The sequence below is a fragment of the Thermobia domestica genome, chromosome 16 (genome assembly GCF_964235325.1).
Source record: "Thermobia domestica chromosome 16, izTheDome1.hap1.1, whole genome shotgun sequence".
Lineage (NCBI taxonomy): Eukaryota > Metazoa > Arthropoda > Insecta > Zygentoma > Lepismatidae > Thermobia > Thermobia domestica.
The window spans coordinates 50274245-50346333 of record NC_137469.1 but is presented as its reverse complement, the minus strand read 5'-3'; the positions used below and the strand labels follow the sequence as shown (position 1 = coordinate 50346333).

Below are 72089 nucleotides of genomic sequence, written 5' to 3'. Positions count from 1 at the left end.
ATGCGATTTTCTCCATGTTCGCCTGCGCCGATTTTGAAAATTCCTTCACTAATCGATTTCTCTCGCCGAATAATACAAGAATCAGTTAAAATCTCGCGGTCCCTTTTTTCTTCCCCATTTTGAGTCGGAACATGAAAATGCGATTTTCTCTATGTTCGCCTGCGCCGATTTTGAAAATTCCTTCACTAATCGATTTCTCTCGCTGAGTACTACAAGAATCAGTTAAAATCTCGCGAGCCCTTTTTTCTTCCCCGTTTTGAGGCGATACATGAAAATGCTATTTTCTCCATGTTTGCCTGCGCCGATTTTGAAAATTCCTTCACTAATCGGTTTCTCTCGTCGAGTACTACAAGAATCAGTTAAAATCTCGCGAGCCCTTTTTTCTTCCCCGTTTTGAGGCGATACATGAAAATGCTATTTTCTCCATGTTCGCCTGCGCCGATTTTGAAAATTCCTTCACTAATCGATTTCTCTCGCTGAGTACTACAAGAATCAGTTAAAATCTCGCGAGCCCTTTTTTCTTCCCCGTTTTGAGGCGATACATGAAAATGCTATTTTCTCCATGTTCGCCTGCGCCGATTTTGAAAATTCCTTCACTAATCGATTTCTCTCGCTGAGTACTACAAGAATCAGTTAAAATCTCGCGAGCCCTTTTTTCTTCCCCGTTTTGAGGCGATACATGAAAATGCTATTTTCTCCATGTTCGCCTGCGCCGATTTTGAAAATTCCTTCACTAATCGATTTCTCTCGCTGAGTACTACAAGAATCAGTTAAAATCTCGCGAGCCCTTTTTTCTTCCCCGTTTTGAGGCGATACATGAAAATGCTATTTTCTCCATGTTTGCCTGCGCCGATTTTGAAAATTCCTTCACTAATCGGTTTCTCTCGTCGAGTACTACAAGAATCAGTTAAAATCTCGCGGGCCCTTTTTTCTTCCCCGTTTTGAACCGGTACATGAAAATACGATTTTCTCCATGTTTGCCTGCGCCGATTTTGAAAATTCTTTCACTAAACGATTTCTCTCGTCGATTATTACAAGAATCAGTTAAAATCTCGCGGGCCCTTTTTCTTCCCCCCAAACGTTTAATATTTTATTTCAAAAAATAATTCTGACATATTAAGTATGTCCTTGTCTTTCCCATACTTCAATCATTGTAATCTTTTCAAAGGAAATATTGCTTTTGAGTTTTGATTCTTAAGGATAGTATAAAGGCACAATGATAATAGGTGGCGTTGCTTTCGCCCTATCAATGTAAATTATTAGTGAAAAATGTTAAGTATCTTCAATTAGTATTGAACTATGTTCTTCGTTCTCAGTCTATTTGAAGGTAATGACTGTACTCAACAATTGTTCCGGGCAGATTTTCGAAGATTTGACTCATTGAATGTTGAGTTCAACTAGTTGTTGCAGAGGAATTCAATGCCTCTTCCGTTATAGTTTGTTCCAGTACTCTGAAATTATGACATTTAGTACAGAGTCAAGTAATCTAGGATTTCCAAGGTGAGAAAGTTTCGACATTATCGCCTTTCCATTGTTGTAGGCTTTTGATTGTTGTGGACAAAGCATTCGATGTAGTGATAAGTAAAAATTTCGCTACTAAAATTGGCAGTAGTTGTTGATTGCAAGGTTCTACACGTGATCCCAACACCACGTGCTGGCTGTAAACAATTTTAGATGACAATCACGAAGAAGACATTGTCAACAATATATATCAAGAAGGATCAACAGAAGACATCAATTTCTACCGATTGATAATCATTTCCACTGTCTAGAATGCGTGATCTCTCTTTTGTCCTTACTACTCTCTAGGATGCCTGGTATCTGACGAGGGAACCTATCCAAGTGCAACTCTGACTTCGAGTCGAGACTATGGTCGTTGGATACCTTGTCCCAAAAGAACATAACACGAAAAGTGATACATCCTCGATCGCAACCGTTGCAGAGATATAAGCGTGAAAAGTTCGAAATTGAGCTCCATACTATACATTACAAAGTCAGCTTCCGGGTCAGTTTTTTCGGAAACGGTCAGGTAAGGAAACTCAGCGAATACATATCAAAGTAGTGTTGGGAGCCCACCACCTTTTGAATGAAAAAATTTTGCCCCCAGAGCACTCGCAGGGTCCCAGGCGGGGTCCAACTCAAAATTGGCAAATGGAACCGGGGGCCAAGTAGCATATTGTATGAAAGCTAGTGTTAAATAAAAGAAGATAGAACAAATCTCAACTCTTTATGATGACCCTGTGCAAACGGGCAACTGGTCAAAATGTCAATACAACCTACATCAGAAAATATATGGTCACTGTGAGAGACTCTGCAACAATTTGTTTAACTTCAATACCTTGCACTTTTAAACGTGTTTTTCTGTTTTGTTATTGTCACAACTTAACGGATTTAGAAGAGTGGCCATATATTTTCTGATGTAGGTTGTATTGACATTTTGACCAGTTGCCCGTTTGCACAGGGTCATCATAAAGAGTTGAGATTTGTTCTATCTTCTTACAAGGTATCCAACGACCATAGTCTCGACTCGAAGTCAGAGTTGCACTTGGATAGGTTCCTTCGTGAGCGCTTTTTTATCCTTTCCACTCTGTAGAATGCCTGGTCTCTGAGCTCACTTTTATCCTTACCATTCTCTAGGATGCTTGGTACCTGAGCTCTCTTTTATCCTTACCACTCTCTAGAATGCCTGGTCTCTGAGCTCTCTTTTATCCTTACTACTCTCTAGGATGCTTGGTATCTGAGCTCTTTTTTATCCTCTCCACTCTCTAGAATGCCTGATCTCTGGGCTCTCTTTTATCGTTACTACTCTAGAATGCCTGGTCTCTTAGCTTTCTTTTATCCTTATAACTTTCTAGAATGCCTGGTCTCTGAGCTCTCTTCTATCCTTATCACTCTCTAGGATGCCTGGTCTCTGAGCTGTTTTATCTTTACTACTCTAGAATGCCTGGTCTCTGAGCTCTGTTTTATCCTTATAACTTTCTAGAATGCCTGGTCTCTGAGCTCTCTTCTATCCTTATCACTCTCTAGAATGCCTGGTCTCTGAGCTCTGTTTTATCCTTACTACTCTAGAATGCCTGGTTTCTGAGCTCTCTTTTATCCTTATAACTTTCTAGAATGCCTGGTCTCTGAGCTCTCTTCTATCTTTGTCACTCTCTAGGATGCTAGGTCTCTGAGCTCTCTTTAATCCTTACCACTCTCTAAAATGCCTGGTATCTGAGAGCTCCTTTGCTAGGATGCCTGGTCTCGGCACAATCACGTTGCCACTCTCTAGCACGCCTCGTCTCTGAGAAGCACCTATACATATTCCTCGGCCCCAAGAGCCTTGGATCCTTTCATCGTAGGACGCTTAATCTCTGGGTTTCTACAAACTCACCAACAAATCGACTAATATCTAAGGGGAACTTCATATTTGAACGCTAATTAATTTGAGTTATTACTGTACATAAGAGGAATTTTAAAATAGAAGGTGATTGGGAAAGTTAAAAAATTCCCGTGTATCTTCTTTTTAGCTTTCTTTTGATACAGAATACAGATCACCACTAAAGTTTCTAGCTCCTATCGTATCTCTCAAACTAAATCAAAACGTGGTCAAGATATTAGTGAAATATGTGGGTATGAACTGTAAGCAAAATTATAACATGTGTTTTCTTTCAACTCATCCCAAACGTAAACTAGCCGTTCTGGATATTTAATGACAAATAACATATGCCATGTTAGCGATGGTTGCTATTAAACTATTGGTTTATTAAATTTGAACAAAATCGACTTAGCATTATTTTTTTTTCAGAAAATGGTTTGAATAATCGCTCCCACGTATAAACTACTTGATTTTTTTGGTAGAAATGGATCATATCACATTGTGGGCTTGTTAAGAAAGTGTGGTATGATCTATTTCTGGTATGATCCATGAAAAATGAACAAAATCCCCTGTGCCGTTATTGAGAATTTTGTTCACATAAGCAGACAAAAAGATGTAAGCTACCCCATGATTACTCTTTTAATGAGAAATAACTTCATCACATTGTAGTGTAATTATTAAAACATATACATACAAAATTACCTAAGTTGTATTTGAGAAAATCGTCATAAAATAACTCACCAAGAACAATTTAATTTCTTCTGCATTTATCTTGTGATTTATTTTTAACTGCAATTTCATTCCCAGTCGAAACTGGGCGGGCCACAGAAGGTAACGCCTTCTCCGGGGCCAGGAGAAAAACAGAATTGTTAGAAGCGCCTGATTATAGATGGGATACAGGAAGCTATTGATTGTGGTGATGCACGATCATCGTTATATATTGTAGATGAAGTGTAGAGTAGGAGAGATTATGGACGATAGATATGCAGATGGCTTTGATAGATGCGACGACGTGGGTTATAGGTTGCCGTGGCCTGGTCAAGTTCATGCAGTGCAAGTAGATGGTCGACTGGTGGATAGGCATGCCGTGGTCGTGCAGGAGTCTGATCGACCAGAGCACCGAGAATTGGATGTGCCTCAGCTATACGGCTCTGTATATAGCGAGTGCGAAGACGATAAAGATGTTGTATAAGCGTGGGTATGGTGGTGTGCCGATAGACCTCCCTAGTATGAGTATTTGCCGGTAAGAAATAAGCGGTGCGCAGAGCATGACGTTCCAGGACTTGCAATTTGCTGTAGAAGTGCTGTGGAGCAGACAACCAAGCAATATGACCATGGGTAAGAGCTGAACGGACAAAGACCTTATACGTATGGAGAAGGAGCCTGGTGTTGAGACCCCAGTTGGTGCCGCAGAGGCTTCGCAACAAATTTATTCGGCGTCGAATTTTAGTTTGTAACTGAGAAAGTTGGGCTCTCCAGGTGAGATGTTTCACACTGTTCGATAAGGTCAATGGTGAACCGAGAAGCGTAAGATGGAGACGCTCAGGATTTCGTGTTAGACAAAATTTGTTGCGGTTGCGGGCAAATAAGGCCATTTGGGTTTTGGCGGGGTTTTGGCGGGGTAGTTTGAGTTTCCACTTCAGACACCAGGTGACCAACTGATCGATTGCTGGTTGGAGAGTAGTGTTAATACGATCCACAGAAGAGCACAAGGCGAGATAGGCTGTGTCGTCAGCAAATTGTAGTGCATGGATGGGTGGCCGGGGTTGTGGCATATCTGCAACATATAAGATATAGAGTAAGGGGGAGAGCACGGAACCTTGTGGCACCCCAGCACGAAGAACAAAATGGTGAGACTGAGCCTGGTTGACTTGTACAAAAGCTGGGCGTTGATGAAGGAAATTGGCTATGAGGCGGACGTACGGTATAGGAAGAAGATGTAGCAGTTTAAAAAGAAGGCCTTGATGCCATACCGTATCAAATGCTCGCTCAATGTCAAATGAGATTAGGACAGAAGGTAGTCGTTTGTTGAAGTGGTTGGTCAAGAGGCTCGAAAGCTTAAGCAGTTGATCCATGGTGCTGAAAGATGGTCGGAAGCCGGCTTGCGTTGTAGGCAGATGATGATGAGTTTCTAAAAAAGGATGAAGGCGGGTGACCAAAATGCGCTCCATGGTCTTACTGAAGACGTTGGTGAGACTAATTGGGCGATAGGAGCCGATATTGGTAGGATCTTTTTGCGGTTTCAGAAAAACCACAATTTTGGCGAGCTTCCAGAGAGGAGGAAAATAGCCAGTTGTTAGAATAGTTGTATACAACTGGTCGAGAACATGATGGAATGCCTCTCCGGCTTACCGAATTTGGTTGTATGTAATAGTGTCGGCACCAGGAGCTGTATTGCGGCGTCGATGAAGCACAGTGACTATCTCAGCACTAGTTATTGGAGCTGTCAAAGGATTAGTGTGATCAATGGTATGGTCTATTGCAGGTGTGAATAACGCTCGCTCAGGATTGCCCAAGTGGTAATACTGCGGTGAGATGGATGGTAAAATAATGGAGCATTATGTGGTGTGAAGACATCCTCAAAGTAAGTAGCAAAGGCGGCCGCTTTTTCGGAATCCGTGGTAGGAACGTTGCCATCGACCAGAATAGGATATTGGGAACCTCGGCGTTGGTAGGTGAACCGTTTAAACAAGTGCCAGAATTTAGTGGCATTGGTTTCATTGCGCAACTCATTGCAAGAATTTCGCCAGTCGAGGCGTTTCCGGGCTATGATGTAGTGTTGGACCATGCGTTGGAACTGTCGATGGAGTAGGAGAAAGTGTCGATCGTGAGTTCGCCTGTATTCAGTCAGAAAAGCATGAGACCGGTGAAGTAGAGTGACTGCATAATGTGGTAGGCTCGGGCGATGCGAGTGTAAGGTACGTTTAGGAACTGCGTGTTCAGTAGCGCCTGCAATGAGGATACTAAGAGATGTGGAGACATGGTCAATGTCAGCTAGAGACGAGACGTCGGTGGGAGTAGAAGCCAATTTCTCCGTGATGTACGTGCGATATTTCTCCCAGTCAGCCTTGGCGAAATTGTAGGTCGCAGGGGAGGCTGGACTTATATTATATAATAAGGTTACTAGTGAAATATTTCTTGGTGAAATATAATCAAAATCGTTTGAGCCATTTTCAAGAAAATCACAAATTGTGACTTCAACAAATACATTTATTTAAATACTAGCAGCGTTCACCCCGCTTCGCTGCGGTCACCCCGGAACGCAATAAACTTTGTTACTTAGATAATTTTTACTTTTTCGCTTTCAAGTGATATGATAAAAACCATAGAAGATTGCAGTAAATCTTAACATTATATCGCCTGTCATTTATGTTAACCCGCCCCGCTTCGCTGCGGTCATCCCGGTGCTGGCATATTGTAAAAGTGTCTGTAAAAATAAGCAAATCAATTAAAAAATTTTAAACAGAAGATTCAAGCTATTTTCCGCTGTATATCGCCTGTCATTTATGTTAACCCGCCGAGTGACACGGTCATGCGGGTTGCATATAAATACGTTTATTTTTACCTATGATGAACTAATAACAAAGGATTTGTACGTTATGGACACCTGAATGGTCAATTATCTCAAGACACTGGTAATTAAAAATTAAAGTGATATGATAAAAACCATCTAGGGTCCAAATCCTAATAACCCCCCAAAAATGAAAGAAATTGGTTCAGCCGTATTAGCGTGATGAGCGGACAAAAAATTGTACGTTCTCTTTTATATATATAGATTAGTAGGAAAATTCATAAATGAAAACTACCTGAAGAATCATAGAGAAACTTTAGTTTAAAAATTGATCTGGATACATTGAACGCGGTGACATCTAGAAGAGTACATGTAAACATATGGCTACTAAATCTCTTTTTACCTTTTGAGCCACGATAGGAGGGAAGAAAGTGTGGGGATTTTGAAAAAAAAAAGAATTCGATATTTCAATGGATTTATACGTTTCATGGCCCCTGTATTCTGAGACAAGTAGAAAAGACGTGTGTACACCGCGTGAAAGAGTTTGGTTTGTATGGAGTGATATTTTCTGAAATAATATTGATACTAGAAGTTGTAGTAAATTTATATCACTTCCAGTTTTAGTAGAGAGATTAGAGTGGACACTAAATATATTCTTGGAACATTTCATTGATAGCAGAAAACCAATCTTCTATATTTATTACTATTTATACTCTACAGTGATCACCATTAAAACCAGAAGTACCGGTAATTAATTTTATATCAATTTCGGCTATAATATACGGTATCTATTACAATGGAGATTAAATATATTCTTAGGACATTTAATTGATTTCAGGAATCTGCTAGGTGCTTGGGGTCCCTGGTTCGATCCCAGCTCGCGCCGGGTGAACTTTGTGGTGGACAAACACCGTGCTCGTGGGTTTTCTGGGGATTCTCCCGTTTCCTCCCACTTTCTTCATTCCACCATTCTATTCATTTCTCATCATCACCGTGTCCTTTAGCCTAACCGGCATAACTGTAGGACGTAAAACTTAAAGATTTCATTTAAATTTTTTCGCTATCGTTTATCATTTTTACCATATAGCGATCAACGTCAAAACCAAACGTAATTGATTTTTGACACGGCGTTAGTAGAGGAATTACAATGGACATACGTGATAGAAACCAATATTTCAATTCTCAACGCCTTAAGGATTTTTAATAACGTTTGTTACCATGGCGTAGTATCGTCTTTAATCGCTTATTTAGGTTCTATAACAGGTATTTAAGCCGGGCGTTTTATTGGTCAAGTCAAGGATGGAGCAAAGAACACCCCAGATGCATTTTGGAACCGGATGGTAAACTTGACGGCGCCAAGTGGGGCGAAGGGGCGTGACATTAATTTTTTTCTTAAGGTAAATTTTTAAAAAAAATCACGCCTTTAGTTTTCAAGATATCAGATTGAAACTTTGCATACGGATTGTGTGTACCTTTGGATATTTCTCATTGCTTTTAGATCCCTACGTAAAACTGGGTCCGGGCCCAAGGGGCGGAAGTGTTCCAAGGAGGTAACTTTTTCAGAAAACGTTCCTGTTTCTCCCAATTTTTCCAAGACCGAGTGCATGATACGGACATGTGACTAGTACTATTGGAAAGGGCTTGCTATACTGAAAAATATTACGTTTGAACTATGACTCTAGGCTAAATAGTAATGGCGCAGTAAATTTTTGTAATATGTATATATATGTATAATTATAGGGCCTAAATTCAGATTTTCAACAACTTTTCTGCTTTTTGTTTTCAAGATACAAGATTGAATTTTTGCACACGTATTATGTACATAACGGATTATCTGTAAATAATTCAGATCCCTACGTGAACCCAGGCTTGGGAAAGATGGGCAAAGTGCTTGGGCGGGATTTTAAAAGAATCCGGGTTTTTCCCGATTTTTCCGGTTGAAGTGTGTGATACTGACCAGTTAGTAGTACCGTTAAAAAGGGCTTTTTATACTAAAGAAAACTGTGTTCGAACCATGACTCTAGGTCAAATAGTAATGTGGCGGTACATTTTCGAAGTATATATACGAAATTATAAGAAATTATGCCAAATATTGTATATTCATAAATAAAATGCGGGGGCCCACATGAGTTTTGGGGGATCCCAGGCCCCCCTGGAATCGGCACCCTTGCCCCCATGCACCATAGAGGAACGATATACCACTGAGCACCGCGACTCCCTTGTCTAGTCTAAAATACATGGTTATCACTCCTTCAATTTCTACGTATCCCATGAAGGAGGGATGTAAGATAAATCCTATTGGAGAATAACATTTCAACGCCCTCACAGCCTTCTTCATGTATGAAGCTACATCAGTAATGAACAGAACGATATCATTGTGATGTGGTCCCTCTGTCCAGAGTAGAACACAGGACTTACTGAGATATTGATGAACCTAAAGCAATTTCGAGCTCATCTGATATTAAAAGAAATAACGAGAATGGGGATAATGTTATGTTTCCAATGTTGACGTTGGCTAGGTCTGTAGTCATTCAGAAGTCTCATTCACTAAAGCTCGAGTCTCGTACTCACCGACTTTATCATGCTATTCTTAGCAAACATTTAAATGTCTTTGCTTAGCGTCGATTATGACGGTATAACGTCTTTCGTGTATTTTTTCTAGGAAATTCTTTAACGTCTTATTTTCCGATTTCCACACAGGAATTAACGCTCCTATGACAGCCTTTAAGAGAAAATTGTTATTTCCTAAAACATCAAGAAATAGCTGTTGACTTAAGGGGACAGACTACTAAATATTTTTCAAAAGTTAACAATTTTTCTTTGGTCAGTTTTTCATAAATGAAAAGAGATAATGAAATGTATCTTACCTCAATAATATATAGTGTTATTCTACGCCCGAAAATATGAATTGGAAGAATTGTCAGTGTTGTCATCCATAGAAATTACAGTGTGACCAGAATTTGAATTACCTAAAAATCTAGGTTATGGCAGCAACTATAAAAATGAACTCAACGGCAATTGATGACTTATTATACTGTCTGTGTTTCACTAACTTTTTTTGTTAACTAGTTTTGTTAACTACTTTTAAATAATATTTGTATTTATTTTGTAATAAAGAGTACGGAATGAATAATTTTTAATAAACAGTAGAATTAAAATACAAATATTATTTAAAAAGTAATTAACAAAGAAACACAGACAGCATGATAAGCCATCAATTGCCGCTGAGTTCATTTTTCTAGTCGCTGCCATAACCTAAATTTTTCTGTAATTCAAATTCTGGTCACACTATAATTTCCATGGATGGCAACACTGCAAATTCTTCTGGTTCATATTTTCTCGAATGTAGAATAACATTATCTATTATTGAGGTAAGTTACATTTCATTATCTCTTTTTACTTACGAAAAATTGGCAAAAGAAAAATTGTTAGCTTTTGAAAAATATTTAGTAATCTGCCCCCTTAAGTGACAATTTATACTGTCGAAACATATAGAGATAATATCTTTATGAAATAAAAACTTTCAGCTTAACGTCCCACGGTTATGCCCTGTAAGGCAACTAAGACGGGTGATTATGGTAAGGGTATGATGGTGCAAGAATTGGTGAAATGAAAATGTGGAAGACCCGGAAAACTCACGGACAAGATGTTGTTGATCTCAAGCTTATATGGCCGGGGATTGAACTAGGAACTCCACGCAAAAGAATTAAGGCTCTACCACTAAGCCACCATGCCCTCAAGTATCTTCATATTTTGCAGTATCAAGATGCTGAGAGAGAAGTTTATTTTCATAAATAACCGTTTTCCACATACTTTCCACAATGAAAAAGCGCTGTTTTATTAGTACAATTATCTGCTGTAAATTCGAGCACGGATTCTTGTAGCTTACTATTTAACGGAATGCTAAATGTTAGCATGATGGAGCTCTTTCAGCGCTCGAACTGAAGAGTGCTTCTAATGTTTTGTTGATTTAAATTAGTTATATTTATTACTATTTTTGGATAAAAAGATCCAATATATTTCAATCATAAATTTTCTTGTGGGCCTTATATTTGGAGAGCTACATATAACGTAGCCCAACCCAAGCTATCGGCTAACTCAGTATGATGTGCTTATATCGTTAAAAAAAAAAAAAAAAAAAAAAAAAAAAAAAAACGAAAACTCGATTTAGGGGCTGTTCAAAAATTGTATGGCTCCTGATCCAAGGTCTACTACATTTCAATCAAAACTTTTCTTCTAACCTTAGTGTAGCGAAACCCAAGCTATTACTTAACTGAATGTGGTATGCCTATTCCGTGGATAATACGAAACTTCGATTTCGGGGCATACAAAAATTTTGTGGCTCCTGATCCAAGATCTAATACATTTCAAACAAAACTTTTCTTCTAGCCTTAGTGTAGCCAAACCCAAACTATTACTTGACTGAATGCGGTATACCTATTCTGTAGATAATACGAAACTTTGATTTCGGAGCGTACAAAAAAATTGTGGCCCCTGATCCAAAAACTAATTTGTGACCACGATCGCAATCTTTTGATGCATTTTTTAATCATTTCCAAATTTCTTGGCCAAGATCATATTTTTTAACCATGTTTTTAGACCGTTCCTAAAATTCTTGTTTATTTTTTCTAATCATAGAAACTATAGGAATATTGTTTATTGTTCGAAAAGTTCAAAATTGATTAAAGTTCCTGTTTATTCAGGTTCCCATTGGAGAAATAACGACCGCGCAAACAATACAATCACTTCAACGAAAGAAACTCAGGATTAAGGACTCCGAAATTTCGAAAAAAACTTTAATTTAATATCAACATTATTGTTGACTAAATACCATTTCCCCCCAAATATTTATTTTTTAGAAATGAACTTTTGTCACATATGTTCTTAAAAATGAAGACTCAATATTTAAAATTTCTGTGATAAAATTATTTTGAAAAACAAATTGGCAAAAGGCAAACACAAAAAGGATTTACATATTAAAAAGTTGTGAAAACTAATTAGAGACAGAACAGACAAAATAAACAAAAAAATCTCTATATGCTCATAACAATATTGTTCTCCTTGTAGAAACTACCAATACAGTCAACTTTTTAAAAAGCAAAACAGCTATTTTTCCAGACTTCTGGGCTTTAGTGATATTTCTTGTTACATAGGGTATGATCATTATGAGTTACATTATTATTATTATTAAGTATTCTGCCTTTTGGCAGGTCCTGGAACTAATGAGTTTTTTTTGTTCTTAATTTATTTTTATTCTTTCTTTATTTTAGGTTTGGGCTTGGAAATGTTTCTTTCGCGTTTCTCGATCTTCAGCTTTCTCTTTTAACTCAAAATATTGACTTGTGTTTTTCAAATCGCCAATCAACTGAGTTCTTTTCCTTCCAATTTCTCGCTTTCCTTCCATCTTCCCTTCTATGGCGATGTGAAGAAGACAATTTAGACAAGACAGTTTTCTATACCTTTAAGAGGTAATGTAGTTTAATCAGAACGCATGTTAAGCTGCGGTGGTTTAGTGGTAGACTGTTCACCTCTACTGTTTGGGGTTCTTGGTTCGATCCCAGCTCGCGCCAAGTTAACTGTATGCTGGACAAATAACGTGTGTGTTAGTTTCCTGGTGGTTCTCCCGTTTCGTTCCACTTTCTTCATTCCACCATTCCACCATCATCATCTGCACACGGCATCACCAGGGTTAGCCTAGCCGGCACAACTGTAGGACGTAAAGCTTAAAGATTTCATTTTAATAAGAACGCATGTTACATTAAAATATGACTATGTTCCAAGCAAAGGAAATGAAGTATTTGATTTATCCTTTTCAAGGAGTTCGATAATTTCCTTTATATATATTTATTTTGCTTTTTTAAATAATTATTTTTTTTCTGACTAGAGTATGCACTTCTTTATTAAAAATAAAGTATTTCGTAACAGTTTCCATAACGTAACGTTATCTTCCTCAGACGTTAATATATATGTTCATATTAATGTAGGTAATAGAGACATTATCTGGTCAGAAAAATACCACACCAGATTGCATACTCTGGTAAGGAAAGTATTAATTATTTGAATAATAATTCCAGAGTCAACATGGAGTAAGTTACTTCGCTTGTCTGTATATCTGGGGGACACCGATCTAAATAACTCCTTGATGGATTACCAAAAATTTTCACCAGGAAATAGTGAGTAAAAAGTAACGAGTCAAGTCAATTGATGGAAGTGATCCATCCAGAATGTCCCTAGATATCGATAATGAAACAGAGTGGGTCACGGTGGGTGGTAGGTCATGGTGGATTTTGGGTCAGAGTGGGCCATGGTGGGTGGTGGGTTAATGGGTCATGGGTCAAGTTTTCCTTGACCCACACCAACTCTGCAATGAAAAAGGAAAAAAGGTTCATTATGTACTCCTATGAGAATAATCATGGATATCATCCTTGCTTGATGAACTACTTGCATTGCTTTTGGGATTAACAGCTTAGTATAATGCTCAAGATACGAAATATTAATCAATCGATGAAATCGAACTAAAAGATTTTCATCTCGACACATCTAAAGATCTAAGTATTCTCAAATAAATCACTCGTCTTTACGTACACTTCATTTAATTTAAGGTAAACATGCTATAGTTTAAGCCTAGGTTATATAAAATTTAGCTTATTAAGTGTGTGCTTTGACTTAAACCAAACCAAACTTTTTCACGTGGTGTACACCATTAATCTATAGCTCAAATAATAAAAATAATCCATGTTGAAATGGAACGATATACTCCAAACAATCGTACTAAAAACTTTGAGCAACACTTTTCAAGTTGACTTTTGACAGTTCTCTACCTACTAATACGGCCTTACCCATCCGTTATTTCGCGTAACCCACATGGAATGTGCAACGAAATTTCAGTATTTAAAAATAAACTTATACCATCCAGAAGATTTATAAGTTTAGGCTATACATGACACATTTTATTTCCACCATTAAGTTTTTAATAAGTTACAGACATATTTTTACCAGACAACATCAGCAAAAGAAGCAACAAAGCTCTATATAAAAACTTGGAATCTTATCCTAGTTTAATCGTGTATCAGTGGTTCCCAACCTTCTTTACCTTATGCCCTCCATGATCTTTCTCGTTCCTCCTGGTTGGTTCGGCTCCTTTGCGATTTCTGGTGCATCATTGCATTCTCAAATATCCAATAATAATAATAATAATAATAATAATAATAATAATAATAATAATAATAATAATAATAATAATAATAATAATAACTAACTAACTAACTAACTCTATGGCCTATGGAACCCGGAGGTTCAGTGCCGCGTTCACGAAAGCTCTCCACTTATTTCTATCCTTAGCTAATTGCATCCAGTTTCTACTTTGTATTCCTATCTCTGCGAGATCCATCTTAATATTATCCTCCCATCTGCGCCTAGGTCTTCCTAATGGTCGTTTTCCTATGGGTCTACCAGTCAAGACTTTGAAAGCGTTTCTACTTTCTTCCATTCTAGCTATATGACCTGCCCACCTAAGCCTCCTAGACTTGACGACCCTAACAATGTTGGGTAAACCGTATAAACTATGTAGTTCCTCGTTATGAAGCTTCCGCCATTCCCCATTCTCGTTCCTCTTGGGTCCGAATATTCTTCTCAGGATCCTGTTCTCAAATACTTTCAGTCTATGTTCTTCCCTCAGAGTAAGCGACCATGTTTCGCAACCATACAGAACAACAGGCATGATTATCGTTTTATATATTTTAAGCTTCAAATTCCTCGACAGAATTCGCGACGACAAGAGATTTTGAACCGAATAGTAACACGAATTCCCTGCTTTTAGCCGACATTTAATTTCTTCGTGAATATGATTTTCGTCTGTTAATATTGATCCTAAATATTTGAAAGTATCCACTTTATCAAAAGTATTATTTAATATTTTAACGCCTCCACAATTTGCCGTATTACGGTCCCGACGCACTTCCATGTATTTAGTTTTCTCTCCATTTACTTCTAAACCCATGTCCCTGCAAGCGTTTAATAAGATCTCTGCATTTATTTCTACTGTTCTCCTATCATCCCCTATTAAATTTACATCATCAGCATATGCCATAATCTGGTGAATGCCGTTCAACTCTATAGGCCCTGGTTGCTATCTTTGATTTTCCTTATGGCGTATTCCAGCACAAAGTTAAATAATAATGGCGACAACGCATCTCCTTGTTTCAGGCCATTTTCGACGTGGAAGCTCGTGGACAAAAATTTTCCTACCCGGACTTTACTTTGGGATTCACTTAAACATATCTTAATTAATCTAATTAGCTTTCTCGGTATCCCAAGTTCTTTAAGATAATAATAATAATAATAATAATAATAATAATAATAATAATAATAATAATAATAATAATAATAATAATAATAATAATAATAATAATAATAATAATAAATTTGTTTTCAGCAAAACGCATGCATAACATTGTACCTAGGTAGTCCAGCTTTTTTCTTAATGAAACGACTCAATATTTATTTTGTTTTTATACAGCATTTAACACCTATTTGTTAAAACATTGGTCATATTTGCAAAAGCCAATGTAGTTTATAGCGATCAGTAGTTTCTTACTCTTCACGGCCATAGATAAGGAACCACTGACTCATATTATATTATTATCACATATTAAAAATCGAATAACTATTTCGCGATGTCGTGAGTCTTCCGTAAAGTGTTCCGTCAGCACAGAAGGTTGAGAACCATTGAGCTAAAGTAATCTTAACGCTGAAGAGGAGGGTTTCATTACCTACTATAGGCCTATTAAAGCTACTATACTGTTGATATACATAACAGGTAAAAATTTGTTTTTTTCTGGTAGAATATATATCGCCCCTTTCGAAACTCATTTCCTTAAATTTTCCAGGGGACAAGTTTAAACCTTTTCTTACTATTTATTCTATCATCTTTGTTTAAAATCTAGTTTGATATCCTTCCTTCAGACATATAAATTACGAGACCAAACTAAATTTTAAACAAAAATGATAGAATAAATAATAAGAAAATTTTTAAACTTGCCTCCTGGAAAAGTCAAGAAAATAAGATATGCCCTTTTGTCTCAAGAGGGACGATATAAAGAAAGTAAAGTCTACGAAACAATTAATTTTTCTGCATTCCCCTAAATAACGCTCCTAAATATTACATTTCTGGACAAATTGGAGGGAATTTAACATATAATCTAGTTTCAGTGAAAGTACATATATGTTATATTTTACTGATCACTTAATTATGGCTTAATTATTTTACGTTCAAGATTGTATCTTCAGACGGAAAACGTTAAAACACCATTTCAATACCATTTGTAAATCACATAGTATGAAAGGTAGACACTTACTTAGGCATTAGCTATGCATTACAATCTTCTCATGTTATGGTTAACAAATTAATCTGCGTCGAAAAAAAAATACACTTACTTCATCTTGTTAATACAAATTTCTCTTACGTGTTTCGACATTGGCATACATAAGATGTATGGCAGTAATTGTTAAACCCTACCTTTTGTCTTCGGATGGAAACTAATTCCCCTTAATACAAGCAGGATTTCATTGGGATGATAGCGACGAGAAAATTAGTTCCAAGTTCTATAATGATAAACTCCAACATTTTCCTGATCGGCGAAAACGATCTCTTAACTAAGACAATCTACAAAGATAAATTTGGCAACGTGCCATGTTACTGTGTGCTAATTCACCCACCAACCAGTCTCCTCGTTCCCTGGTCTGGTTTCCCTCCTCGTCACCCCCTTTCTCTCCACCCACCAGAACTGAATAAAAGAGACCTCCAAAAACCTTTCCACAGATTCATTGCCGTGGAAAATTTACAGCCACATTGGGTCATTAATTTTCATGTCTCCAAACCATAGTCCTGACCTTTGAATTACCAAGTATTCTTTCTGATTTTTTTCTTTTTTAAAAAAGGTTGATTTTGTTATTTCGAGATTGTACTAAAAGGCTGAGTTTCTTCGTCTTTTCCTGTAGGTGAAAGAAACCTAAGAGCACACAAATATTGGAATGAAGGATATTCTCATGGGAATGGTTCGTTTACCATAAGATTTAGTATAGATGATATATTACTTGAAATCACTAGGATTTCTGTTTACTATAGGGGACATTATTATTGGTTTATCTTCAAACTATAAACGAACATCAATTTTAATGCCTGATGATGGATTAGTAGTTCTATTGTCTATAGTCTACAATGAAAATTACGAAAACACTTTGCGATTGTGATTGATTTGTTGTAATAAAGTATGAAAGGATTTATTTTAGCTATAACTTACGTATCATGAAAAACAAATTAATGAGCAAATCGTTAAGAAAATAAGTATTTTCAAAATACTGTGATTAGTTAGTTAGAATAAATTTTAAATGTTATGTATTTAAATTATCCAATTTCCAATACTGACAATCATGCTGATCTTTACCTGCAATTTTTTATTGATTTTCAAATTACTTTCATTGTACAAACTTTGCTTTTAACAAACTTAATTCTGATTTAAACTACTCGCTGAGCAAAATAGTACGTTTATATTAAAAACATTAACTTGTATAACAGTTTCGCCAACAATCCACTTGGTTTCATCAGACACTATCAATACACAGGTAGTAATATATTTCATGACAACAAAACAATCCCTATAGGATTGGCTGTAGGGTGTGGCTGTAGATTGGGTGTAGTAGCCAATCAGTATTCAGAGATTGTTCCGTTGTATCTTATATATAAAATCTGTCACAACCTGTGTATTCATAGTGCCTGAGGAAGCCAGGTACATCAGTTGGCGAAATTGTTACACGTCAATAAATTTCACAATTAATGCTTTGTTTTGTAAGTTTAAGTCACATTTAAATTTTGTATATAAAACTCAGTGTTTGTTTGCTATCCACAATGTTGAATGAGCATACTTGTAGGTAAGTGTCAACATGAATTTGTAGGATATTTTAGCATTTTTGAAACGTGCATCCTAAGGGGAAACTGGAGTTCAACAATTCAAGTATCTCAAAAAACTTTCAAGCTAGACAACCCAAATGGCTTTGCTATTTTTCAGATTGCATACCATTCAGTCAATGCAAAAGAACTGCTAACCTTATTTACCTACTTTACGGGATTGTGTTCTGACGTATTGACACGTCACGCTATACGCAGTAGAGTGGGTTTGCTATGTGTGAACGTCACGACGTAAATCCATTCTCACTTAATGTGTGTATTGTCTGTTTTCTATTTTTACTAGTGTGATCCTTTAGAGATACTTTTGATCTGATCGAGACAGTACAGAGATTCAAATATCCAATGCTTCCGGTGAGGATGCTCGGTTGTAAACTAGTAAAAGTTTTTTTTTTTTTTCTGGCCAGTGATCCTGAGTTAGGTTTTCCTGGGTTTTCCTTATTCACATCAAACAAATGCCGGCATGGTACCTTGCATACAGATCCCAGGCCGCTCCCTTCCTTCCTCAATCTTTTCTCTCTTTCCTTTCCTCGAATAGGGTGATGGCCGAGGGACGTCATCCCCCATACATGATGGGCTAACATGGCCATATAAACCGAAATCCCATAAATCTAATTCCTAATCCTTATTCTAGATATCCAACGCATAATTGAAAGCATGCAAGAAAGCAACTACTTGAATAGCTCAAAATAACTGTTTGTTGGTTCACTATGGAATTCATGAAATGAAATCTTTATGTTTTACGTCCCACGCTTATACTGGCTAGGCTAAAGGAGACGGTGATTATGAGAAATGGATGAAATGGTGGAATGAAGAAAGTGGGAGGAAGCGGGGAACTCTGAGAAAAGCCACGCACACGGTGTTTGTCCACCACAAAGTTCACTTGGCGGGAGATGGGATCGAATCCGGGACTCCACACACCAGAGGTGAACGCTATACCACTGAGCCACCCCGGCCCCCACTATGGAATTCAATACCACTAAGTAGTTTGAACGGTAATTTGGAATATATTGAAATAATCTGAATGAAACATCCACTCAAATTATGTCACTTATATGTACGAGAAAAAAATTAACTACAAACTGATTAATCAAAATAGTTGTTGTCTGTAAACATACATTTTTAATATTGTTCATTGAACGATTGGATTCCGTAGCGAAACAATGTTGAAAACTGTGATACACAAAGCCATCAAACGCCCGTTACACCTCCAATCATTAGCCAAGATCATCCCTCCGAAGAAAGATCTAAATGCCAGAAGAGATTATAGTCGGTGAGAGACACATCAGGAGAATGTTATAGATGAGGAAACATTATATGACATAATCACTTGACAACTATTAATAGTGCCATATTAGAGCCGTCTTCTAAGTTTACTTAGGACCTGAATACGGCAATAACATCTGAAAAATATTTTTAAAAAATTTCAAACTTTAAACAATTAATTATCACGGTGGAAGATATATGAACATTTTTAATACCAGAAATATTTTTCTTAGAAATCTCCGTTTTGTTCGGTTTAATCAATCTGTGTTGAATCTTTCAAAGGCGAGTCTCTGGATCTGCAAATAAACAGCTCAACTGTTCGTTTTATTATTTTCGATATAAACGTGTAGATTTAATACTACAACTAGAATTTTCAGTTACGTCAAAACCAACAAAAATAAGGACAAAGATTGATGTATTTCGAAACTGGGTATAAACTAAATCACTAATATAACTGTGTATGAATCACTTTATTTGCTTTGTGTCCTAATAACGTCATGGCGTTATTGGCTTTACGAGGTGTTATTGGCTGGCGATAGGAATGAAGCAAACGGTACGTATAATGTGTTCCTTATAGGATTTTGAAAATTTACAAAAATAAATAAATAAATAAACTAAAAAGGATAGCTTAAGTAAATGATTATATTTTACATATGTAATCAGTAACATCTCCATTTTGCATATAACACAATATTAGGCATAAAAATATGTTTGTCCTCACTACATCTGCATGGATTTATATGCTACATAAAATTATTGATAATCCTCTCACAGGTGTGTATGCCGATGTCTCAAAGTACGCATACAATTTTCACCTTCACTTCCAAAAGTGTACATACAACTCAAAGTGTGTACAACTTAAGCGGTTTGTTGATGTACAGCAGCGATTTCATAAACTCTCTTAAGAAATCACAGCGTGTAGGATTACTCAACCTTATCTTGCCAACATTTCAAGTCAAGGGGTCACTCGTTGCAGGAAACATTAGTCTACGAACTGTATATTCGTTAGAAGCTTCATTCCTTGTAAAAATCGTGCGACGTTTAAGCAATGTTGTATGTACACTTTTGGAAGTGAAGGTGAAAATTGTATGCGTACTTTGAGACATCGGCATACACACCTGTGAGAGGATTATCAATAATTTTATGTAGCATATAAATCCATGCAGATGTAGTGAGGACAAACATATTTTTATGCCTAATATTGTGTTATATGCAAAATGGAGATGTTACTGATTACATATGTAAAATATAATCATTTACTTAAGCTATCCTTTTTAGTTTATTTATTTATTTATTTTTGTAAATTTTCAAAATCCTATAAGGAACACATTATACGTACCGTTTGCTTCATTCCTATCGCCAGCCAATAACACCTCGTAAAGCCAATAACGCCATGACGTTATTAGGACACAAAGCAAATAAAGTGATTCATACACAGTTATATTAGTGATTTAGTTTATACCCAGTTTCGAAATACATCAATCTTTGTCCTTATTTTTGTTGGTTTTGACGTAACTGAAAATTCTAGTTGTAGTATTAAATCTACACGTTTATATCGAAAATAATAAAACGAACAGTTGAGCTGTTTATTTGCAGATCCAGAGACTCGCCTTTGAAAGATTCAACACAGATTGATTAAACCGAACAAAACGGAGATTTCTAAGAAAAATATTTCTGGTATTAAAAATGTTCATATATCTTCCACCGTGATAATTAATTGTTTAAAGTTTGAAATTTTTTAAAAATATTTTTCAGATGTTATTGCCGTATTCAGGTCCTAAGTAAACTTAGAAGACGGCTCTAATATGGCACTATTAATAGTTGTCAAGTGATTATGTCATATAATGTTTCCTCATCTATAACATTCTCCTGATGTGTCTCTCACCGACTATAATCTCTTCTGGCATTTAGATCTTTCTTCGGAGGGATGATCTTGGCTAATGATTGGAGGTGTAACGGGCGTTTGATGGCTTTGTGTATCACAGTTTTCAACATTGTTTCGCTACGGAATCCAATCGTTCAATGAACAATATTAAAAATGTATGTTTACAGAGCACATTGGTAAGAATGTTTTCACAAAAAGCTGTGTCAGCCGGAGGCATGTGCGACGCGTGAAACACACACACACACACACACACACACATATATATATATATATATATATATATATATATATATATATATATATATATATATATATATATATATATATATATATATATATAGAGAGAGAGAGAGAGAGAGAGAGAGAGAGTTTTGTGAAGTTTTCAATTCAAATCCACAAAATATTCTCTAGCTTTACTATAATTTTGTGAATATTCTCTCCTTACAAGTTTTCTATTTACTGAAATAACTTTATGAATTCCTTTTATTACCTCCTAAACTAAAAGAAATAATAGATACGATACTGCTTTCAAGTGTATTCCATTTCCATTCTTCATATTCAGATTACTTTATATAACAGTATTATTTTGAAACAAATAACAAATGTTATACTAGGAAATACTGACAGTTTCCATTTTGTACCACTGTAAATTTGTAAAACATTACTATGGTAAACTATTTGTATAGTTTAGTTTCATGTGAGCTAAGACTTGATTAGTTCCAAGTTAATATAAAAAAAAGCATTTTAAATCTTTATTTAAAAACCATTGATAATAATAATTTACACGTTACAGCAGATCACTTATTTTATTTTAGCTTCCATTGCAAAAGGTAGTTCAAAGAACTAGTTTATAAATTCTACTAGCTCTGAAATGTTAATTTCAAGTGTTGATTTTTAAGAAAACCATGAGAGATCACCTCGCGTTTACTTGAGGATGTTTCATATCCATTCTTTCTGGTGTGAGGGGTGCCATTCAGCTGTGGCGGTGTCCTAGGCTCCACAGTTTTTTGAGTGACAAAAATAATTTAAACTCATATTTATATATTTTTTGAAAGTTGCGTTAGAAATTTAGGAAAATCATCATATACTTATCATAGTGTCTTGGTTCCAGTTGACCCCCAGTTTTTGGATCAAAAGATCCAATATATTTCAAACAAATATTTTCTTGTAGGCTTTATGTCTGGAGAACTACATATAGTGTAGCCAAACCCAAACTATCACTTAACTCAGTATGATGTGCTTATTCAGAAAAAAAAAGAAAAACGGAAATTCGATTTAAGGGCCATTCGAAAATTTTGTGGCCCCTGATCCAAAAACTAATTATTTGCCAAGTTTGCAATCTTTTGATCCATTTTTTGGATTATTTCAAAAATTCTTGTTACCTTTTAGGCCCGCTTTTGCCATTCAGACCGCTCTTGCACATACACCATTTGGCTCTCAGGTCAGCCCTGACAATAAAAATAATATTTCTCAGCCACAAACTCTACCGTGATTGCAACCAAACCAGACGAGTGAAAATCACTAACCCTACAGTAATCGATAAGACACTGACAATAGATACGAACAGCGATGAGGTTACGATACGAACAGGTTAGCCAACCTCGAAACAAAAACAGTTAAAGTGTATGAAGGTACTCTCTAATACTGTGTTTGAAAGATAATCATATGAATATATTGTCAATATCATGTGTTTATAGAGAGCTCAGAGCTTCCACGTGTTGAAAAAAGAAAATTCATAAAATGCACTACATTTAACAAATATATCTGATCAAACAATCTCGCTAGTCAGTAATAATGAAGCAGAGGAGGATTTACTCATGTTGTCGAATACACGTTTCAGAAAGCATATTGCTACTAATACGGGGTCATTAGTACCAGTGGCGTATACAAAATTTTAATCGGTTCAGGTATTAAGATTCATATCGTTTTAGAATTGGCGCAACGTTTGTGTGCATATCCTGATAAACTATTTAAATATCCAGAAGATATTGTCAAAGGGGATTTCAAACACAATAACCTCCCTTTTGGGTACGTGACGGTTAGTACTCGTTTCATTATGTGTATTGTATTAAATCTGAGTTGAGTTGAGTTGATTCTGAGTTTCTGAATGTACATGTTTCTGACACATACAGTACAATATTCCACACGAAGCATTTTTAAAGTTGTTTCCTCAACTCCGTATTCAAGGTCCCACAAAATAGTATTTTCTTTCTCCTAAAGGCTTCTTTCTCCATTCTCATCCCTGCATTTATTTCATGTTCACACTTCATATCATCACTAACAATACTACCCAGGTATCGGCAATGAGTCACCTTTCTACGAGAGGGATCTACTGATTAAGTGCAATCCGAACCACGTGAGCTTCCGCCAGGAATCGAACCTGGGTCTCCCACGCCAAGGGTGGTACGTTAATGGTTTAGCCACAAGGAAGCTCTGTGCTAGATTTGAGTATAACAATGAGTTATGATTTGAGTTGCTACAAATAATGAACGTATTGTATTGATAGCATTTGTGATATATTCATTCTCCACAACAACAATGAGCATTCCATTGCTTATGCATATTCATGGCTGTTAATTTGCTTGTATGAATGTAAATTCAATGATGCCAGTACCAACGTTGCCCATGAGTGTACATATACATGGATGTTGTTCATATATATTCGAAGTGGAAGGAAACACAATTTCTTGTTGTACGGCCTACGTTTGTGTCCTATAGGCTAAAGGGGACGGAAGATTAATGAATGGGTATGATTAGGAAATAATTTGGTAGTATGAGAAAGTGGAAGGAAGCGAGAGAACGCCGAAAAGCATGATGTTGTGTACCACATACTTATACTGCATGGTATCGAACTTCAGACCTCTCATAACAGAAATGCTCTATACTGGCCCACCATAACCCACACACATTTGTGCTCATATCTGAAATACAACTCTTTTTCTCTCAAGAAACATAAGAGCATTAACCGTACCCCGGGAAAGTTTATTTGCATCTGTCAGTTTCAATCTTGAACATTGATGTTAAAAATGCTTTGAGAAAATAATACGTAATATTATTAAGTAGACGGTTATAAAGAAGTTAATTAACATAAACAAATTAAATCGTGTAATCTCATATTTATACATTTAACTTTGCTTGTTAAAGTCGTATTAAATTTAAGGAAATAACTAAAAGTTCTTTTACAACAGCTTTATATATATGTGTGTGTGTGTCTTGAAGTACTTTATGAAAATTAACTTCTCCATCCGAGAAATTCGTAATTAATTAGAAACTCCCGAAAATTGAATTTCCAATAACTGACTACACAAGTTACTCTGCTGTTATAAACTAGTTTCAACAAAAGACAAGTGCGAGACAATTTCTTGTCGACACAGGAAGACTCTTCTCTTGTAGATTTCTATCTATCTTGTGTTTGAATCCTAATTGAATAAAGTTTTGGAAAAATGCCAAAAGTTTCTACATTGAATGTTTTTATGGTAGTATGATTTTTTTTTCTTGTAACTGCATCGAAGTCGGAGGCAGTCATGACAGATGCTGATGTGAATGCTACAACACATTTGCCTCGCATGTTAGATATACACAGGGGCAGCTCCAGGGAGGGATCAATCAGGACGATCTCCCCCCCCCCCTAGAACAGAAAAACTTATTATTTTATATATATAAATAAAACCAATCCCAAATTTTTGAGCCCTTAAAAGTAGCAGTGTGACAACCCACCGCCCCCTAGAAGTCGGTCCTGGATCCGCCTCTGGATAGACAAGCACATTATATCCCTATGAGTTGGAAATCAGAAGTGAGACTAGACACCTATATGAGTTATATGAGATTGCGGATTGATGTTTTTAAAAAGTTTAATTTATGAGTGTATGTAAGTTTTTGATGTAAGATTAGGCCTTATTCTCCGCTAGCTTAGTCAATGTGTGATTATGATAATGGGTACATGGCGAATTCAGTTGGTTAAACATTTTCTGGACGATACTTTTACTGTCAGCGGTAGCAAGGAATGATTAAAGCTCAAATAGAGTGTGATTGACTCCGTGTCTCTGTAATTCATGCAGGTTGAAGTAGGCAATAGTTACAGAATCTGAATAGAAAATTAATAAGATGTTAGGAAACGTGAGAAGGGCTGTGAAGAATATGAGATGAGAACAAATCTTAGAAGGACCAAAGCTAAGGCGATTGGAATGAAGGGGTCGGTGACAAATAAAAAAAAGTTGGAGGGGGAAAAAATGGAACAGGTGACTCATTGCCGATACCTGGGTAGTATTATTAGTGATGATATGAAGTGTGAACATGAAATAAAAGCAGGGATGAGAATGGAGAAAGAAGCCTTTAGGAGAAAGAAAATACTATTTTGTGGGACCTTAAATACGGAGTTGAGGAGACAACTTTAAAAATGCTTCGTGTGGAATATTGTACTATATGTGTCAGAAACATGTACATTATGCAAAGAAAAAATGAAAAACTACTGTAAGCTTTCGAAATGTGGGTATGAAGGAGAATGAAAATAAGATGAAATATTTGAGGTTTACGTCCCACGCATATGCCGGCTAGGCTAAAAGAAAAGGAGATGATGAGAAAGGAATGAAATTGTGGAATGAAGAAAGTAGGAGGAAACGGAAGAATCCCGAGAAAAACCACGCACACGGTGTTTGTCCGAGATATTATTAAGAAGAGGAAGACAAACTGGTTGGGCCATTGGACAAGAAAGAACTGTATCATGAGGGATATACTAGAGGGTAAGTTGGCAGGAAAGAGAGAGAGGGGGCGAAGAACATTAGAATTATTGAACGATATCAAATCAGAAAAATCTTACATGAATACGAAGAGGCTAGCGGAAGACCATGGAGCATGGAAGCTTCTAAGTGGCAGCAAGTGACCTGCCAATAATGGCAGAATACCTGTGATGATGAGGTCGGCCATAGGGAATATATGCTTCCAAATATGCGAGGTTTTGGCTCGAAATCCTGAGACGCTTGATGTGAAGTTTCACGTCAATTTAGCGCCGAGAATATAGGAAACGGGACATATAATTTAATATTTGAGCCAAGCCATATGAACGCACACAATGAATTGAGTCTGGCCTCCAGCGGTAAAGACCCGTGTGATAATTATATAATTAGAAGAAAATTCTTACCCCTGGTTCGATTCTCGATGTGATTTTACATGTTCTATTGTTTCTCCAATAGTGTCAAATAATTTTGGGTTTTCTGAATTAATCTTGAAAATATATTTTTGTATTTTCGGTATTTTAGCATTCAACCTACATACTGAGTCTAGTACATCTGAAATATGTCTTAATCTATAAAACTGACACTTAAATAATGTTTTTTATAGTAGTCATGTGAATTTCTAATGTAAAGAATCGCAAAATAAGCCTATGATTGGTGCTTGACTCCAAAGAACACAACTCTACCGTAAATGATATGTAAGAAATCATGTCGGTTGCAACATTACTGCATACCTTTCATAAGATTTAGCACATATAAAAATTATGAATAACGCTTCCGGAAGCTGAGACTAAAAACTGGTTTTATGTTAAATCTCATTTGTTGTATCACAATATAAATTGAAAATGTGGTTGGAGTTATACTAATACCACTGTGTACTAGGGATGGCCGGATCCGAAGATCCGGATCTGATTGGGTCCGGATCCTTTGGATCCGGATCTCGGATCTGGATCCGGATCTCGAATCTCGGATCTGGATCCGGATCTCGGATTTCGCATCTGGATCCGGATCTCGAATCTCGGATCTGGATCCGGATCTCGGATCTGGGTCCCGATCTCGGATCTCGGATCTGGGTCCGGATCTCGGATTTCGGATCTGGGTCCGGATCTCGGATCTCGGATCTGGGTTCGAAATTCGGATCTGCGTCCGAAAATCCGGATCTCAGATCTTGATTCTTATCCAAACCCACATCTCACCCAAATTGTGAAAAACTTGAATATCAAAAATTCACCGAAAGTAATTTCAGGAAGTCCTGACAGTGAAGAAGAAAACAAAAAATTAAGACGGATATTGACAAGTCTATTTGTCTCCTTCATTCTACACTAAAGATCAAATGCTTGCCTTACTAAAAAATAATCGGATTTGACCTGGATGAGAATTCGAATGTCGAATCTATGTCCACCCGGTTGTAGGACCGAGATGAAATACACACATATTTATATTTGAAACCGGAATACAAAACTCGAATATTTAAAATTCCTCAATACACCTATTTCATTAACAGTTAAGAAAACAAACAGTTAAAACAAGTATTGACTAGTTTTTACGTATATTTATCTTGCTCAGTTTGCTCTAAATATCAAATGTATACGGTACCTTACAATTAGATTTAATAATTATTTAGTAAATCACAATATGAGCACCGAGAACAATCTATGAATTTTGGTGCCCCTTATCTAGATTTGAAATTTCGGATTCATACATAGAATCAGGCTGAAAGATAAATATTTGAGATCTGGACACCGAAACAAGTGCTAGTACTAAGATCGTAGCTGTTTTACCTAAGTAATGCGAGAGGAAAGCGAACACTAATTCAGCATGTACCGGTACTTTGGGGAACATGAGAAACTAAAATCAGATAAATATTCTTTTTCAGGGACAATTTGCGCTTTAACATGACTTTTCATGAGTGTTGTGTTCAAATACGAAAACTGTAGTGTCGACTTGTTTGAAATAAATGCCTTTTCTTTTTTTAGCAATAAAGTTAGGTACTTTCACATAAAATAAAAATTAGCAAAGCACATTTCACTGATTAGAGTGCTGGTTCTTATGGAAGCTTTCACACTGAACCGAAGATTTCCTCATGTGGGTATCGGATTGCCACAATTCACCTTGCTGAAAGACGTGATTTATCAGGAGGTCGGCCAAGATTCTTTTGGACTTAGCCTGTAGACTGCTTCTGGTCTCAATTATTCCCATATAACAAGACTAACCATATATAAAGTTGGTTCGAAATGATTTAAAATATCACTAATTGACCTTAAGGTGATAATCGCGATTTAAATATTCGTAAATCAGAAGAGATGTAAATGTTAAGCGTTAAAATAAATCCGATAATTCCTAATGCAACCTAATGATAGCAATAAAACTCCTTATGTAACATTTTCAAAGCTAAGATTAACAGTTTTGTTCCTGAAGAGGGTTTATGGCAACATAGAATATTATAAATCCAATTATCATAAGTAGTACCTCTGACAGCCCCGCATTTTACATCACTATCGCACTTCATCCTGACAAGTGGGCAATTCACTTACCCACAATGGCTTTTCAGGCGTTTCAGTGACATCAATATCTCAGTTTGGGTTTGGGATCATGCTTCGGTGAACCTTGACTATCACCATCAGCAGCTATTAGAGAATCAGAACTTATTTCTGTATTAGACAATGTGGGTAACTATAGCTTTTCGTCTATAGGAGACAGAGAGCGTGCCTTAGGTGCCCGTGGTCATGGGTTCAATTCCCGGAGAGGCACTCAACAATTTCGATGTTGACCCAGCATCGTGAGGACAATTGGGGAGTTATCTTAAGTAAGAGGTAGCGGACTGCAGTCTACAAAGCCGGCACTAGGGACTTCGGGTGTCGATGCGTTGACTACACATCCCCACTTTCAACGTAAGCCCGCTGCTAGGAACCAAAGGACTGTCGTGCCAAGAATTTAGTTTATTTTAATTATCATAAATGGCTTCTTTATTATTAAATTTTATCCAATATTTTCTTTTCAACTAGTTTGGGAAACTCAGAGCTAGCTACTTGTTTTCTTTTTGATTTATGTTCATAGATAGCACAACTAATCACTAAGGAAAAACAATCTTTTCAGTAAAATTCGCCTCGCGTCTTTCGTAGCTCTAAGTTTAGTTATTTTTAGTTTTCTTTTTCTTTTTTTTTTCAAGTTGAAGAACGGTTTATCATTTTCCCCTCGTTTACCCTATTCTTTTTTCTAGTTTTACCTATGTTTCTTTGGACGGACATTGCGCCTATACGCACGTGCTTAGTGTGTTCGTTTACAAAAGCGGGCCATTTTCCTGCCACTATAGAAAGTAAGAGTGCACTGTATCAGAGAAATATTAATTGACGTATGTAAGTGAATATATCTTTGACGAAGTCTTAATTAGTCAGTTTTTGCATCGTACATAATTTCCTCATCCTTATTAATCTCTTCACCCCCGCTTCCTGAGTTCCAGTTCTAGTATTCTTTCTTAATGGGGACTGATGTCTCATGTGGGCTTATTAACTATAACATCAGCAATAAAGAAAGTACGGTTTAATTTGCACTAATTTTAAAACATTACGTTAATTAAATAATAATAATACGGAGCGAGCTCAGGCTACTTGTTAGGATTCTTGCTTCGCAATTGGATAATACCGGGTTCGAATTCGGAGACCAGCCATCCTGACTGAGGATTTTCCAGGGTTGTTCCTCAGTTATACTGGCCAAATGCTAGGTTAGTACCTTGATCTAAGGCTCTGGAGACCTTCCTTTCATTCCTTTTCCAATGTTTTCATCTGTTGATTGCTACAGTGTAAAATGGCCTCTGAGGATGTATCTGGTAGCTTATAGTAAATAAACAATAACGACGTAATATATCTTCACGAAACGTGTGGGTTAATTTAACTACAGCCTTACAGTCCCAATAGATAGCTAAAGTTTTAATATCAAATTCCTGACTTTTATATACTATTTTCATATTGTTTCAGCTTTCAATTTTCTCATGTATGTTCCCACGAGAATTGAAACTGAGATCACATGAACAAATGCGAATATGTTAAATATTTTTGAACACTTTAATATACAAAACACAAAACGCTTCAATGATACGATGCATGGATATGTTTTGGTTACGTCCTGCAATGTATGATTAAAGAAGCCAGGAGGGTGAAGAAAAAATAACAGAAATCTCTTTTATATTTACTCCTTCAACAAACTCCCGACCTCAGAAGGGCAAGCCATAAGTTAGGTAATAGTCATACAACGAACACAACCATATCGCTCTCCTGAAATTCTCGTGTGTATGTTTAAAAATCTACTGTTGTTCCACGCTAACCAGTCCATATTTTTTGTTGTATATACCTTCGAAGTGAAAGATATTCATTATTACATTTGTTGGGGGTTGGACTCCTGACTCAGAAACTACTATTAATAAAGAGTTTTTGTCTACTATCCCTGCGATTAGAAGGGCCTTATCTAAAAGATATTTCATTTGTATATGAGAAAAGAAGAAAGTTTATTTTCTAAGAATAAAATAAATATTTTCAATGTGAAGGTAACATTAAGTTTCGAAGAGGAGCTAAACAGAAGAATTTGTTACCATTTACATCAGTTTTCAGACAGTTCACTATACTCTGAAATGGGAAGAAATCAAACTAGGAAACATTTTACTAAAGAGACTTCGATAGAAAGTGCAACATGTAAATATTGCAAGGTTAAAAAAAATAAAGAAAAAAGATAACACAAACGTGTTATGGAAACATTTAAAAGCACAGCAACCTACTATATCAGTGAATCCTAAAAATATTTTAACGAATTTTAGATATTCAATTTTATCATCATAATTTCAGATGTAGGTTTGGATACGAATCAAGATCTGAGATTCGAATTTCGGATCCAGATCCGAGATCCGGATCTGAGATCCAGATCCGAGATCCGGATCTGAGATTCGGATCCGAGATCCGGATCTAGGTCCGGATCCGGCAAGATCCGGATCCGGATCTCACTGGATCTGGGATATCCGGATCCGAAAATTTTTGGCCATCCCTACTGTGTACTTGAGTTGATTTTGGGTTTAACGTGCCGTTCAGCAGCGAGGATATATGAGACGTGGACCTACTGATTAACGTGGAATCCGAACCGCATGAGCTCCCGCTGGGAATCGAACCCGGGCCTCCCTCCCACTGTGTAGTTGGAAGCTTAAGAGACACCAACCTCCGGTTTAGAAACTTGAAAACAGTGCGAATCTCATAGAAATCGAAGTTAAGAACCGTCTGGTGGCCACAATTCTACGGATGCGCACGAGACAAGATTTGAGACTGCCTTGTCTCGAAAATGTGCTGTGAAAGTGGTGTCTCGACTCGAAAAATATATATTTTTCTATTGGAAGAGATGTGTCTCTACTCGGCTACACAATCCTATGCTGATATTCGTACGACGGACTATATTTGGAAATAGTGTAACTTTTAATGCAAATAAAGCTTTAATATACCATACTATCCCTACGATCTCCCATACGAGGGCCAGCTCTACTTACTAACTCCTGTTCTTAGTTTCCGTTTTCCAGTTGCAGCTCTTGAGGGGAAAACATAAAAAAAAAAAACTTTTACCACTATGAACTAAGATAAGAAAATTTATCTGATATACAGAGTGTTTTAAAACACTTAGACAACGTTTGGGAGGCAATTCCTGACACCAAGATAAGACAGAAAGTATAGACAAACCTGGGTGTAGAAATCCATCATTTCCGAGTTATACACTGCCAAAAACATCACGAAATGTACTTTAAAGGTCCATGGCTTCACTACTACAGGATATACCGTGGTCCAATCAAGACTTCAGTTAGGAACTAATATGTGTGCTGTCTAAAAATACATGTTTCAGAAACCTGCGGTATTCACACTACAATTTTTATAGAAGGAATTTGACTGCAAGCATATAATTTGAAGTGCTCACCAACTACCTCTATAAAAATTGTTGCGGAAGTACCACAGGATTCTGAGACATGGATGTTTGATAGAGCACAACTGAAGTCTTGACCTGACTACGGTAGGTCCCATAGTATTGGAACTATAGACTTCTAAAGTTCATTTTTTCATATTTTTGGCAGTCGATAACTCCGGAAGAAAGGTTGGTCTATACTTTATGCCTTATCTTGGTGTCAGCAATCACTTCCCAAACGTTGTCGGTGTTATTTTGAAACATCCTATATATATAGAATGTGTTAATTTTAACTATATTATAGTAAACAAAATTAAGCAACTGTATTAAATAGTATAATAGAAATAAAAGCTAATGAAAATCCACATAATAACAATATTATTGATTGGGGTCCGCACGGCATCATAATATTCATTCTAAACTATTATGCCTTCAATTATTCTCTTTTTGTATTTCTTCACCTTTTCTTCTCCTTCTCCCTTTCTTGATTTTTTACATCTAAGCCTTTCACAATCACTATTCTTTCTTTTTCCTTTTTATAAAAGTGTTTACCGAAAACTTCCGTAGCTTTGTTAGTTCTAAGAACGTCTTTTATGTTAATGTTATTTAGGTAGATTCTGCCAAAATTCTTCTTCCTCTACTGTATACATAGAATATCTCTCTCTTTTCTTTGACTTTCAATGAGGGATTATAACATAAAAGTGAATTTGAAGATGGGGGATTTTCGCTTCATGGTACACATCTTTTATTAGTAGCATTTATTTTCCAAAACGAGCACAGAAGTTTGGCTGCGCCAATTCACCGTATGCTATTGATTTAAGACAATTTCTTTTACAAAAATAATTTTTGTCATTAAGAAATAATTGAGGCAATTTTATTGTTTATTATTTTCTTATACAATTTAAATTACATATCTTCATCCCATTTCTGTACAAAAATAAAGTAACTATCTTAAAATGATAATTCAAAGTTTTTAGAAACACATTACCAGAATTAAAGAGAAGAGCCAGAAGCAGAAAATAAGATTCAAAATGCACTAGTGCAGAAAATAACTTTACAAATTAGTTGAAAGCAGCAAATAAATTTTACAAAGCTCTGAAAATTACAAATATACGGCATCCTTATGTTTACTACAGAAATCAGTACGTTATCCATATCCTACATATATATTAAAGATTAGCAGAAGACCGTGAAGCATGTGAGCCTCTCAGCTGCGGCAAGTGACCTTCCAATAAGGGCAGAATACCTATGATGATGATGATGCATAGTGGTGACAAAACAGAACCTTGGGGAACTCCGGCCTGTAGGATGAAGTGATAGGATTTTGCTTGATTTATTTGTATGAAAGCTGAGCGATTATGAGGTTAACTTGGCTATTAACCTAACATACGATAAAGGTAGAATCCAGAATAATTTGAAAAGAACTGTTTCAAATGCGCGCTCAATATCTAAGAAAATAAGCACAGATAGCAGCGGTTTATTGAAATAGTTAACAAAATAGCTCGACAATTTTAACAGTTCGTCAGTAGTGCTGAATGACGATCTAAAGCTTGCTTGTGTTGAAGATAAGGTAGAGTTATCCAGGAGGTAAGAATGCAGTTGCTTTTCCAAAATTGGTTAGAATGTTTTGCAGAATATATTGGCAAGACTGATTGTCGATAGGATCCAATGTTAGTAGAATCTTTATTGGATTTTTAGAAAACGACGATTTTGGTAGGCTTCCAGAAATTAGAATAAAGCCGGTATCGAGTGTAGTCGTATAAAACATAGCCAGGATAACATGACAAGCTATCGATACCTGGCTAATTTGACTATATCGGCCCCAGGAGCTGTATTTTGACGATTACGGAGAGCTTCAACGGTATCAGTACCGGGAATTAGAGCAGTGATTGGTGGATCGTATGAAGATGATGATCAATCGATGGTGTGAATAATAGTTGTTCATGATTACTAATTCTGCTAATATACCCTAACAGAACAATTACATAGCAGGCATATGCCTATTATATTCCCTCAGGTACATGGAAATGTACCCAGAATGCGCTTTACGTACTTATGAGAGAGAAATCACATGGATGGCAAGTGATAGTCACAGTCTATGTCTGCCCCTAGCCACATGCCTGACATGTACCTGGGGAGCTTACCTAGTATGCTCTAGGTATGTTCTTCCCCATACCTTAAGCGAAACTTACTCCCCCCTAAAATACGTTAAATCGCCTTTATGCGTAATTTGTTTAAATTTAGGTGAGTCTAAAAAACACTTTAAAAACTAAAAAAACAAGCACCCTGGGATGGGCACAAACCAGCAGCCCTTTGATTACTAGGCGCATGCTTTTCCGACTTTTTTTTAAAGTTAACTGACTCATCAAACATGTCTCAGTAACTTAATTGAACTACTTATTACTAATTTTACTTGCTTTACTCGTTTCAACTTGCTTTCCAATCAACTAGAACGACAGGGAAACGAACATAGAAACATCGAGGGCGGTTAAAATTACAAAGGCTCTCCCACCGGGAATCGAACCCGGGACCCCGTACAGCAAAGGAGAACGTGCTAGTCACTAGACCAGAGGGGGAAGGGGGGGCATCTGACTTGGCCACGAAGGCGATGAAGAAAATGTCGCTTGTAGAAGGATAAATCATTGGGGTCTTTTTAATGTGACCAATCAGAGTGCTCTTGTATCGATGATAACCGTTTGGGATCAGATAAAATCCGCTCACCATGAAATGTTATAACAAAATGACGCGCGCCTCTTTACTTTATTTCATGCTTCTTCCATATTCACTTTCAAATGATCGGCGACAGTTGGCATCTAAAAAATACAATTCCTTATCCCTAACTACATAAATAATTAACTGTTCACATATGTATGAAAGATTCATTTTAATTTTTATTTATCAGTTACGTCATTTCTTTCTTCTAAATTCATCTCCCAAATTTGATGCATTTGTTGCCTCTTTTTTTTCTAAGCGATTGTGAACTAGAAGGACAGAAAGTGGAGCAAAAAGCGCGAGAAACCATTGCATGTTACTGCGCATGAGCAAATGCAAATAGCTGGCTGTCATTCGTGTGTCACTGAAGATATCAATTATGTGTCATGAGTATCTGAAAAAGTATGCACCTAAAGGAAGTACCTCGAACATGAAAGATATATGTTCCAAGTGACGACATAAAAACAAATGACTATCACAGTGAGAAACTGAGCCAGGTATATAAATGCTACATTTGTGGTACACAGTCGCAAGTATCAATTAGGTGTAACAAGCACCTAAAATTTTAGGTAGCTAAAGTACCTACTTAGCACATAAATACCATATATACCAAGTGCCGCGTACTTAAAAAGTATCTGGGACACCTAAATGGCTCATGCCTAGCACATCTTCTGCTGTTAGGGTAGCAGTGAGATGGATATGTAAATAGTGAAGTAGACTGAGAATTGAAGACATTCTCAAAATGATTAGCTAAAGCTGTTGCTTTCTCTGTATCGATGGGAGTTACAGTGCCTTCAACATTAAGTGGATAGTGGGAACCGTAATTTTGATGAGTAAGACGTTTGAATAAATCCCAGTATTTAGTAGAGTTTGTTTCATTGCGTAACTGCCTGCAAAAGATTCTCCAATCCAACCGTTTTCGTGCGATGATGTAATGCTTGATCATGCATTAGAATTGGCGATGAAGCATTAGGAAATGGCGCTAGTGCGTACTCGTGTATTCGTCTCGATAGTTGTGAGGGCGTTGAAGAAGTTTGAGAGCATTGGGAGGTAGATTGCAAGTTTCGTTTTAGAATTGCATATTTGGGTGCATCAATGTTGATGTTACTTAAACATGTAGATACACTGTCTATTTCAACCTATTATGTGGTAGTAGTGTTACTAGATTGAAGCTATTCGGTGAAGTAGAGACGATATTTGTTACAGTCAACTTTAGTGAAATTAGATTTCATGCTAGAAAATTATGGTTTCATTGGATGAGTGAGAAGGAATGATTGTAAGAAGAATAGGTAAGTAATCGCTGCCCATAGAGTTGAGTATTTCTACGTTAGTTTTAATTGGTAGATTATTAGTGACTATGACATCAGGTGTGATGTTACCAGGGGCTGATCCAGGGGAGCGATCGCCCCCCAGAAGAGGAAACTTTCTTATTTTAGATATAAATAAAACAAATCCCATAGTTTGGAGCTCTTAAAAGTAGCTCTAAGTAACAGTATTACAACACAGCGTCCTCCCAGAAGTCCGTCCGGGATCCGCCCATTGTCTCAGGTCGAGTGTGATTTGGAAGAGGTCTGCAAGAGCTTGGCGTTGATTGTAGAAAGTCTTGGAAACGCTGTTGCTGTGCCGTTGCTCTACAATGGTAGTTTATGTCGGCCAGAATAAAGTAAGTTTTGAAACTTGATATCGAAGTACGTAAGAAAACGATATGGTAAAGGTTGAGTGGATCGAACATAAATAGTTGCCAAAGTTAGAAAATAAACTGTTGTGATCACGTGTTCAGAATATTGATCAGGATACGAGCAATTAGGTAGTTTGATTTTTGTTTCACACAGTACTTCCAGCATCCCTCTAGTACTTATTTCTTACACACAGTCTATGTGCTCAGTGTTGTAAGAGAGAATGTTCTAAAGATCTATTATTTTTTTAAAAAATACAAGCAAATGTATTTTAAATGTCAGAGGACTTAAATTTCCAAAGCTTATAGTAGTAAAACGGAAGTTGACGAAAGAAAATGCAAACGATTATTTGACATCAATGGAGACGGGGTGTACCCTGTCATCTAGTGGTCATACGAAAATACGTTATATACACTATATTCAACATTATACTATTCTATACGTATATACAGGGGTGCCCATCCCCCCCAAAGCTGATGGCGCACTCCCCCCAAAACTAATAATCTCTTCCCTCATCAAAACTCAAGTCCTCTAAAAACAATTGCCCAGTGTAGCAGTAGTTTTTATAGTAGCCTACTAGTAATTGTTACTTTTGTTGTTTTTATTTCCTGTAGTAGTATTATAGAATGCTTGTAGTAGTAGTAGGGGCAGTAGTAATTATAAAAATGGCATTACTTTTATTAGTAGTCTTGGTAGTATACAATACTAAATATGTTCTATAAGGATGTTGAAGGGTATAAAAACTTCTACACACTGTGTATGGCACAGGTATTCTTTTTTTTTTTTTTTTTTTTTACAATTAGTAGTATTATTTTTTCTTTACAAAATATTGATATAATTCCCTTGTACATGAAAAGTAAGACGCAAGTAACAAGTTATTGAGTTTGATACCAAAAGAAAATGTTATCCTCGAGATTAGCCTACAAAAAGAAGTGATATCCAACAAAAAACATTCCTGTTAAAGAGCCAAGTACGAATGCCTTAAAAGGAATTGAAATCACAAAAATAGGCGCCAAGTTCTGGTGGACAACAGTTACAAACATTCACTGGCTCACTTCAAATTTAGATTTGAAACTTGGCTGTTGTCTGTATGGTTACCACTAGCTCACAATTATGTCTCAACAGACAACATAGGCAAGTTTCAAATCTAAATTTGAAAGTGATTCCTTGAGTGTTTGTAGCTGTTGTTCACCAGAACTTGGCGCTCATTTTTGTGATTTCACTTCTTTTTAAGGCCGCTCATACTTGTTTTCTATACAGGAATGATTTTGTTGGATTAAATTATTACTGGTCGTGGTGGTGACATTAACCTACTTGATGTCCTTTATAGAGTAATATTTTTTTTTCTTTGCTCTCTCGACAAAGCAAATTTGTCTATAATATCGCTGTTGGGAATGCATTCTACCTAGGTAAAATGTCTCTTTCGGAAGAAAGGACAAGCAGGTCAGAGAGCCATACATCTCCCATGCTGCTTCTTAGTCTATTTTTTACAATCTTTACTTTACTCATAATCCTCTCTGCTGAGCAACTCGTTGCTGGTAATAACAGAAATATCTGGTATAATATTGTTACTTATGGAAAACCAGACATATTCAACAAACACCTGTAAGGCCTAATGAATCCTTTCTTCACCCACTGATCCAGACTGATCCAGATATATCCACAAAGCGATAAACCGACCAGCCCATCCTTTCATATAGCAACTTGCGCGGTACTTCATTCATAGAGTTTGTAAGCAGGGGGTAGGGGGATTCATTCTCGAGATTTTAAAAAAAATCGCATCGTGTTCCAATGTTATTCTGACGACAAAAAAATTACTTATTCGACATTAGAATAAAATTCTTCCCCAATTTTTTTCTCGATGGCACAACTTGCGCCATTCATCCCTCCTGTGGGCGGCCCTTCTCTCTTAAAACGAACCAACCTTTCCTTTCATACGGCTACTTGCGCGATACTTCATTCATCGAGTATCAAAGCAGGGGGTACAGGGGTTCACCCCGGAAAATTTTTGAAAATTAGCTTCTCAAAATCGTGTTTTAACGCTATTCCGACAGTAAAATTGCTAGTTCGAAAGTAGAGTAAAATCCCCCCCAAATTTTTTCTCAATGGCGCAGCTTGCGCCATACATCCCCCCCTGTGGGCGGCCCTGCGTATATATATATACAGAATAGACTCTCAATAATAATCTGCCTATTTCTTTCAAAGAGGGGGGCCAGATTTTTGAGAGTGTCTAAAATTTAGGTTAACACACACGGTACTATACTTAATTAAATCTTAATGTATTATCATTAAAATAGAAAAAACTTAGTTCTTGAGTTTTTACGCAGAGTATTACTCACTATAAAACCTATCCTGAATTTTCAGTTCCCGAAATGAAAATGCTCGACCGCGGCACGCTTTATCACGCAATTGCTTTGCAAGCGACAATAACTGGAAGCCAGAATAGTGTATATTTTCCAGCAATTACAATTTAAACAAATAAAATCGTTGATATATTATTGTTTGTAAGGTCACTCGTCAGTCGGCAGTCCTAAAGTGCAGGCGGGTTACTGAGATGCCGTACTCCTACGGGCGGATTAGTGACAGTCTAGTATATTTTGGGGGGCAATAAAATGTTTTGTTTTTATTTTTTGTTTTAATGAAAGCATTATTTTTTGTTTGTAGGGTCTACTGAAAACATGACAATCCTATGAATAAACTAGTACCTAAAGCTTGTATGCCACTACACCCTTTCCGCTCATACCTATTCTGTCTATCAATACAAAACTTAGTACACTCATTTTTTTTATTCCCAATAGGATTTTTCGACGTATATTTGAATTGTTTGCTTTTATACGGGGCCACTCCAGAGGGGTCCAAAGTTGATGGGAGGGATTTCTTGAGGGAATTTTCCCGACATTCTCAAAGTTTTCCCTGTTCAAGCACGTTATAATCCCCAATGCATAGCACCTCTAAAATGCTTGTTTCATGCTGAAGAGAATGAACTATAAAACATGACTTTCCAATGAACAGTGTTGAAGCAATAGCTATTTCACTGAGAGTCTAACTAACATGGTTAATGGGTCCCAGGGACTTACCCTGTTGTCCATGGCATCTAATATTTTGTGCGTAAACATTTCTTTGTTATGTTTATGGAATGGACTAGGTTTGATTCGGATGTCCGTTTGAGAGGTTCATGTCCGTTCTTTGTAAGTTATAATTACTAAAGCAACCGAATTAACACACTCTTGCAACTTAGATTGAATGGCATCATTTAAGGAGGTCGTTGGTCAGTTGGAGCTATCTCCCAGTTTAAAAAAAATAGTTTAATCAATTTTATAGAAATATACTTATTTAAGACAACATAAAACTCTAATACTGGTGGAAAATTTTGCTCTTCCAAAGCAATGTTTGAAATGTAGCTCCTCCCAAGGCTCTATTTCCGGGACCCTTTCCCAACAAAACACAGTTTTTGTGTTATACATCACAACGACCAAATTTTGTTTGCCACTAGATTTACCCATCTCCCTTTGTCTAGGTGCATAATCCTTTGACGTTAAACTAAATGCAATAACATTCAGTCACAGTTGCACAAAATCTCACTGTTGATTACATGTGAAAACGTCAGAGTAACTCGAAAATAGAATATAATACCAAAATGTGTAATGGAGTGATATCATGCGGGAAAATCTCTAGTACAATTAATTATAAGGCATGGAAGAGGGAACTAAGTATGAAACCCCTAAGAAGTCCCACGCTGCCCTAGACTCTAGTCTACTTAGTTAAAAAGCTAACCAGGGTCTGCACTAAATTATAAACTATAAATTACAATGCGGAATTTGTCGAACTAAGTATGCGTGTATCATAGACCAATGTGGTTTAGAGGACTTTGTTTCCAAGTTTGTGGGACACTTGAGCTGGAATTGGAACTACGTAAACGTTTCGTTTTCAAAATAAAATTCTAATTCATATTTAGAACTAAAACACATAGAACAAACCTATTTTTTTTTTAAATGTGCAACTTCATTCCCATCCGAAGATGGGCGGGTCGTAGAAAGTAATGCCTTCCCTGGGGCCATTAGCATTTATTTATTGGTAGTATCATAGGGAGATGAGTATTCGGATTTATTTATTGTCTGATCAGTGATAATGGAAATGATAAGGTGAAGTACAATGAACAAGACTCAAGAAGATGTGTTAGTTTAAGGTGGATCACCACCCGGAAGTCAATACATATTTGAGCTCATTGTCTTAATTACTGCGCAGTCAATCGTTACATATTATAAATATTGTACTATAAGATATAATTATGTTTCAGCTACGACACAAGACACTGATTCATTTGGTTGTGTCTCCTGATATCGAGAAAGATAACAAATAAAAGAAACTATTTGATTTGTTTTACAATGAGCACACAAGATGGCACTTGGTGTTAGATCTTACTAGAAGTGCTCAATTTTATGAAATGTTTATTTGTATGTGTAAAGTATTTTAAAGTAACGATCTTATTACGAAATAGATATATTGTATGATCATTTTTTGTGTTATATTTCACATTATATTTAAATATTAACTTGCGTGTAAGGAAATAGATTTTGAGCAGAAACTTGCGCAGAACACCATAATGCGTTGTTGCCAAATTTGTACGTTTACTGTAGTAATCACAATAAGAAAATTTCTGGATTCCAACGTTGCATTTTAAGAAACGAAACTTAGCTGTGAATTGCGGTAAGAATCGAAAACTAATTTCTCCAGTAAGTATCCAAGCAGAGTCCTATAATTACTTCCTTTATTATTTAGCATCAGTAAACACTCGACACAATATGGCAACGTTGCACTATTTAAGCAACGTTTAGCATAGGACCGAGGACACCTAGTGATCCACCTGGGGCTACTCACAGCGGGTGTAAACACTTGGAGCCTTGATAGTGAAAACAAAGTTGTGCAACAATGAGATTATCCTCTATAGATAGATGGATGACGACTATAAATGCGACGATGAGGGTTATAGATATCTGTGGCCTGATCACGTTCATGGAAAGCAAGAAGATGGTAGACTGGCGAATAAATGTTAGCGTGGCAAGGCTGAAGTCTGCTCTAGAACTTCATAGAGAATTGGATGAGTGTTTCCGATGTTGTGGTTAATATGACGAGAGAGAAGACAGCAGAGATGGGAGAAGTGTTGAAATATCAGTGCGGCGATAGACTTCCTGTGTTGGAGTGCTAGATGGTAGAGAGAATGCAAGGCGTAAAGCATGACGTTGCAGGATTTGTAATCTGTTATAAAACTTGAAAGGAGCTGGCAACTAGGCAATATTACTATTAGCTAGAGCAGGGTGTACAAACACTTTATACGTATAAATTATCAGTCTCGAATTGAGGCCCCAGTTGTTGCCTCGTAAACTACACAACAAACTGATTCAACGGTGAATATTAGTTTCGAGGTTGGAGATAACCAAGTGAGATGCTCGTCAAAGATGGCGCCAAGATACTCCTCACTATTTTGTTAGGTTAGTATAGAACCTAAGGGTGTGAGATGTAAATTATTAGTACTGCTGATCAGCTTTTGAAAGTATCTAGCTATATTATTAACCCTTTCAACAAACATTTGTCTTCTGTACTAGTTTCATTTGACATTGAGTGTGTATTCGATAAAGTCTTGCATCATGTACTTCTTTTCAAGTCACTACACATTCTACCGTTAACATACAGGGTGTTTAATAAGTAATGGTCATAAATTAAACCGTAGATAGTACACGCCAAAACTAACAAAAAAGTCTTAGTAAACATGTGTCCGCAAACGCTTCGTAACGGAGATAGGGGCATCGAAAGTGTGGGAAAATAAAATTTAGAGACGAATATTTCAAAAAGTATGAATCGGGCAGAGGGCGGTCCAATGAATGACTATCGAAGTCAGACCTGCGCTATGCAGAAATGCATGGTTGATAACTCTGCAATGCACGCGCAAGGGATACCCTAGAGAAAAGGAGGGATTCTCGGAAAATTATCCAAGGAAATGGGGCTCGAGATGAACATCGAGAGCGAGTCTATCCACCAGTAATTCATAAGTCGTGGTACCAGGTCGAAAGTTCGAAAAGATACAAAATGGCGGATCAATGTTTACGTGCTGTGTGTGGTTGCATAACCAGCAAGAAATGAGGGAGGCAATCGAAGTGTGGTGATGTACGTTGTAAATGGCTCCAGGAAGAATTCCGACAACTAGTGCATACGTACAAGTGTAGCAGCACTTAGGTAAATCAAACGGTATGCAAGCCACTGATGAAGCATTATGTGCTAAGCAGTTAACGAATATCCGCAAACTGAATTGCAATGGGAAAAGCATTACAACATTCGAGTATATGGGAGGCGAATATGAAACATTCCGCATGTTGAACGCGTAAGTGTATTACAACAAGCAAAAAATGATGGGCATGTCGTGTTTGCCCATATCAACAAACAGAAATCGCCATGTTGGTAACGTGTACAGTATTAATCATAAGGTAAACAGTAAATACCCAGATGTGTAACTACAGAAGAGTTGCATAAGAAATTAACTTACTTAATCATTAAGGTAAAGGAAATGTTGGAAGTGTCGTCCATTCATGCGAATGCATGCTCGTACCTGTCTTCGTAAAGATCCATGTATTCGTTATAACATGTTGGCATCCTGTTGAATATATCCGCAACATTGTTCAACCCTTTCTCGAACGTCTTCTAATGTTGCAACATGGGTAAAATAAACTTGCGATTTCATATGGCCCCAGAGAAAGAAATCTAAAGGATTTAAGTCCGGGGAGCGCGGTGGCCAAACAATAGGACCCCCACGTCCTATCCACTTTCGTCTGAATCGGGCATGTAAATGTTCTCTGACACAGTTAAAGAAATGTGCTGGCGCTCCATCATACATAAACCACAGTTTCTGACGCCTATCGAGAGGTATATCTTCGAGTAGAAGTGGCAAATCATGTTGGAGAAATCTCAAATATGGGATCCCTGTTAATGCATTAGGAAGAAAGAATGGCACTACGAGCTGATCACCTAAGTGCTACCCACACGTTTAAGGAAAACCTACGTTGATGTCTTAACTTCACTATTGCAAGTGGATTCTAAGTGGCCCAGATATGAGATCTGTGAAAATTTACAATGCCATTCTGGGTGAATTGTGCTTAATCAGTAAATAGGACGTCATCACTGAAATGATGATTGCCAGTAATTTGTCTTCGGAGCCACTGACAAAACTTCATTCTCACCGGAAAGTCTGTGGGGGTCAGAGGTTGGACACGTTGTAGATGGTATGGGTACGACTGCTGTTCATGGAAAATGTGCCATACGAAAGCATTGGATACTCCTTCGGCAAGTCCCACACGTATTGTGGTCGTTCCTGGGTTTCGTCCACTGCTTATAGCACGCGTTCCGGGAATCCCTCCGTTTCTTTGGGAAATCCCTTGCGCGCGCATTGCAGAGTTATCAACCATGCATTTCTGCATAGCGCAGGTCTGACTTCGATAGTCATTCATTGGACCGCCCTCTGTCCGATTTATACTTTTTGAGATATTCGTCTCTAAATTTCATTTTCCCACACTTTCAACAGCCCCTATCTCCGTTACGAAGCGTTTGCGGACACATGTTTACTAAGACTTTTTTGTTAGTTTTGGCGTGTACTATCTACGATTTAATTTATGACCATTACTTATTAAACACCCTGTATATCTGGCTTATAGACAATTTTCTTCATCACCGTTCAGCATTCATCCAAATTAATCACTCTCAATCAAATCACTTTGTGCTTCAAACAGGACTGAAGTAAGGCTCTGTTTTAAAACCCGTGCTTTATATCTTATATGTCGCTGATATATCACAACTTCAACATATTCTCTACGATTTGCTGATGACATTGTGTACACTGAGAAAAAAAATGTAGGTGGCATACTTAAAAACGTAGGTTACATTCGTAATTCCTGTAGTTTCTGGACTTAACGTACAACCGTATATAGCATCCTGCAGCAAACGTATAACTGAAAAAGTATGTATTATACGTACTGTCTACACAAGTGCAATGACGTCATTCGTGTGACGTCATCTACAGTAACAAGTATATACGGAGGTAATATCTAGCTTTGTGACGTCAGGATCGTATGTAGCATGTGGGTTAATAATGACGACACTCACTGACTATCGGGACGGAGCGTAATTTCAAGAAGTATGCAATATACGTTCTGTACGTGTGTTTCTTGCGTTCAACCCCGAGACAGCATCTATTTTGTACTTGTGCCCCGTACGTACGACTAGATACAGTGTACGTATTGTACCTATGTATTATACAGATTTTCCTTATGTCGCACACAGCTTGTCCCGATACAGCATACAGAATATCCGTATGCACCATACAGAGTGCACATATGCAGCTTACAGACTGTCTGCATGCGGCATATAGATTACACGTATGTCGCGTACAGGCTGGCCATATGTAATGTATGGACTGGATGTATGTAGCTTGTAGATTGTCCATATGAAATATATGGATTTTACCTGTATCGCATACGTATTGCCTTGTTGTAATATATGAATTGGACATATTCAGGATCTAGATTGTACGTATAGTGCACCATTATTGAAGTGCTGCAACATACTGAGAAATGCATGATACATTCTTACTGTAATGTTGCCACATATTGTTTTTCTCTGTATGGAAACAAAAATAGCTTAAAATATGGTTGATCTCCTTTGTGCCAATAATAATAAAATTAAAAATAATACACTTTTCAAATCTTAGTTTGGAGCAGTGAAACTGTCCAGAGAAATGCATTTATCTGCAGGGTGTAAGTTTGGACTTCCTGCTAATTCTTTGGAAAGCTACTGCAAAGCCAAGTGTTGAAAAGTGGCACAAGAGTTAATTTTAAAATTATTGGCACAAAGGAGGGTAACCATATGTTAAACTATTTTAGTTTTCATACAGAGTAAATCAATATGTGACAATATTACTGTAAGAATTTATCATACCTTTTGCAATAACTTAGTTGCAGCACTTCAATAATAATGCAAAATGCACAGCCATGTACAATCTTATGTTCAAACTCAAAAAAGACTTACGTACAGTCATTTATTAAGCCGTTATCATCCATTGCTTGTACAGTCACGAAAGAAAATATTCTTCACTTGACAAAATTTGTTTTCCTAAAAACTCAACAATAAATTAACCTGTCAGAGTACCGACTTTGGTAGGTTGTCAAGTTATAACTATTCGAAGAATAACAACAAAAAGATCCAAATTAATTAATTTGTTGCCGAGCTATTGGCAAAAGAAAATTTGTCAACTGTCAAATACTTTCTTTTCCGTGTGTACTATATAAAGACGACTTTACCTCATTCTTTTCCTTAATAATATCCTCTTCCAAAATGCAGAAGTTGTTACCACAAGAGGCGTGAATAGGATTTTCCAGAAATAACTTCTCTGAACATTTTAATTAACAGATAAGTTATTTTTTAAATGAAGCTATAATTAAAAACATGGTGTCAGCTGAAAACGTTTTCCCTCACAAGATGATTCCTAAACAGTACTCCCCATTAAAAATGCAACTTCAAGGAGACAGGGTAGCTACGCCAAAGTTCCCAAGCCGATATCTAATAGTAAGTGTCGAATATGCTTAACCCATAACATACCAAGCGGGGTACTTTAGGGACCCCAGAGAGTGATATTTGGTGATACTGCCGCAATTATAAGAATCAATTTATTCTCGATTTTTATATGTATCCTGCAACCCTTTGAGATATCAATTACATGATTAGATCAACGATGCGTTTCTTTAAAAAATACAAAAAATAAAAACACACTTCAAAATGTAAAAACTCCATTGTTAAACCTGTGTTTCAGATTTACGAACACACAAGTATGAAATTGTATGAAGAACTGAATAGTGTTCAAATATACATAATATTTGACGTCAACAATGTTCATTTAACTTAAGTATGCTTCTAGACATCCAAAAAATAATAGTTGGAGTAACCCTCTGCAATACTATGTTGAGAAATTAAAATAATACTTGGGGTCCCCAGAAGACTCCAGCTTGGTAAACAACTTTGACGACTTAGGCTTGCTACGTTAAGGGTTAAACTTACCGCTGTATTCGCTGTGTGACAACGTGGCGATAGCAGAGCAGAACTGACCCAACATTGACAACCAGAACGACTGTAACACAGCGAGACATCGAGAGGATGTTCTCTTCTGGTATGGTAAGCCATGAGTCTTACGATCCAATGCCACAGCTCAACTGTAGCTGGCGGAGTTCACAGGTATGAGAAGCTGTGCAGCCATCGACCAAACATATTTATCCTTCCCTGCTCTATACATTCTGCAAATTTGGACTTTCCTGGATGTATCCTTCTTAGTTCAACATTTTAAGTAACGAGCAGTGTAATAGTCTCATACATTATTTAAAGGAAGAGCGATGATTCTCAGAATTACTCGCAAGTTTCTAGTTTACAATTGTATACATATATATAGATATAGCTATATAGATAGATAGATGTACAATAATTTAAAACGGTTATATCAAAGTTTGCATTCAGAGCACAAAAAGAAGTATAGCTCTCGGAACATTGATTTTAGCCAGATAATACCACTAGTAAACTCAACCACACTCAGTACCGTTAGTTGCTTGGTATTGTCTATGAGGCAAAGATAATCGTATCTCATTGCGTGTAGATTTTTGTATTTGTTTAACACTAAAAATTGTTTGTCGCTAACCGAACCCAGTAACATATATATACCGACAGGACGTACGTTAGTCACAAGGTTACATGAGTGAAACACTAAATTATTCGATTGACACTTGCGGCCTTGTCAACACTAGAGAAAGGTACAAAGTGATTAAATAAATACGAAACATAGTACATACAAAATATAGCGATGTATGAAGTCTCCTTTTCATACGATTTGGAGAAAGGATACATCTGTAGAGAGCAACATAAATGATTTCTCTGGATAATTTGGATTAGTCCAGAATTCGAACAAAAATAATTTTGAAATTCGTTAAGTCCAACATTTTTTCTTTCTTTCTTCGGATTCTCAATAAAGTTGACTACTGAAAAGCTGAGTTACAGATTTTATGTTAAAACATATTCACTATACCATTGCCTTATTCACAGAACAATACATTAGTTATTAATGTATGACTGAAATAATAGTGCTTCGTGCAGATTTACTTTATCCAATCGGAATTGCACAATGATAAAAAAAATGTTGCAAGGTATAATGTTCTTATTTACAGAGAAAAAGAGTTGAAAAGATTTAACGCTAACAAACATTTTCTTTAAACAGACATACATTTATTCTAATTTATGGAAGAAAGAAATAATTTGCGGAGCAGTATATTTATTAAGGTTACATATTTGTACAAAAGAATGTAAATACAATCGGGTCTGTCTTCAGAAAGGACGTGCTTTTAGCCACAAATTACACTGCTTCTTTTCGCTGTCTTTCATGCAGAATCCTGGTTTTGTTTTGATACATGAAATACCTGAAACAAAAATCCAAAAATATTTAAAATGTTACATTTTAAAATATTTAACATTTTTTTAGATTAAATGGACAAAATCTGTTCGGTCAGGTATGGACTTTTGGGTTTCTGGTAGAAAAATGATGAATTTAAAAAAAAGTGTTTGTTGATGCTGAACAACTCGAAATGTATTACTATGCAAAAGTAAGTGGGTACCCACTGGCGTTCGAGGTACCATGGGGTACCTAATATGTCTGCATTTTTAGATATGTGGAAATATATGTCTCTAAAATGTAAAGAACTGATATCTGTTTAGTACAGAAAACCGCAACTCGGTAAGCCTTATGGATACCGAGGTATGGGAAAATAAAGGACAACACCATAGAAGTGTGAGTTTTGCGTACTAGATTGTGCAGTTTCGAAAACGTAATTACTGAGGGCTAACAACAACTTCAAAAGTAGTTTCAATTCAATACACTACACACACGTCCTTATGGGGGTTTTCGGGTACTATGGCATTCGCAGACCTCCCATTTCTAAACATTCTAAAATATATCTTAATAAACTTATAAAGAACGTTACAGGTGTGTGTTTACCGAAACCGCAAGTCGGTATGTTTAACAGTTACCGAAATATGGTGAAATAAATAGGAACACCATAGGTATGTGGGGCTTCCATACTTGACAGTAGCTTAGAAAATTAATGAAAATATGACTAATGGCTATCAAGATATTGTCAAATAAAGGGAGGACCCACACAGTTATGGGGTTTTCGTGTTAGGTGGTGAAATTTCCGAAACCGATCATGAAATCTGAATAAGCACCAGTAGCAATTTCATCCTAAAGTAACTGGGTATTTCCATTGGGTTTTAGAACATCATGGGTCTAAAAAGATTAAGTTTTAAAAGCTTTGGAAAATATAATTTGACATTTGTAAAGAGTATTAGAAAAGAGAATAGAGTTACCCAAAACTTCCAGCCAGTACATCTTACAGCTAGAGAGACACCGTGAAATAAAAGAGTATTAGATCTTGAAATTTCATAAAACAACTTTTGATCTTAATAAAAGTTAAATAAGATGGTACTTACATGGGTTAAGTGAGTACCTCACACTCGTCAGGGCAATTCCGATCGAAAGATTAATTCAGCTCGAAGTTTTCTTCGGGTAAATCCAAGCGTGATAATTCCTAGCGTACAAAAAGAATGAAAATTCTTTGTCAATATCTAATATAGCAACCGAGATATAAGTAATTATGTATTTTACGACGTCGTAAAAATGGAGACCCACATGGATTTGTACTGTTGAGTCTTTGCTGTAAGAAGAAGAAATTTCAGAAAACTACCGTATACACCTTAATAGACAATTAAATGGGTGGAGGCATGGTGGCTTAGTGGTAGAGTGCGTACCTTTGGTGTATTGGGTCCCTGGTTTGATCCGTGTCCAAGTCAGTTTGTAGTCGACATTGTATTCGTGGGTATTCTCGGGGTACTCCCGTTTCCTCCCACCTTTACACTCCATCAATTCTATCATCAACATTCACTTGCCTTAATTTCATTTTAAAATTAAATGGGCAGTTAAGTGTGATCGTATCTCTGGGAATTAAGAGAATACTCCAGTGTAGTTTCTGCAAAACATACTAGGTACACACCCCACCACTAAGTTACTGTGTCCTCACTGATTTAATTGCATATTAAGGCATATACAGTAGGTTTTTGAATTTCTTTCTTATAGCAAAGACCCAGAAGTACAAATCCTTAAAGATCTCTATTTTTACGTCATAAAATAAATGACTCGTTATATTTTGGTTACTATATTAGATATTCACAGGGAATTTTCACTCTTTTACACAGCTCGATGAACCTTTGGAACTGCCTGAAGAAAACCTAGAACTAATCTTTCCATCGAAATTGTACTGAGGTACTTACTTAACCCATAGAAATACCATCTTATTTAATTTTGTTGGGACCAATAATTTTTCCGAAGTTTCAACATCTCATACTCTTTTATTTCACGGTGTTTCTCTATATGTTAGATGTACTAGCTGCAAGTTTTAGGTAAATACATATTTCTAATACTCTTTACAAATGTCAAGTTATATTTTCAAAAGCTTTTAAAATTTAATCTTGGTAGACTGTAAGATGTTCTAACACCCCATGGAAATATCTAATTACTTGAAGATGGAATTGCTACTGGTGTTTATTAACTTTCCATGACCGGTTTCGGAAATTTTATCATCTAATACGAAAATCCCATACCTGTATTGGTCCTCTCTTTATTTGACAATATCTTGATAGCCGTTAGTCATATTTGAATTCATTTTCCAAATTGTACCTTCAAGTATGCAAGCCCCACATACATATCGTGTCGCTCTTTATTTTCCCATGTCTCGGTATCCGTAAGGCTTACCGAGTTGCAGTTTTCGGTAAACAAATATCAGTTCTTTACATTTTAGACACATGTATTTCCATATATCTAAAATGCAGAAATTAGGTACCGCATAGTACCCCTCTACCCCATTGGGGTACCCACTTACTTTTGCATACCAGGGCAAAAACACCAGTGGTCGTTACTTTAAGGTTGAAAACATACTCTTTTGTCTCTTCTGTGAGCACCGTGAATCGGTCGGAGCTGTACCATAGTTGGAAAGAGACACTGATCCTTCCTATGTGACCATGTAGTCAGAATTCAAAATCGAATAGCCGTTGAAGGAAAAACAATATTTTAAAATCCCTTGTATTGCACCGGTAGTAGTCATCTCAAAATCGAAATGTTCCAGTGGTAGTTAGGGTTTTGTACCAGTGTTCGTCACTCAAATAACTTGACATAATTTATTCAGAAACGCACTGTTTATCAGTTTAAAATTAAGAATAGAGTATAAAGTACTAATCTTAATAACTGTGCATCACTTTTGGCACTCAAGAAAGAAAATAAAAAAGTTTTTACATACTTTTTAAAGCAATTTCAGTAAGAAAAATGTTAACTGAATTCAAAAGTTAACTGTATATTATTTTAACGTTGAGAGTACAATATTAATTACTATGTTTAATAACTATAGTGACTTTAAGCACTCAAGAATGAAAATAAACATGTTTGTACATACATTTTTAATACAATTTGAGAAACAAAATAAGTTAACCGAATTCAAAACTTAATTATATATCACCTTAAGATTAAGAATGGACTATAAAATACTGAGGTTAATAATAATGCATTACTGAAGAATGAAAACAAAAATGTTTTTAACTACCTATATTGTATTTACATGTTGTTATTTCTCATTAACATGCTTTTTGATAACGCACGATATGGGCTAGGGGTGAGCACGAGAAATGATTTGAGACTGTCACCTCTCGCAAAGATGTCGCGAAAGTTGTCTCGTCTCGAAAACTGTATCTATTTCTATTGGAAGAGCTATGTCTCGTCTCGAATTTCGTAACAAAAATTCGTTACACATGCAGTTTTGTGTAAAAAGTGAAATGTATAAATACAGGAGAGAAAACATTGCAGACAAACATTATGTTAGTATGTTGAACATACTTTTTCGTATGTGGTGCAAAATATCTTCATCTATGGGGTTACTTTGCACCAAAGTTTGTATGAAATGAAATCTTTGAGTTTTACGTTCCACGCTTTTGCCGGGTATGCTAAAGAAGACTATAATCATGAGAATGAATGAAATAGTAGAATGAAAACTGTGAGAGAAAACGGGAAAACCCCGAGAAAACCACACACAGTGTTTGTCCAACACAAAGCCCATTTGGCACGTGCTGGGATCGATCCAGGAACTCCACGCAGGAGAGGTGAACGCTCCATCACTGAGCTACCACGTAACCAAAAACACAACCTCAGAATATACTTCATATAGAGTAGAAATGAAATGAAATCTTTGAGTTTTACGTCCCACGATTATGCCGGTTAGGCTAAAGGAGACGGTGGTGATGAGTAATGAATGAAATGGTGGAATGAAGAAAGTGGGAGGAAACGGGACAACCCCGAGAAAACCCACGCACACGGTGTTTGTCCACCACAAAGTTCACTTGGCGGGGACTGGGATCGAACCCAGGACCCCAAGCACCAGAGGTGAACGCTCCACCACTGAGCCACCGCGACCCCTCATATAGAGTAGAAGTAACAAGATGTAAAAAAAAAAAAAAAAAATGGCCCGTCTGGAGGACATGTAAGCTAAACACCAATACAATTGTTACAGATTTATTTACTTGCACTGTTTAGGCTGAACATCGCAACACCAATATCATTATGTCACATCCTTAACTATGCTAACTACAACATAGACCTGCTTTGCTTCGTAATGTCCAAATAGTTGATTATTGTGCTCGAAAGCAGGCAAGTAGCATACAAATTTATGATGTTGAAGGCGTTATTTTTCACAGCTATGGAGAAAAGACATGAAAACGAAAAATAAAAATAAATCTTTGTTTTACTTCCTACGGTTATGCTATGTATGCTGACAGTCACAAATGAGTATTGAAAATTGATGATCTTGGAATACGATTTGGTGGAATAATGAGGGGGGGGGGAATAGACATTGATTAAATATAAAATTGAAAAGAAATAAGGGCCTGACGCTCAAATATTTATCTATCTGGCAGCCACCTTGATCCCTCTAAAATATCATGAAGTACTTGATTGATTCTAAACCCAATAATAGTAATAGTAATTATAACAATAAACACAGAATATACCTAGATATAATTTACGCACCTTGAAGTGTAGAAATTAATGATTGCAATCCTCAGCATTCCAATAGTTCTTTGGTTTCTCCAAATGAAGATTCGGACATCGGTTTTCTTCTCAAGCAATAATGGGGTACAATAATCAGTTGCAGTCCAAAGCAAAGTCACTAAGTTAAGCATGAATATAAAAGATTTTGTGTTAAATATTTCAATGTAAATTTCATGAAATAGAATTCATTAGTTAGTTACATACAAACTCGTACGCATGTAAGTCAGAATCTACTTGTAATAACTTGTAAATTTAAACAAACTAAATTATACTACAGTTATAGGGACATCAAACATATATTCCATAAGATATATAGGGTGTCTCAAAAGTCCCCTGACATAAAGTAACTCGATTATTATCAGAGTTACAACAAAATGTAATTGGGAAACCGTCTCCAAATATGATGTTTCCAATGTAAGTTGAAGGAATTTTCAAAATCGGATGAGCCGTTTGGCTGTACACTCTTTATGCGTCCAATGTTAAATGAAAATGCAACGTTGCCATTTACCTGGACCCACAACATAAGTGAATGAAGTTACTGATTTTTACGCTAACATGTCGATGGCTAGTCCCCATTTCAAACAGTAACTTCATTCACATATGTTGTGGATCCAGGTAAATGTAACATTGCATTTTCATTCCACATTGGGCGCATAAAGAGTACAGCCCAAACGGCTCCTCCGATTTAAAAAGTGTTCACTTTAGATTGAAAACAACATATTTAGAAATGGTTTTTCCTCTTACGTTTTGTTGTAACGTCAGAGGACTTTCGAAACACCCTGTATACATCATACGAAGTTCCTTTCTAAATTCTACACGGGTGTAGTTTAATTGAATGTGAGATGGGTGATACACATTAGGCCGTTTGGAAATACTCTCACAGACGGCCGTCATTTTGGATTAAATTTGTTTGTTATAAACTGGTGGGTAATGTGATATATATATGGCCACGGGCTAGAATTTTCTCAGTATGTCAAATATGCAATCAGATTCCATGGAGCTTAATTTGGTGAAAAGTTATTGCCAATTGAACGTTGTATTTACCTCTTTCTTCTAGATGTAGAACCATACCGTTAGCACGTGAGGAATGCATCGAAATATTCAAACTGTGGAGCGGGAGGAGTGCCTGTACAGTGGTTACCGATTGCAAACAGAATCATCCACAATGTGACTGTGTTACATGTTGCAGTGTTACAGTAATTAACTAAATTTGAGGAGATGGGCACATTCGTGGACATACGTCGTAGCGGACGATCGTAGAGAGCTACAGATGAAGCAACGCCTACGGCAGTGCTGACTTCTTTCTCGATGTGGCCCCAGAGGAGCACACGTCATTTATTAATGCAATGTGGGTTGAGTCATAGGGTCTGCGCGTGTATAAGTGCATCCGTACAAGGTGCAAATGAAGCAACATCTCCACGAGAACGATGTTGATCGCCAAGTGCAGTGAGTAATTATGGTTAACATTTTTATGCAAATACTCTTTTCAGATGAAGCTGACCTCTACGTAAATGGGAAGGTTAATAGGCAGAACATGCACAATTGGTCACCTGACAACCCCGCGTGCAAGACCCCTCCAACATGACCAGCGCAAAGAAAATTAATTATGTTGTTGGCAGACAAATGAGGAATACGTCTAATCAGTCACTTTTTCATTCCATAAAATTAACTGCGGAATAATACCTCACGCTCGTACAGGGATAGATATTGCGAGCTGCGATGCCCGAGGATGGTACATTCTCGCAGTTTTTTCAACACCATGGCGCTTTCTTCATTATGGATTCGTATTGCGTCACTACTTGAACAATTCTCTAGAACATGGGTTGATCGACGAGAGGCAGTTGAATGGCTGCTCGATCACCGGACCTAACGCTGTTCAATTTCTAGCTAAGTGGAAAAGTTAAGGCTATGGTTTGTGCAGTAAATATTCATAATTTTTATCATCTAGAACAAAGTATCGCCATCGTCTGTGCACAAATTTGACCCTATATCCTACTTTGTGTCCACAGCAATTGGAAGAAGCTTCTGCAAATGCTTATTGCTCAGTAGGAACATGTGGAACATATACTATAACCAGGGATAAAAGTGGACCTGAAAAGGTGGGGGGACGGTAGGTAGCGGCATCACTCCACGCCGTTCCTCCTGCCTATCTCTGCCCATTGTACCATTTTAGGATCTGGGGGACGCCCTACATATTTTTCGAGGTGGGGAGCTGCGTCCCCCGCGTTCCCCCTCGCTTTTACCCCTGACTATAACAGGGAAATGTGTTCGAAGTGGGAAAAATCAGAGGCGGTGTGTTTTATTGCGATTTTGACTCGACATATCGGCTATCTAAATGTTCAAATGCAGTGAGGTGTGAAGCCTACAAGATTGCATTTCTATTTACATAATGTCTGAAAACCACTGGAAAGCTTCTTTTAGTTACGGAGAAAAAACGGAGAGACTGATCCATCCATCGTGATCAACTTTCTGGAAAAAAATAAATAAAAATAGCCCTTACCTTGTATCAGAGAATTATACACGAAAGTGCTCAAAAACCGACTTTTAATATTAACAATTTCCAGCGGGAAAACTCCTGGACCACACACTCGAATGAGGGGTATTTCAAACTCCCGTAAGATCTGCCCCCACAGCAATCCCCTAAATCCGCCCATGCTCAAAAGACGACGCTTATAAGAATTCAGACAAGACGACACATACATACATACGAAAGAAACAATTCAATACGGCACATCAAAATATAAACTAGATGAACTTCTTTGAAAACACCTCATTTTACAAACAAAAGGTAGAAAAAGGTAAAAATGTCAGTATTGTCAACTTAGAATCTACATAAGAAATAAAATCTTTTTATGTGCAAAGCTATTCGTCAATACGTATAAAAAATGGATTTATTAATGGTATTTAGCATTTATTCTTCCGTGAAGGTATATCTTGATCACTAAAAAACCAGAAACGGTATGTCTCTATCACTGGAAAAAAAAAAAAAAAAAAAAAAAAACAGAAGGGTATGACATACCACTACATATAGTCTCACTTGGTTCACTGCCAATAACATTTCACCAGAATAAGTTACATGATATCTGATTGCATATTTGACATCCTCAGAACATTTTAGTGCATGGCCATGTATCACATTACCCACTTATCGTCCATATTACAATTTCGAATCTAAGATGGCGACCGTCCGCGTGATGTAATCCGAAAGTATCCCTCTGGGCCTAATGTGTATCTCTTATCTCGCAATCAATGTAACTACATCCCTGTAGTTTTCAGAAAGGATGACAAGGGACTTCTGATGCATCCTGTATATAATAGTTGTATCAATAATGACGGGTATACCGGCTAGGCTAAAGGAGACGCTGATGATGATATAATGAATGAAATGGTGGAATGAAGAAAGTGGGAGGAAACGGGAGAACCCCGAGAAAATCCACTCACACAGTGCTTGTCCACCACAAAGTTTACTTGGCGCGAGCTGGGATCAAACCAAAGATCCCAAACACCAGAGGTGAACGCTCTAACACTGAGCCATCGAGGCCCGACAGGAATATTTGTTGAAGTCTACTGTCTTCTTCAGTACCAAGGTTACACAAAAATGAGCCTATGGTTTTGACGGAATTCGAACCAACATTATATGTATACTCTCTCAGTGAGAATCAAAGCTGGCACCAAGTTTACATATGCGCGCGCATTGTATTTTACTTATATAGCTCACAGAGCTATGGGCGAGCAAGCAAGGCACGTGCCCCGGGCGTGTGGTTGGAGGGGCTACTAAAAGAGAGGTTATATATTAGTACTTTTCCATTTTGGTGTTTAATACTTTTCATCAGAGTGCGAAATCATGAAATCAAAGTGGGGGGAGACTGAAGGACTGAAGAGAGCGAGAGAGAGGGAAAAAAAAAAGCTGCGCAGTCTTACACTTCAAAGAATTGTAGTGAAATGAGAAGGTCAGAATTCAAGATGACATTCGGATGCTTGGCACGAAGAAAAACATTGCAAGCAATTTTGAAAAAAAAAAAAAGAAAAAAGAAAAAAGAAAAAACTTAAATAATGTGATATATTTTGTAGACTTTGGATATGTATGTTTTAGTTGGCATCAACAATTATTGGTGTGTTTTGTGACAATTGACAGTTTAGCGAGAGACTAGGCTAACTGACAATTTTAACTTTCTGAAAGAAAAGGAAACAAATGAAAACAGCACGTTACAAAGGATACGACTGATATTCATAGTTTGGCTTAGTATACAACAGGGGTGGATCCAGGATGGACTACTGGGGGGCGGTGGGTTGTAATGCCACTACTTACAAGATAGAGCTACTTTTAAGAGATTCAACTCTGGGTGGGTTTTATTTTATATTAAAATACACAAAGTTTCCTCTTCTTGGGGGAGATAGACCCTCCCTGGATCCGCCCCTGTCTCAGGACAAGCCACACAGACAAGTGGTTGAGGCAAAGGTCAATTAATGACATTAGTATGCTGTTCCGTCAAAATCTCAATCTTGACCTGGATGTAAGTTAGCCTGGTCTCTCACTGAACAACTCAATTGAATGTTTCATATGTAAATTAGGCACTTCTACATCACAAACAGTAAATATAACCTACCTTATTCTACGTTTTTAAATGCATTTCTACAACTGATTGTAACTTTAAAGGTTCTCGTGAAGATTAGCTGGCGGAGGTTACCTAACATAGCCATGAGTTATCAAATTAACAGTTGTGCTTCGTGGGTGATGATAATGATCCTGAGGTTAGATGTTAAATTGGACTCGAGAGCGGAACAAGGGCTGATCTTATTCGTGTCTCAGACGGGGCATGGAATGGAACGAATATGAAAATAAGGTTGCTGTAATAGTTTTTCATAGGGTTTGTAAGATTTTCGAAACACTTGGCAATTTTTTTTTATCAAGACGACATTTTTTTAAGATAAAAATCAAGACTTGGCAATTTCAAGTTTCATCCCCCTCCCAATCTTGTAATGCTCGCTACGCCGCTGTAAGCAATACATATTTTCGACAATATTCGTTGTTCATCTGTTTCCGCTGGGTTCCAACGTGGTGAGCTGCATATGGGACTTTTAATAGTGTTATTATAGTGAGAAAGAATTGCAAATTATGTTCATGTTCCTAAAAGAGGGAAATTGAAAGAGAAATTAAATTAAAAATAAATAAGGGAGAGAAAAGTAATTACTTGAAAATAAAAATAAAGTCTTTGAGTTTAATGTCCCACGATTATGCTGTTAGGCTAAGGGAGTCGGTGATTAAAGCAAGTTAATGATTATGGAATATTTGGTGAAATGAGAAAGTGGGAGGAAACCAAATCCCCGAGAAAACCTACGAGCACGTATATGAAAATGAAGTAAAACATTCACTGGCCTATGCTTTCTTTGTCTAGCAGAGTCATAGTTTGGAATCGAAAATGTGTTTTGAATCCTTGTATTTAGAGACTGAGAGTGTAAGTAACGAAATCACTTAATACATCCATTAAGATTTCGGAAAGCGAAATCTAAATTTAGGTAAGCTAACTCCATGTATTAACTGCTTGCATCCGCTTCGTACATTGTTCGAAGGGTCACGAAACAAATCACCTCATTTAGTCTACACATACCTAGTACTAGCGTTAATTACCTGCTTCGTTGGGTGAAAATAAGAAAACCAGTAATACATGTATGTTACGTTAGTCAGTCACTTTTTTTACTATTACGAAACGCTCTCTCATATCGGTTATTTTCGATCATTTGTAAGATCCGTCTCCCCTCTTTCCCTCCCCAAGTTGCTCGGCTGAATTTTGATTTAAATAGTATCGGAAGTGTCACTGTCCATTTCTGCGCCCCCGAAAACAATGGATTTAGATTAGGATTAGTTCACTTAACTTAGTAAGCCTACACAGCTTTGGCGCGGCTCGACTTGTTGGAAAGCAATCCAAAATCTAAACAAATATATCGATGTCACTGGGGTTTAGTAAAGTGTATCGTAAGTCAAGAAGATTGAGAATCACTGCCTCGATTATTCACTTCAATTAATCATCAAACTCCTTTAACCTGAAGTACATAATCGTGGAATGTTCAATTAAAATTATAATTTTATGGCATCTAGAAAATGCACATATCGTACATTACGTTACATTACCATTCAATCGCAATAGGTTATTACAGACATGTGATTGGCTTGAAGCTTAGCGTCCTATTCAGCGCCAAGACTGTGTACTACCTACACCTACAGCATAATATGGAATCCTACTCGCATGATCTTAGATCAAGATTTGAATCAACGGGAGGATGAAGATTTTCCCTCTCGTCAAGTAATTTCCCCAACTCGCCAAAGAATTTCTCCCTTCCCGGGAAAATATTTTCCCTCATTTCATATTTTACATATTATATACTATATATTATATCTTGCATCACTGAGAAATAAAATGCTTCGATTGTATATCTGAAAAGTCGATTTCGCAATACGGGAGGTCCGTGACGAAATACTGTGGTTATCACACCAGGGGTTCGATCAATCTAAACTATTTTACTGACAACATATCCATATTGATTTGTTAGGACAATAAAATGAGGATATGTTAGTATACCCCTAAGTATTTTAATTAAAGAATTATGAAGAAATCTTGCGTAAAAGAATAGAAAAAAGTATTGACAAAGACATAGTCTTCCGAGGTCATTCGAACTCGGTTCTTCTCGTCTTCTTTCTATTTCTCTTATCTTAGTTCAATGCCGTCAAGGATAGCAACGAGATCTCTTTCGGGAGTAAAGACATCCTATAAAATGGATTAGTGTTGCCGCGAAATTCAAAATGGTTCATATTATTGGTAATTCTGGGCATTGCTTAAGTTCTGACAGGCTATCTGAAAGAACCGGTTTATCGATCGTCATTTGTAGTCCATAGGGTTACTGGCGCAAATCCCGGGGGGATGAGGACATGTCCCCTCCAATCTTAGAACTGGGGGGGACTTTCCCCTCAATAATCCGATTTGAAATGCGTTTTTTGGAGAGAAATGTGATGATTTGTGTCCGATTGCCACAAAGGAAAGTAAGATGAAATGATGTCCCCACCCCAGAATAAGCCTTAAATCTGCCCGCCTCACAATTTTGAAGACAACTCTGCTCCCCTGATCCTCCGCAGCATTGTTTTTCAACTTCATAATTTGAACATCCTTAAAAAAATTATGAGAACTGTCTTACACGTCCCTCCCAATGTTGAAGACAGATTTGCGCCGCTGCATACGGTTAACATGGAGCTAGATGGAATTCGGAATGTTCCGTTACAATAATATCCAATTTCAACTTGATCCGACCCCCCCCCTCCCGTTTCCTCCACACAAAGCTCCTCGTAAGAAAGAGTAACCAAAACGCTTATTGTAGCTTTATATTTTTGAGGCTGATTCATCTGTTTCTTTCTGTTTCATCTTTCCTTAATATTTTTCATTTCTGGATCCGAAGGGGGGGGTCTGGACCCACCCCTTGGCTATGAGCCTGCTTCCCGTAAAAAGCATCATTCGAACCCTGAATCAAACAACTCCATCTGTAAAGCAGTGCTGAGTTGATTTTAATATCCTTTTCTGCAACGAGGCTGTATGAGACGTGGACTTACTGATTAAAATGGACTCCGAACCACTCCCGCCGGGAATCGAACGCGGGTCTCCCACACCAAAGGCGCGTACGCTAACCGCTTAGCCATGAAGGAGCTCATATCTATAGCAGTGTAAGCAACAACAACAACAAAAAGAAACACACACACATACTAGAAGTTTGCACAATTGGGGATCAAAACATTCTCAATGAAGTATGAGAAATAGTAAACGTCAATCAAAGTGGGCTTCTGCTTATTCTTTACTTCGTTAATACTTAATTCCTTCTAGAAATAGTGAAACAATACTATGAAGACACAGTACTTAAACATAATCGAAAGAATAAGACAAGGAAACAGAGTAATTTCCGACTAATTAAACTAGTCATATATACTATACCTAACTGTTACATTGTATTTCTTACCATATTACGAAAGCGATATAACTTTTTTACCAGCCATAGAAGCTGGACGCAATCCAATACTGCAATTTAGACGCTGTAACGAAAGCTGCAAGTCAAACGCCTGACACTCCGCCTGCCTGAAACTCTTCAAACTGTGTAATAGCTGTTTCAAGCGGCCTACAACTTATGACCTTGAAACTATGTGCTAGTAACCAAATTAATGCCAAGGTACGATAAAACACCCCAACTTGCCACAATGACGTCAACACAAGGAAAAAAAGAAAAACATCTAATTTTTGGTTCGAAAATTATGAAACAATAATAATAATAATGTAATTCTCAGGAACTCAAACATTAGTTAACTAGAGAACATAACAAGCAAAACAAAACAAAACAAAACAAAACAAAAAGAATCTTAAACGTGAGCTCTCCCTGACTGCTGTTTTTAAATTTCAGTGAGGCTGTAAAATATGTTTTGTTTTATTGTTAAAAAACAAAAAGAAAAAGAAAAATAAAGAAAGAAAGGAAATAAATTTTGTTGCAAATATCCTAGTAAAAATAGGTTTCCTAGACACAAGTGGCTCCGCGTAGCGTAGTTGTAACGCTCTCGCCTTCGGTACGAGCGGACCCAGGTTCGATTCCGGTAGGGGTACTCGGTCGAAAAAGTATCAAAAGCTTTTAAGTCCAGACATCCTGAATGAGGCTTTCTTGGGTTTTCCTCATTTCATACCAGGCAAATGCCGGGTGGTACCCAACATATAGGTCCCAGGCCGTTTGCTTCCTTCCCTTTCCCCGGATAGTGTGCTCACCGAGGGACGTCATAACTCACATGTGACGGGTTAACAAGGTCATTGATGCCGAAAGCCCAGAAATCTAAATCCTAAATCTTCACTACACAAGAAAATGTTCGTGCTGAAAACGGTTTCTTAGCAATTATGTTAAGCAGTCCTGTAGTAAATCTCCATCAAGTAATAAACCGTCACATATAAAAAGGAAAGAATAAACACATAACATTCATTTTGCGTACCTTGAAATGTAAAAAGTTACAAAACATTAATATTCAAAGATTTCTCAAAATTCAGATTAACCCATTTCTTTCTCCTCAACCATTAACGAGTTACAATAGTAAGAATTGTAGTCATAAATCACATTACTTGTTTAGTACTATATTAAAGCAAGTTATACTAAAGGAATATATAATTAATGGAATATTTAACTAAAGTGATAATTTACTATTGCACTTACCCAGGCTTTTCTTTCCTTCCGCTCTTCTTTTCCGTTTGTAAACAACCTCGTTTATAAACCAGCTCGCAAGCATACGACAGTTGTTTCATGACGTCATCTATGGTGCAAGAAAGAGGTGTCTATAGGCGGTCAGGACCTCACACACAGATGGACGTATATAACATATAGCTGAAGTATTTAACATACGTATACGTATATAAAATACGGAAGATTGTTAGATGTCAGACAGCCTGCAGCGACATGATATAACATCCAAGCGCGTTAAAGGCAGTAGCTGTGTAGCATATGGATAAAGTACGCTCGGTACAGATTTCCTTAGTAAACATAACGAATCCTTGTATTTGTACAATATACCGCTGTCCGGATAATGAATTTTTCTCAGTGTACGTAGTATTGTATTCCTCAGTGGATAGTATTAACGCTAAACTGTAACCGGCAATCTGTAAACATATTAGTTGGTGTCTCAAATGGAAACTGAAATTAAATGCAACAAAAGCTTAAATGACGTTATTTGGGACTCAAACATAACAAATATTTTTGAACTCGAAATCCTAAGTGTTTACAACATACTTATTAGTAGAGCAACCCACATTATGCTTTATTTTTTGCTCAATTATGCTTTATTGTTTTCAAAATTATGCTTTATTATGCTTTATTGTTAATTTCAATCATTGTTTCACATTAACTGTAGATCTATATAATGTATAATATTTACTATACAGTAAATATTCTAAATATCTTGATCTAATTATTAATATTTTATGCAACCAGTTTCTTTCATATATAAAAAACTTTCTACTTAATGCACTGTAAAGAGATATGCTTTACTCCAGTCATTTCTTGTTATGACATTTGTGTGCCTTAGAGGTGCATATATACAGAAAGGGAAAGTAAAAGATCCCACCAAACAGTACAGAAAGTGCTCAAGTTCAATTGGTACACACAACAATATAGTGCGGAGTTCTTGAGTACTATTCATTGTTGGCGGAAAGCTTTCTTCTTTTCTTTCTTTCTTTCTTCCACATCAAAGAATTACACCGAAAAGTTTACAGAAATAAAAATAAGCTTTTCATTGTTGCATTGTAAAAATTGGTTTTAAAAAAATATTAATGCAGTATGTTAAACAGAATTTTCCAAGAATTGTTCTAATAGAATTTTCCAATAATTGTGCTATATATTTTAAATTAGGCTTTATTTTCTAAAATTATGCTTTTAAAATTAGTTTCTTCTGGGGCCTTAGACAATCACAACCATGTTCAAGGTACCAACCATATGTGTAAATTGCTGTTATGCTTTTCAGGCTTATTATGCTTTGCGGTTGTCCTATTTATTAGTAAACGATTATATGAGGCATACAAAAGTAAATCATGAAACAGTTAATTAGCGTTTGTTGTAAATGTTATTAGATTTGCTAAAGAAGCCAGAGAAGCTGGTTTTGTTTATAAGAAATAAATTTGTAGTTTACGCGTGTCGACTTACGATGGATCTAGTGCAGGATTTACGTATAAGCTTAAGTGATAAACTACCTAGCTCCCGTCCCTCTCTTGTGCAATGATAGATTTAAACTAGATAAACAAAGCAAACTGCACAGGACAACAGAACTCCGAGACCAGCAAAGGAAAAGCAACATATGAAAAAATTTTATTATTTCAAAATTATCGTTGTAACGTTTTATGTTTTGTTTAATTTGTTACGTTTCACTATTACTCTAAAACAAGATTCTGGGGAACTACTTTACGGGGCCGCGGTGGCTCAGTGGTAGAGCGCCCACCTCTGGTGCATGGGATCCCGGGTTCAATCCCAGCTCGCGCCAAGTGAACTTTGTAGTGGACAAACACTGTGTGCGTGGGTTTCCTCGGGCTTCTCCCGCTTTCATTAATTCCACCATTTCATTCATTTCTCATGATCATCATCTCCTTTAGCCTAGCCAGCATAGCGTGGGTCGTAAAACACAAATTTTTTCGAAACTACGTTTCCCGAGTACCACCAATCCGCAGCAATTATTTATTAAATTCGAAAATTTACAAAGGAAATCATAGAAAATAATAATCACGTGTTTTTATACAACTAATTAAGAAACACAATAACCAACTGACATAATAAACATTTTGACTGTAACTAAATATACAAAATTTATCCTAAAAACTTACAGTAAGTGACATACATACAACTACGGCTAGTGATATTTATATGTCGATTTTTGCCAGACAATTGAATTAATATAGTTTCTGCAATATCATCTACTCTTTGAGCCACAGTCTTTGCTGGAAAACGTGTTTTCTAAATAACTTTGCTTTTTCTAGACATATTTCTTCTGCTGCTGCAATCAGGTAATCCTTGATTAATTTGCTGTTAGTAAATGACTTCTAATATCTAGCTACTAAATGAGTCACGCAGAAGCTAGCATAAGTTGCTTCTTCTTGTTCAGCATTTACTTTCTTAAACAAGAAAGTCTTCTGAGATTCCAGGAGCCGCGATGGCTCAGTGGTAGAGTGTTGACCTCTGGCGCATGGGGTCCCCGGTTCGACCCCAGTACGCACCAAGTGAACTTCGTGGTGGACAAACACCGTGCGCGTGGTACTTCATTTCCTACTACTTTTTTCATTGCAACATTTCATTCATTCATCATCATCACCGTCTCCTTTAGCCTACCCGGCATAACTGTGGGACGTAAACCTCAAAGATTTTATTTCAGTTTTTCTTCTGAGATTTCGAACAGCTTTTCAAAGTCTCATAGTTTCTAACCGCACATTTCCTGTAATTTTGGAATAATTCCGAGAATGTTTTGTCTCATAATGACGTTTTATATTGTATTCTTTGAGGCCTGATATTGTTTCATATTTATAAAAAATTTTTATATATCATTTTCCATATTTATACAAATCCAAACAAACATCATATAACTTCAAATGAAAATAGTGCTAATTAGTACCAGTACGACAAACAGAATGAACAGGGGTTCTGAATAAACAGAATGAACAGGGTTTCTGAATAAACAGAATGAACAGGGGTTCTGAATAAACAGAATAAACAGGGGTTCTGAATAAACTGAATGAACAGGGGTTCTGAATAAACAGAATGAACAGGGGTTCTGAATAAACAGAATGAACTGGTTTATCTATTCACAATTAAACACAATGTATTTATTTTTCAGAAACTATAGTCACGAAACACACTATTCTGATTTTCACGAAGCTTTGCACCCTTTGTAAACAATGCAGACTGCAGTGCAGAAATGTTGCCAACTAATTAAACAAAAAATGTTATATGTAATTTTGTGCTTAAGAAATGAACAAACTGAATGGGAAAAACAATCGCGCTGCTCTCCTGATTCTTTGAACTACTATGTAAACGCAGACACGCACCAGGAGAAAGAAGGACAGAACGTTAAATTCCTTCTAGCAGTGCAAATTACAACTTAAACTTATTATTCCCACTCTTAACGTTTCCTCTAGCTGAGAATCTATCTAAAATGTTAGGGTTCAGAGCCACTATTACATGGTGACTTAGTGACTCTACCAGCAGATCTATGATTGGATGAATGGATTAAAGTTTATCGTACCCTTCAACAACAAGGCTGTATGATATGTGGGCCTACAGCCTAACGAACGATCCGAACTACATGAACTCCCTCTGGAAATCGAACGCGAGTCTCCCGCCCGAGTCTCACGTGTACGCGAATCATATATTTCGGAGTTAATTATCGGACCTAGAAACATGTGTAGTTGTACTCACCACTTCTATTCAAAATTGAGTTCTTGGGGGGCCGTGGTGACTCAGTGGTAGAGCGTTCAACTCTGGCGCGTGGGGTTCCTGGTTCTATTAGAGTTCGCGCCAAGTGAACCTTGTGGTGGACAAAACCGTGTGCGTGGGTTTCCTCGGGGTTCTTCAGTTTCCTCCCACTTTCTTCATTCCAACATTTTATTCATGTTTTCATCATCACCGCCTCCTTTAGGCTAGCCGGCATATGCATTTGACGAAATACTCAAAAAAATTCATTTTATTTCATTTCAAAATTGAGCTCCTTGTACGTTTCCATTACAGGCGAGCGAGTGTTTGGAACAAGCAATTGTTCATTCTTCAAGAACTTGAAAACTACTGAGTTTACTTATTTATTGAATAGAGAATTTATTATTTTATTTTCTTTGTTTTATGTAACAAAATACCTATAAAATATGTTTTGAATCCTTGCGACTTATCGTTTCGTTTGATATCTAACAGGAAAGTTACGCCTTAAAAAGTATCTCATGAGAGTATGAAGACACTATCGACATTTTATTCATCAAATTCCAAGACACTTTTTAGATTCTACATAGAAATAAAGACTTAACATGCATATAATACCTCCTCTTAATTTTGCTGCAACCAGAGAGAGAGAGAGAGAAATAAGACTCAAAAGTTACGAACCTTCCTATCCAATATTATAAAATTCTTAAATGTTGAAGATTCATTTGTACATATTGTCATTTCTGGCCCCGAATATTCGGTTTTTGCATCTCTTAAATGGTCATTTATTCTGATCGCTTTTTAAAAAGATGATATACGAATTATAACTGAAAAAATTAACCTCATATTACTTCGTAATGAATCAGTAAAACAGATTTATCCTCTTTAATTTCTACCTCCCCTCACTCTCTCTCTCTCTCTCTCTCTCTCTTTTTTTTAATTGTCTATTTCCTCATCTATTATGGGAAGTCAAACAATGGTCTGAAATACTATAAGGAACTTAATATCTTCAATAAGAACAACGAGTAAGTGTATTTCTCTTTTTCTTTTTCTTAGCTCATTTTCATGAAATAACTGTTTGACAACAATTCTTTGTGAAAAACTGAAAAAATTATTAGTTAGCAACACTGAAAATGAAACTGATAACAGCTGATTCTTCCATAAGCAAATAGGACACAACAAATCCAATATATTATAGTAATTAATATATTCTTAAGGCATAGTAAGAACTTTTAGGATCCAACTCAAAGTGTGTATCTATATGGGATCGAATCTTGAAACAAAAACGAATTTGTAAGAGAAAACTGTTACAACAAATGACAAAACACGCGAAGTGCGCCGCACAATTTAAAGATGTCGCCCAAGGAAGCCAGCAGGTTACCTGCTGATCCGAGTCATTCTGTTAAACATAAATTAGGCAAACCCATAAGTGCAGAAGAAAAGCAAATATTTTATCAAATGTTATCAACGTTGTTCAATTCACTTGAAGAAAATTATGACCTTAAGTAACTAATTATCATGTTCTCATAGAATAGTGTAGACACGTTATTTATTTACTTACTTTGCAGCAGTGTAGTTACTATTTGTATGTTCGTATGCTATACAATGTTGCCACACTCGAGACTCGCGATGATGCCAAACACGGGTCTGAATTATGCTAGATTTTTGTAAATTATGCTAGATTTTCAAATTATCTTTCCTAATTAATTTTAAAAACCCGCCTCCTACTTATCTTCATTATTTTAACGAAATGTTTTAACTGTATTCGAGTACAAAGCTAATATGACGCTGTCAGGGATGATAACGAAATAAATTGGAAAATGACACATTATAGAGAAGGAAGGTCGAATTTATATTTTATGAATGGATAACATTTTAAGAAATATATGCACAACATGCCGCTTCGGACACAGCCCTGAAGCATTCTTTTAGTGTATTACTAGCTGTCCCCTGTCGCTCATATCCCTCCCCTCTCAAGCTGTAAACTGAAAGGGACAGAAACATTCCAGATAACCACACATTCAGGTTTCAGTTGTCAGTAATAAAACTATAGATAAATAAATATGTTTTGCAGGGTCACATTTTGCTATTTTTGAACATTTCTCTGAATTCAACAATAAATTACAACTGTGGAAATACTGACTGGTTTTCATTGCTCCAACCATCGCTTCAACTGAAAAGAAAAATTCCCGACGGTCCTTGAACCATCTATATTTTCGTTCTTTTTCTGTTCTCCAGAGGGAAGAATGAAATTATGCTAGATTTGGCCAAGATGCTAAAGTCAAGGTGCTAGATGCTAAATGCATGTAAATTATGCTAGATCTAGCACCAAGATGCCAGATATGGCTTCACTGAATGTAAGAGAGCACATCAATAAATTGAACTTAAGGGGGAAAAGTACCATCTGTTTTCATGGATATGCGTAATGATTTAGGTAATAGATGAAGAAATAATCTCCCATAATGATAAATATGTTTGCAGTTACGTACCAACTCTTTATCGTTCAGTTGATAATTTGACATAACGCATTGTAGTTTCATCTGTAATTACAATTTGGAGAAAAATAACAATGTTCAGTTGCTCTTGAACGAGAGGGGGATTGTATAGTACTGAATATTTTGCCCCATATCACAGCGATGGTGTGAGAGTGAGAAGACTAATGCACATCGCAGTGGCAGAAATACATGCACTTGCTGCAGCAGAAATATAGCTGGAAACAGACGAAAGAATGTCCTCTTCAGCAATCAGCAAATACTCGTGCACGCAGTGATACAACATCGAGTTACGCGGTTTGTTTTTTAAGGGTGCAAAGGACTGCGAAAAGCGCTTTAGTTGTAGTGTATTTCTCAAGCGATAGTTGCGTAACAGAGCTTTTCTAGAAAAAGCTCTAGTCCTGCTGCTTGCTAAAAGATGACTCACCATACGTCGAGTAACCAAAGTACAATTTACGATTTGCGCAATTCCGCCGCTCCCAAGAAGATGGCCTGATGCTACAGAATGTTGGTATCGGCTAATTAGGTCTTGACATTCGGGATTTAGTGGAGAAGTCAGTGTGGTCTTTAGGATAAAAAGTTTGAAAACCCATGCTGTAAAATAACAAACATAAATTTTGTTGTCAAAATGGTTTCATATTTCATACTCAACACTCGTTAGAAAGCGTTGCGTGATATCGTCTGCTTATCTTTTGACCCAGGGTTCACTACAGTGTTGCCAATTTGGGGGAAAAGTCGCTAAATCTAGGGGCTTCGCCTTCCAAGATAGCGAAAAAAAAATAATTTTTCCGATTAGCGACTTTTTTGGTGACTTTGAAATAACGATTTGGCGACTTACTTACAAATCTAGCGACTTTTGCGCTGCGAACAACTTGTCATAAAATAAGTACTATTAACTCGAATCAGTTCAAGGGGGGCGCGGTGGCTCAGTGGAGCCGGCGGGTGGAGCCGAGCGGTCTGAGGCGTTAGGCTGATGATCGTAAGGTGAAGCCCATTGGGGGTTCGAGTCCCTCTGAAGAGCAAGGGTGGAATTTTAACTGTCCTCGATGTTTCTGTGTTCGTGTCCCTGTCGTGTCTAGTAGTCCTGAAAAGTGGTTGAAGAAGAAAATAAGTCAGGAAGTTTTTTTTTTTAAAAAAAAAAAGTGGTAGAGCGTTCACCTCCGGTGCTTGGGGTCCCTGGTTTACAACGACTTATCAAAAAGATAGTCGTAAACCTGGTTCGTTTTGCAGAGATAAAAATTTGAAGTGGTAGTAATTCTTTGACATAAAAATATTAGCTTCGATATTTAAATACCATTAATCTCACCTTTTTAATAAAACTGACAACGTCTATAAACGATGTTAAACTGGTTTATTATTTGATATAACTTAAATATCCTTTTCTTAAAACTGTTAAGTACACAAACTCACTGACTAGGTAACCATAAAAATGTCCATATCAACAACTATCCCATAATAATCTCTTACATATATTAAAAACATTCTTCTTTTGTTAATATGAAATGAACATTCTACTAAGCATAGTGCATATGTATGAGTACTTTCTGCCCAAGGTACAGGTAAATATTACACAAGCCAAAGTATTTTGTTGTATAAAAATGTCGCTCGACAAAGGGACTGAATATAAAAGTCATGAGTAGGCTTGGCTTTTATCTTCAAGAACCACTGGTCCGTTAACATTAGTGTTTTTACATAACATATGTCCATCATATTTTAATCGCACCTTGTATATCTATTCATTATATTTCACATATACATATATATAAATACATTCATAACAATTCTTTCATTTCATCAAATACCTATTTTTAACAAGAAAGTTTTAACACAAATTAATATAATGAAAACAATTTTTGTGCTTGATTAATCATGAATTAAATTACAATCCTTCACGTTAATAAGAAAGAATTCAAGTCATTGAAAAATTATCGTTGATGAATGAAAATCAAGGAAAATATAATTGAACAAAAATCAAAAATTAAACACAATCTACGTTTGAATAAGCACATGTAAGTAAATAAATCTATTTTTACAGAAACAAAAGACACCCTTTTGTTATTATAGAAATACATTTTTATCATTATTATTATTATTTTTCATTCCTATTTATTTGAGCAAGAATGTCAGGTGCTACTAACTCTTTCACTAGATGCATCCATTTTTCCTTTGTATACGGAGTAGGTTTCCAAACCTTTAACTCATCTATATTGCGAAGTCCGATTGACATCCCCGTTTTAGCGTTCAACAATTCGAAAACTTTAGGATTTATTTCCTTAAAACATAAATAAGGACCTGAGAAAATGTCACAAAATTTATAAATCTTCTTTAACAACATATTACTTTGTGGATGTTGCTTAACAAAAACTAAGTCATTAACCTTGATCCGATATTTTCCTTCTTGCAAAGACTCTACTTGCGAATTACGTTTCAAAAACTTGTTATGTCTTCGGATCTTCACCATATTCACTAAACTGGATGAATCCATAATTGTCGAATCTTCTAATTTGACATCAAAATGTTGTTCCACAGGGAAAATCAAATCAGAGCCATTATGCACATTAGCAGGAGACACACCTAAAGTGTCTGATATAGAATGGTTCAAAAGGTACGTAATTTGGTTGACATGCTTAATCCATTCAGCATGTTTATCCTTACAAAAGTGCCGAAACAACATACCAAAATTGCGATGTACATTTTCTACCACGGAGCTACTTGGATGGTACGGAGTCACAAAATGAATTTTAATGTTGGCCTTGTTCATGGCTTTGAGAAACACATCACTTTTGAATTGTGAACCGTTATCGCATAATATATGCTCGATAGGGCCACAATGTGGAATATATACATTCAGAATTTTATTCACGATAGCAGCGGAGGTTGCTTTACGCAAGGGATAGGCTACCACATATCGTGAAAAAATATCCATAGTTGTTAACAAATAAACTTCTCCAGTAGCTGCTCTGGGTAACGGTCCATATAAATCAATCGATAGAAATGAATGTGGTCTCTCAGGTGTTATTGAGAGCATGGGTTTTTGTATAGCCTGATAATTATGCTTAATTTGCATACACTCAATGCAGTCATTGATATAATTTTTGACTTGAGCTCTCATTCCCTTCCAGTAAAAAGATTTATTAACCAAGGCATATACCTTCACATACCCAAAATGTCCGAAATCATCATGGTAGGCCTTTAATATGCGTGCTGTTAATGTAGGTGGAATGCAAATTTTATTCCTAGATTTGAATTTGAAATCTTTAATAAGTAAAATCCCGTTGTTTAATTTAAATCTGAAATTCCAGTGTTTGGGACAACTACATCCCTCGCCACATGAAGATAAATGTTCCATGATTTGTTTATATTCATGATACTTCATTTGATGTTCTCTTAAATCTTCTATCGAAATGGTAGCTATTTCATCCTGTAAAATCTTAAATTCGTTAATGGACAAAATATGTTGCTCTTCTCCAGGAAACAGACGTGATAAGGTATCTACGGGCCCATTATCTACCCCTTTAATGTGTTGTACTTCGAAATCATAAGCTTGAAGATCTAACGACCAGCGAAGTAATCTGTTATTATATCCTTGTACGCTATTGAGGTATCGCAATGAATTATGGTCGGTAAGTACTATAAAATGACATCCGCTAAGATATGGAGCGAATTTTTGTATTGCAAAACGTATAGCCAAAAGTTCAATTTCTGTCGTGGTGTATCCCTTTTCAGCTTTCTTTAGAGTACGACTAGCGCAATGTATAACAGCTGGTTCCTGAATGGTTGGGTTAGGTTGCCAGAGTACTGCAGAGATTCCAAGCTGAGAACCGTCACACTGTACATAGAAAGGAACGTCGTATCTGGGGTGGTTCAAATGGATGTTTCGTTTTACGCACTCCTTCAACTTATTAAAACTGTGTTCTTGAATAGGACCCCATTGCCATGGTACCCCTTTCTTTATGATCATAAATAAAGGCTGGGCTATCTCAGCGAATCGCGGGATGGCTTTGCGAAACCAATTAAAGAGTCCTAATATTTGTCGTGTCTGTTTCACATTTACTGGCGCAGGTAGATCTTCTATGGCTTGAACTTTAGATTGACTGAATTGTAAACCAGAGGCATCAATTTGGTACCCAAGAAATTCTATAGAATTCTGCAGAAATTTGGATTTCTGTAGATTGATAGTAAGGCCTGAACTTTCCAATCTGTCTAAAACTATATCTAAGTACTTCAGGTATTCATGTGAATTTTTCCCCATGATTAAGATGTCATCAGCATACGTTATCACGTTGCTACGTAAGTCTTGACCTAGAACTTTGTTCAAGCAGGATGCTAATGCTGCACTACCATTGATAAGCCCAAAGACTACACGATTGTATTCGTACAAGTGACCTTCAAAACTAAATGCTGTAT

At 36.7% G+C, this 72089-nt stretch overlaps 1 long non-coding RNA gene across 1 annotated transcript; it reads right to left on the bottom strand.

The window, feature by feature from the left end:
* Nucleotides 1-47420: 47420 nt before the first annotated feature.
* On the bottom strand, nt 47421-60336 carry LOC145672753 (uncharacterized). The gene is made up of 3 exons (XR_014128635.1): nt 60241-60336; nt 52222-52360; nt 47421-47521 (listed from the first exon to the last, which is right to left on the bottom strand). It is a non-coding gene; the product is annotated as an uncharacterized LOC145672753 (long non-coding RNA).
* Between the last annotated feature and the right edge of the window lie 11753 nt (nt 60337-72089).